The sequence below is a fragment of the Orbicella faveolata genome, unplaced genomic scaffold, assembly GCF_042242905.1.
Source record: "Orbicella faveolata isolate gen_17 unplaced genomic scaffold, um_ofav_v1 contig_35, whole genome shotgun sequence".
Taxonomy (NCBI): Eukaryota; Metazoa; Cnidaria; class Anthozoa; order Scleractinia; family Merulinidae; genus Orbicella; species Orbicella faveolata.
In genome coordinates this window covers 4,540,914-4,612,786 of record NW_028301564.1, presented here as the reverse complement: position 1 = coordinate 4,612,786, position 71,873 = coordinate 4,540,914, and the positions used below count along the sequence as shown (strand labels likewise).

Here is a 71,873-nt window from a genome sequence, read left to right as displayed (position 1 = left end):
GTATTCCGCCATGTTTTCCTTGTAAAAGAACTGAAGCAACGAATTTAATAATTGAGTTTCAAAACATTGCAACGCAATGAGTTCTTGCCCTTGGCATAACTTGGTTATTGTCAACAATTTCTTTACCGAGATGACCAATCTCTCCATTCTCATAAACTGTGCCTGGCTGGGTTTGGGAACTGATCGCTTCTGGGGGGTCAAAGTTCATCTTTGACTTTTACCCCGGATCCCCGGAGGGTGGCGGGCCGGACAAAGTTCATTTGGTATACTAAAAGTCTGTGACAGTCCCAACTAATTGCAAAACGGTTCCACGAGGACACTTCGTGACTTCGTACACTTCCCACACAATTTCTTCAGGACAAAGTCGACATCTCTGCTGTGCGTTTAGGTTTGTCTCAACGCTCCTATCCGAACCCGAGGCGTTGCGTGACGTTGGAAAGCATGCGTGACATTATAGGTAGGTCTTATAGTTTTCGGGGTGGGGTATAACGCTTCGTATTGCATTTAGCCACTGTTTTTTGTCCTGCTCAGTGGAGACTTGTAGTGTGTGAGATTGGCCATATTCTGCTTCTGTACTTGATACTCTGAAAACGTGCTTAGCTGTTGGGACAAAAGGATCGGTAACAAATTATTCACTTTCAAGTTGATAAGTTGGATTGTGTTATGTTTCTGTTGACGTTAGTTCAGGTAAGAGAGATACAACAAGACAACATTCCCTGATTGGTGTCGTGACATATATTGATATCGCAGATGCGAAAAGCGTGACCTAGCTCCTTTAACAAGAACACGACACAATGCCGTGCCTGTATTGCAACGATAAACTGGGAAGAGACCATCCTTGAAAATCGGCTTTTCCCAGATACGTGACATTACAATTGAGCAAAGAGTATTCTGTTCACCTGTACCGAGTCTTCATACCGCGGTCTTGAATGAACCGCCCATTCTGGCGTCACCGTCAGACAGATCCTCAACCAACAAATTTTCGACTGGGATTGGCTGTTGATGACAAAATATCATGTTAATAAATAAGTCAGCGAAATGAATGAGCGACCAGCAAAATGTGTTTCCTCAACACGCGCAGACAATTTTCGCGGTTTCCGCGTGTCTCTCCTGAATTGCGCATGGAGGTCTGGAAGGAAAGAAAAGAGTGCGAAATAGTTATTGGATTCTCTTAGACTGCGAGCAGTCACTCTTTTGCTCAAAAATCCGCGGGGAACTAGAACGCAAACGAAGAAGAACACAGCACACAAGCGAGCGTAGACTTGCCACAAGTCGACCTTTTCTTAATCCTTGACTTATTTATCTATCTCGGGCAAAGCGTGAGGATAATCTTTGAGCAACGAAGTCACGAGGGCGTGCGCTTGCGACGTAAGTCGCAAGAAGTCGACTTGTTTCACCTGCAGGGATGTGAATCAGAGCGTAAATTTTTGGCGCGAAAAACATGATTTACATTTTTCACTTTTCATGTTCTCCACGCGCGATCTTCGCGAAAGCAGAAAATAATTTCCATCAAAAAGTTTATGAGTACTGTCCCCTAACTCAAATGAATTTATTTGTAATGTGTACCCTGCAGTATGTAGTCAGCAATATTGACAAAAGGCAAAAGCTGTTCCATTGAATAACGCCTCTTGAAAAGACAAAACCGTGTTTAAACCGATCGAGGAGGGGGACATTGGGATGTTAGGTTTTGCGGTTTTGGCTATTTTTTGGATCGGTTTCTCGGTTTTTGTGTTAAAAAAAACTTCGGTTTTTCGGTTTTGGTGTTCATTGTGGTTTGCGGATTTTTCGTTTCTTAGTATCTGGTTTTCGGTCTTCTTAAAAAATACTAGCGGTTTTTCGGTTTTGGTATCAGATGTGATTTTTGGATTTTCCTTTTTTGTCCTATTTGGGTTCCGGTTTCTCTTCGATTTGAGCAGCAATTGATCTCGAATAGCCGCGAAATGCCAAAGTTATTGAGAGGGATGCGTGACAAACTAAATGTCACGGTAGGGTATCAGGCGCCTCGAATGACGCCCGAGACTTTGACCTCGCAGACCAGGCACCCAACGTGCCTCCCGCCCCAGCAACGGAAGAAGCAATTGTGGATTGTGTTGTGTTTTTTACGAGGAGGGGAAGAGCGGCGAGAATTTTCGAAAGAGAAACACGTTTAGATGTTAAGTGAAAAGGGAAGAGAGAAGCCTGCAAAAGCTAAAAGATACTAAAAGATACGAAGGCTTCAGACAAGTCCATGATATTCACAAATACTTTGATAAAATTAGTGTTAGTGTAGTTTGCTCTGTATGCCCCTTTTGTCACCATTGTATCGGTTTTTGACGATTTTGTTAGCAGTTTTCGGTTTTTGGTGAATTGTTTTCCGGTTTTGCGGTTTTCGATGATTTTTTTCTCCGGTTTTGCGGTTTCTAATATACCCCAATGCCCCTCTCATCGAAAATTATCTGCTTTAGTGTAGATTAACCAGCGATCGACTAGCCTGAGTATCAGGCTTTTCTTACTCGCGGGGTAGGAGGAGGAGGAAACACCCGGCAAAGAAAAGCCTGACACGAGGGTCTTTATTGCAGTCTTCCGCCTCCTCATAGCGTGATAAGCGTCATTGCACGTATTAACCAATGCAATTAGAATCATTTCCGGCTGTCATGTTTACTTGCATGTACCACAGATCACGATTGCAACGGCGAGAATTTGAGCAAATAATCCAGTTTCGTCCATGTTTGTAATGGTTTCCGAGAATATTTGCACAATTTGCCTCGAAAATTCAGTTTTCGCACAGAGTATGGAAGGTGTGTCGCTACAGTACCGCTGTTTTCTGAAACTTCGTACAAAGAGTTTTCTAATGTTTTGCGTGAAGAACCTGTCATTCTTGTGGAATTATTTCTCAAGTTGAGAATTGTTGTCATTCAAGGTAGTGAAGACGGCAAAGGTCTGTTTGCAAAAATGCGCTAGGAAAATAGTGAATTGTTGCAGAATGTTCACGGAGTTACGGGAGACATTAGCGGGTGGTAGGGCACTCGACGAGGCGAAGGAAAGCACTCCACGAACTCCTTCGATAGCCAGTCCTAGAGGCTCAATTCCTGTTCGAGGCCAGCGATCCCCGACTGGAGTGACGCCAAAGGCGAAGCGAAAAAAAAAAAAACACTTGTGAAAATAAAACTGAAGGGGCTCAGCGAAGACCTTCAAAAAAGAGAACTTTGTTTTCTGATCCGATACTCTGAGCTCGACGATGAAATAACAAGCCCTGAACAAGTTTGATGAATATCCCGACAGAAAAAAATTTACCACCACGCGAAATGCTTTCACTTCAGGTAGTGTGATGTTATGTTGCATTGTGTATTATCCAATCAGCGAAACATCCAGATTTTGGATGTTCAATAAGCCAGGCCTTTCTCTGCAATTTTCCCCTACCCCTACCCTCTTGCTAAGAAAGGCCTGATACTCAGGTTGGCGATCGACCAGACAGCTGCCTGACAAATGCTATAAACTTATGTAGATCTAGCTTGTACCGACAAGAATCCGAATTAACTAAAGAAGACGGAATTAGTCGGGGAGAACTTTAATTCTGTAAAGCTCTCTTGATTAAATAACCTTGAAAACCGAAGTGGTAACGAACGGCAGAGAATAAATGCGCTGTTCCCAAAAGAACCCTCATCGATCAACGACTGCTTTCAACACGGTAAAACGGCCAAGGAAAATTTGTTGGGATGCCCTTTCTTTGCAAAAGGGGGTGAATAGGTTTTCGGATCGACGGATTTGGCCTTAAAAAGCGCACGGACTGTGGATTTTTGCGGTAAATCGAGCGGATTCGCGGATTTTGAAAACACAGTGGATCGAGGATTAGCTGTAAATTGTGGCTCGGATTCCGGATTGTGCCTGTCTTGATGTTCGGATCTCGGGTCCTAAACGAAATTTGGATCATAGATCTTTCTTCAGCCTTGGTCGGTATGTTAATGAGTTCATCCAAATTATTATTATTTTTTTTTTTTTTCGAACGAAGCTTATTTAAACTCAGGTGTGCGACTGTTATTGGAATTGTACTATGTTATAGCCATCAAGTAAATGTGAATGCCTGCCAATCCCCTCCCCGCCCTTCCCCTCTCCTCCCCTTCCCTCCCCCCCGAATCAATGTTGAACTCTCGCTACAACCAAAACGCGCTATTATTTCCATCATTAAAATGGGGAGGAGTGGTCTTAATGTTTCATTTAAACTGACCAAGACAGTAGCCTGTAATGCAGGCGAATTTATACGAGCGTCACAGTATATATACCCTCAACCGGGCACACTTTAATCGGGTGAATGGCAACAGGGAAGACTGAGGAAGAGAGGGCAAAACGTTTCCCGAGGAAGTAACAGTGAAGTTGACTATGCAGAGGAGTGTAGATTGTGCAGCGACAAGGGCAGGGGTGGGAGCCATTTGTTTGGTAGAAATTTCATTCAAAAAGTCAATATCACTTGATATTTCTTGAATATCAAGTGCCACTATATTATTAATAAATTCCCTTTGCACTTAAACAATTCCTCTCAGAAGCAATTCGAATCTTCAGGAGCGAGGACATCCGAGACGGTTGAATCGCACTGTTAAGCCGGGTTTACGCTAAAGGAAATTGTTCCGGATTCGGGACGAATCCGGAGCGTTTTAGTACTGGATTGGTTTTGCCGTTTACACGCAAGTGGACGAATCCGAAATAGGAACTTTCCGGTTTGGTCGTGTCCCTGGAGATTTTGAATTCGGAATTTAAAGTGGTAATTTGAATACAAAACCTTTTGAATCCGTAGGGTTTTGTCGTGTAAAGGAGTTTTCTTCCGAATCCGGATGTATTTCCGCCTGCGGTCTTTCGAATTTGTGATAGAAACTAAGTTGCGAACTTAGCCTAGTAGTCAAATGGTGGCGGTCGCTGTTGCCTCATTCTATTACAGGAGCAGACAAATAATTTTATGATGGCGAAAGCCATATTCCTGAGACAACGACAATGTTCATGTCCTCTACACTTTATCGGAGACGACGAGGATGGCACGATCGAAGACGTCACCCCGACGGTTTTATATATAAAACCCGAAGCAAATGCCTAGTGGGACAACATGATGGGCAACCATAGCGTGTTCCGCGAGTAGAAAAAAAATTTCAGACTCTCTCGCCGTACCCCTAGCCTTCTTTTTGGCGACATTTTGTTGCTTGTTGTCGAGGCAACAAACAACTTGGTAACCATTCCATCATGAATGTCCCCGGAGTTGTCTTCATGTGGAAATGGTTAGGAATCAGAACACCCTTTCAGTGTAAACGCCTACGAATCCGATTACTCTACAATCGATGAATCCGGAAATATTTACGAATCCGGGAAAATCTCTTTTAGTGTAATCAAAGTGGACTCCCGATAACTCGACCCTTCAAACAATATATCAAACACGAGGGACAGTGTTTCATCGGGCTATCTAAACACCGAGAGAGATACGACGCGCAGCGGAGTATTTTTGACGAAATTCGAGGTGTTTGGATAGCCGATGAAACATTTTCTCGAGTGTTTGATAAAAAAAGGAGCAAACGGAGAAGTAAAATCTATGGTAATTAAGACCAAACCTCCTTCACGGTTGTGATTTCCTTTGTTTTAACTAGACGAATTATTAATGAGTTTGAGAAGGGAGATTGAAAAAAGGTTTGAGTTATCGGGAGTTCGAGTTATCGGGAGTTGAGAACAAATGACTGGAAACGGTGTTTAATGTTTTTCTATTCATGCAGTGTACATTTTAATAAAATTTAATTACAGAATAGAGAAGTCCGCGAGTGAAAATAAAACAATACACCTCTAAATTACTCTATTAATAATATACATGAAAAAATTACTCGATTCTGATTGGTTGAGAGCAGTGCAGTTCAGGTGTAACACCAGTGCAAAAAATGTAACACTAGTGCAAAAAGTGTAACACCAGTGCAAATTACACATCGATATTCTGGATTATGATTGGCTGAAAGACAATAGGAAATTTTCTAAGCCAATGATATCACGTAAAATGATGACGAAAATTTCCTGCGGAAACTTTGAAGAGATGAATGAATGGCCGAAGCGGATCGTGGAATTTCAGCTTTTTGAAAAACTCACTTGTGTAAATTAATTCCAAATTGAACTCGAAACCGTATGATTACCTATACAAATCGGAACGTAACGTAATGTGAAAAATATAACAAAGGAAAACAGCAGGCAGAAGTTCAGGAACTGTAAACTGTACAGGTTTTTCAAAGAGAGCAATGTCGGGCTACTTCCAAATAAATACGGCTGTTTCAAAATCAATTTAATGTTTTGGGCTACAGAACACTGTTTGTTTTAACTTGTCACGTATTGACAGACATGGTTCGAGTTATCGAGGGTAAAATTATACAGAAAATGACCTGAAGGGAAACGAAAATTGCTTCGAGTTAGCGGGAAGTTCGAGTCATCGAGGGTTCGAGTTACCGAGGGTAAATTTATAATAAATGTATGACGAAAATCCTGGGGAAATCGATTTGGTTCGACTTAGTGCGAGGTTCGAGTTAGGGAGGGTTCGAGTTATCGGGAGTCGACTGTATAGGCCTGGTCTCATAAGACTTTCTGCGCTGCATTCCACGGTACTAGTACGTGACTTACTGAGCTGACCTGTCAAATCTGTTGCACATCGCTTTAAAGGGACATTGTCGTGAATTTCCCATGTGCAGCGTTTCTTTCGAAACTTGAAAAGTTCAGGCGGAATCAGTTTCAAGTTTGAATTCGGCAAATTCAAAACCCAGGATTCAAAATGGCGTGAGAGCCAGTCGTGTTGCGTGAACAAAGGAAAATATTGACTACAATGGATAGCCCATGCCTTGAACACACAGAGAGAAAGCTGTCATAAAGGGATAATTTGGAAGGATAATTTTGTCGAGCAATGCTCAAGCGCTTAACCCAACGCTATTGCAAGAACTTAGACATTAAGTTAGTGTTTCCCCCATACAAGATCAAGAACTTATTTAGTGCCAAAGATGCCATATCTAAATTGTCACGATCCCATGTTATTTACGCATTTTCTTGCCCAGGCTGTAGCGCCCGTTATGTCGGCGAGACATACCGACATCTCGCTACACGTGTTCGTGAACATTAAAACTATTGTATTTTCTAGTGCTTCATATTCATGTTGTTATTTAGTATTCATATATTCTATGAAAGTTCGCTTTTATATCACACCGACTAGCGGTTCATTTGTCTTTGCAACCGAAGGTCGATGGATGTTGGTCATCCGAAACATGCTTTGTAAATTTAAAACTGTGTGTTTTTATCTCAAAGTTATTTCTTGTCTGCTACTAGTTCGGAAATTTAGTAAAAAACAATATATACATATGACGGGTTATTTGATAGATGTGTGGATGCTGTAGTTCGACAGTATTAGAATGAAGTGCAAGATTTGTAAGCTGATTTCGTATCGCGACCGTTAAATCGTTTTTTACTGTAGAATCTGCATTAACGTGGCTGTTAGTAGCAGTATTTAACTAAGAAATTTTTCGAGATATGCTAGAGAAAAAAATTATCGACACGAAACAATTACTATTGATGTATTATGATTACGCTGCGACCGACGGAGCCGGAAACACGGAACAAGTTAAAATTGTTAAGCGCAGACTGACCTCAAAATAATTTAGTTTTGAGAACTCTACTTTTTCTTAATACTAAAAGAACACAGTAAGGTTAAATATCGCCACTCACTGGCAAAAGGAATTTTAAGCCTATATGGAAAAAGAAATCTTGCACCTGCGCAGCCCGTGACACTTGGCTGGCCTTTAATTATGCAAGCTATATTCGCTTGTCTACGCAGCTTCGTTCAAAACATGTTAAAAGCTCTCTCGTTTAGACCTGCATTCGGATTCAGCATTATTGATCGAGGCGGGAAAAGAGACGTCAGTACTACAAGGTGATGATCGACTTAAAGAGCAAGAAAGAAAACAAGTTGAACGGGATTGACAACACTTAACTTGTTTTCACAGAACTTTTTTTTTTTTTTTTTTCAACGCCAATTTTGACGTCATGTCTAGTTTTCGTTGCATGCTATTCAGCACTGAAGGGTATTTTCTTTTTTTGGCCGATGACATCTTTATTTTTGACCGACTTTATATATCATAGAAAGTCAGTATCATCTGCACTTTATCACATAACAGACGTAGTCTTGTGGATCCTTCCTGCCTCATTCAGGTTACGACTGAGAATGATTTTTTCACCATTATAATTTTTGTATTCTGGGATGTGTTAGGCTTGCATCACGCTACGGGATCATTAAAACTCACAGATCGACACGGAAAGAGACTGGCGAAATAGGCTTCAGAATATTCAACAGACTTCCTTTTAATGTCCGGTAAATTGTGTCGTTTCACCACAGTCGTGAACAGAGTTCTTGTTTCTTCAAGGAATATCCTCGAAATATCCAGAATACTAAAGGAGCCTTGAGGGTAAGTGAGAGTGTTGTACATATAAACTTCTGTTTACAAGGTTTTGGAAGCGGAACCAGACTAAAGTTTTTCGCTCGCTTAATTTAGTGGCTAAAACCTATTGCAATGTATGCTTTCTCTCTCCCAAGGGTTCAATCTGATCAGACAATATGAAAGGTTCGATTTATTAGATCTTAATACTGAGCAATTTTATTCAAACTTAATCGCAGTCACTCAAGTTTGCTTCGCTCGATAACGGCAGAATAATAGAATTCGCTGGCTATAAACACAATCAAGCGTAAGACAGGTGATCATGATAAGAGCTAACAGTTTTTAGTATAAATCTACTCACGTTCTATCACGAATGCCGTTCTCTTACTCTACTGTAGATAGTGAATAAATATAAACATAAATCCTTTATTTTAACACGGTAAGAATTAAAGCTACAAAGCTTGTGGTAGCTTAGAAGCGTGCGGTTGTTCAGAACAAAATGGCGGTAACATCTTTGCACTTTCGAAGTGTATGTGAAGAGGATTTAGATAAGGTTTTAAACGACAAGTAGATTTATACTGAAACAATGAGATTATTCGCTCTCGATTTCTATGCGTGATAGTTGATTCGGGTTGCGCCCTAGTCAGCTATCATGCGATGCAAATATCTAACTCGTAAGCTAATTTTAGATGTCAGTTGTTATGCATAAAGTTATGACAGTGGCTGGTCTTGCGAAATGCTATGAAAATCGCGTTGTAGAGTAAACACAGAACTTTGAGTTTTTTGCCGGGAAGAGTGCACTAAGATGAGCTTGAATTTTCCACGAAGAACCACAAAACGATTAGAAAGCAACGAATTATTAATGTGTGGCTGAACAAAAACATTCTTCTGCAGAAAACTTGTTGTCTTGGTGAAACTAACTTTTTTCTTTATTCTGTCTGAGCAGAAGGCTTTGTTTGTAATCAAAAACTAATCACAGGTTTAGGATTAGAGAAAGACACGGAACAAAACTTGAGATTTTCCTCCCGGTATAATTAAGCATGAAGGAGATCAAAATTTATTTCACCTGCTATTGTCAAGAGTCCCATACAAGGCTGAATGGTAAGAGGACGGGGTTAGGAGTGGGGGGGAGGCGGGGGGGAGGTGGCGAAACTCAACATGAGTGGAGAAGGGTGAAAAATGACGGATCAGTCGATTTTATTTTTTTCTTTCTTTTGTTTTTGGAGACGTCGTAAATCTCATGACGCCTTAGTCCAAAGAAAAGGAAGCAATCTGCAAACACGAGACTTCGATAACGATCAATAAATTTCCTTTTAACCACACTTTATTTACAAATTTGCAATAATTAATAAACTTACTTGCAACACTAGATCAAGGACTAGAAAAATCTTGTGAAGACTGAACAATAATTTAAGAAATTTGTTTAACAAATGAAGAAGCCTCGACTTTGCTCTGTTCTGTTGTAAAGCAGGTAGGAAGCGATAGAGCACAACAGAAGGAGCTAGGGAGAAACACTGGACTACGTCTTGTGTCTTTCCCTATACTTCTTTCGTGCTCTGCCGCTTCCTGCGTGCTTTACAACAGAACAGAACACAGTCAAGGCCTCTTTATTTGTTTTATGATGAAGAATCCATTTATTTCCCCACGTCAGCGCGCATCTGTTTTCTGATGAAACATGCTAAAATAAGCCAATCACAATCCTTGTCAGAACTGTCCAAATAATTTGTTGGATAACGGGACAACAGCTGTCACTCACAAACTGCACCTCAACAAACTTTCGATTTCGAGTGGCTTTCGAGAGAAAAAATGATCGCTTCAAGGTCCTTTTTTTAGTTTCATTTAAAAATAAGGATCTAAAAGTTTCTTGTCCAGTGGAATTCGGCTGCACATATTATGTGATTCTTTTAATATACAGAACGACAAAAATTACGGCATTTTCTCAATATGTGAAAACTACGTTAATATGCAAAATATACATTAACACATATAGAGCCACTTTCTCGCCGATGATTATCGGCGAGGTAATTCAGTCTGTATAATAAAGGCGCGAAAATCTCTCCGATGATCGACCGTGTTCCTGGTTTAGGTACAGGTTCATAAAACTTGATTTGGTCACAGCAGAAAAGTTTCGCTTTCATTTTAGTCGTGTACTTGGTAGCGTAGATGATTCGTCAATTGCCACCAGCGCGCGCGCCACTTAAACCATGCCTTGCGTGATGTGCAGAACGTGTGCGCACTAAAAAAAGTAGGCACCGTCCTTAAAATCGATCCATTATCTTCTCCAATAATGTTAAGAAGTCTAAGCTCTTTTTGATGCTTTTTATTTTGAATTATCTGCAATTAACGCGATACTGAAACCGACGATTTTAGATGTCTTTGTTATGCATAAAGTTATGACAGTTGCTGGTATTTCGAAACGCCATTAATTAAGGGTACTGTATTGTAATTATGTTGCATGGTAAAAGACAGAGCTTTGTTTATATTTTGCTGGGAAAAGTGCATTAAGAACAAGAAAAATCTTGTCAGGACTGAAAAGCAATTTTAGAAATTTGTATAGAACTAAGAACTTTGGTAATCCTACATGCATTTAGCCTGGGGCCCCACGCTGATTTGAATCTTTTCTTATGAAAACAGCATTCAAGCTATTGTGGTCACACTTTGTGATTTTTCCTAAAAAAAAACCACCCATTCATGATTTCAAAAAGCGTTTTACCCGAGTTTGATTTTTTATAAGCTTAAGGAACAATCAACCACAAGTTCGAGTAACAAGTGGACAAAAACTTTGTACCGAGATTATTTACATTGTATTGCAAACTTCTGTGCCATCTTCTCGAATGAAATCATTTCTACTAAACAATACCAAATGTCGAAAACAAATTTTAAAGTTCATATGAAAGTACTGTCGAAACTACTGTTCAAATGAAACTGATGATGAAATTTTACCTGTGTTTGCACAATTTCTCTGAACTTTGAAATTTATTTTCTCCAGTTCACATCGGAAATTGTATTTGGTGTTGTCTCAGACAACTGTTTATATCTTTAGCTTTCAGAAAATGCAAAAGGACTGTAATATACTTAAAGTTACTATGGTACCAGGTTTTGTCCATTAAAAATTGAAATTGCTCGATTTCCTATCAGATTTCGTCTTTATTTTTCAGTTTTTCAATCGTCACCAAGGCCACCTTTCGATAATAACTGTTCTCTATTGTTCCTTCAACAGAGACAGTATTGTCGTCCTGACAATATAAACACTTTCAACTTGGATTAGTTTATTGCTATCAGTAATGGCTCTACAGCCGTTTACGAACGAACAGTTGAACTATTTCAAGTTTGCTTTTGTTGTGCTGAATGAGTTCCCCAAGGTGCTTCGACAAGCTTTTAAACACATGTGGGACAATACCTTTGCACATCTCCCTGGTTACCAGCCGTGGGATGACTCCATTGCTGTGCGAAACATGTTCCTTGCTACAGAGGGTGGTAAGACCAAAGTACCCACACACTTCCCTTACGAAGAATGGGATTGTAGCGCCTTGTTCCAAGCCACTATCTACGCGAAGTCCTTCGCTCTACCAGACACAACAGGTCATCACAGGACACTCAGTGATTTGTACTTGAAGCACCGTAAACCGCCTCATGGAACCTTTCATTCTTCCGTGGTCAGCCCGGGCGGAAATAAAGCTGAAACGTTTGCAATGGCGATTGATCAGCTGCGACTCCTAAGAAATGCATTTTGTCACTCTTTCAACTCCGAGATTGACAAAAAGACATTTGGACAATACATTCAACACACCAAAGACGCCATCAAGGCTCTTGGAGTCACGACTGACCCTATTGATGCCGTTGGAAGTTTGACCGAGTCGGACTTTCCCACAGGAAAAGTTTGCAAGTTAAAAGATGACATCACAAAGGAGTTGCTAACAGAAATCACATTTCTCAAGGAAAATGTGGAGGATGAACTAATGGGTATGAGGTCAGATTTTGCTCAGTCGAGGCAGGAACGACAAGAAGACTCCATAGGGCTGAGAAAGACCATGGAAAAGGCAACTGCAAACCAAGCCGAAATGACGAATGAGAAAATTGCCGAGATGAATCAAAAGTTTGAAGACCTAATCAAGACTCAGCGACCAGGTAAGTAAGCAGCACTCCAGAGTTTTTACTTCAAGTGATAATCCTTTGATAAACATCGCTGGGTGCCGACTGAGGATTTGTAAGAGTGTAGACGAAACCTGGACCCCCCTTCTGGACCCCTCAATTTTTTCGGTGAAGAAAAAAAATAATTGCGTTCGACAAAACGCAGTTCTAATCGTGTAATGCATAAAAATTCGAGATCTGTGTATCTATCTATCTATCGGGGGACACCAATCTGGCCTCCCCCCCCCCCCCAAAAAAAAAATTCTTCAGGCGCGAATGACGTCATGTCTATGTTCGTCCATATGTTTCTTTCGAGTGTTGCGCAATATTGCGGACTTTCGAGTGTGGAGGAAGCACAGTATTGTGGACTGTAGCGAATACTGAAGTTGTTTATTTAAAGTTCGAAGTCAGTGTTAATGGCATTTAAAAACCTTGTAGACATGTCTTCACGAAATGAGAACAAACCCTCTCATATGCACGTGATTTGCGATCAAATCATTTGTTTTTGTCCCTGCTGAAGGAAGACCAATTTCACGCCTACCTAGCAGCTCAGGCACAAAATGCTTTCCCTAGAATTTTTTTTTTTTAACATACCAAGCCATCTTTACGATCAATGTATTTGTTTTCGCCCCTGCTGAAGGGAGACCAATGAATTTCAGGCCTACCTAACAGCTCAGGCACAAAATACTGTCCCTAGATTTTTTTTTTTTTTTTTTTTTAACATACCAACCTACCAAAACTCGAACACACTCTTTAATCTACGATTACTACTAGTAATAAATTAAAATTATACAAAATACGTGGGCTACATACCAGCGCTTCTTTTGCACTTTAGCTTCCTTCGATTCAGCGTTCAGCTCGAAAGAAGGTGTTCCCCTTTACGCAACGCATTTCCACGTTCTCGTTTAGTATTTCCGAGGGGAAATAGGACATTTTTTAGCGATTGGCTACTTGAACAATTTCCGCAAAACTTGTCATTTTCAATTTGCATGGACTCCCGCCATTTTGTTTTCCGCCATCTTGGTGTTTCCGCTGACCAGTACCACCGAGGGGCGTTACACGAGACGCGACGATGGAGGATGGTGAGTTAAGATTTGCATTTGGAATAAAACTAAATGCATTCGTTTATGCTGGTTTTTTTTTTTTGTCTTTTTGCTTGCGTTGTGCCTATTACCAGCGCAGTTTTAACAATACTTAAAATCACACTGTAATTAAGGCACTGAAAACTTACACGCTGTGAGAGACCCTGCTCCACTAACCCTGCTTTCACATCCCAAATGCCCAGAACATAGGACGGTTACAATGACCTCTCTGAAGTTTTAACTGGATTATAACTGCACATGTAACCTCACCATCCATCTTTCGAAGGTGAAGTTCATAATCTGGTTTTCAACATTATTTTTCTAGGCCGTTTTCCCACAAAGGTCTTACATTTTTTTGCGATTGAAACACCAGAAACATTTTTTGCACTTGGCCGCAAGCAACGCCCCTCGATTGTACTGGTCAGCGGAAAAAACCAAGATGGCGGAAAACAAAATGGCGGGAGTCCATGCAACTTGAAAATGACAAGTTTTGCAGAAATTGTCCGAGTGGCTGATCGCTAAAAAATTCCTGATTCTCCTCTGAAATGCTAAACGAAAACTTGGAGATGCGTTGCGTGAAGGAGAACACCTTCTTTCGAGCTGAACGCGGAATCGAAGGGAACTAAAGAGCGAAAGAAGCGGTGGTATGTAGCACACGTATTTTGTATAACTTTAATTTATTATTATTTTTTTCACCGAAAAAATTGAGGGGTACAGAAGGGGCTCCAGAAGGGGGGATCCAGAAGGGGGTCCAGAAGGGGGTCCAGAAGGGGCTCCAGAAGGGGCTCCAGAAGGGGGGTCTAGAAGGGGCTGTCCAGAAGGGGGGTCCATGTTTTGTCTACACCCGACTTGTAAGAGCAGATGCACGCTAAAATAGGACGCTACCATTTTTGCCGTTTCGGTGAGTAACCGTCGACTATAGCTACCCATGTATAAAAGAAAGAAGTTTTCGTTATCTAGTAGTGAAACTAAAATTATAATGTTTCAGCCATCTATATGGTTAGCGGAAAAGAAATCTCAACATAGGAGGACTTCTCAACTGTAGATTTCTCGCATTATCAAACCCCTAGAACGAGATGGGCCGGTTAATTAAAAGAGGACTAACAATATTCAGACGGAGTTTCGTGGTCTCACAGATCCTGGGGAAAGGGGTGGTTGAGCCCTCACTATATAACATTAAAGCTATCACACTGAAACCTGAGGATTTATAGCTCGTTCAAGCTATTTCCTTTGAAGTCCACAACATGGAACTATGACGTCATACGACAAAGAAATGCGTCAGTTTTTCTGAACAGACGCCATGCTGGATTTTCTGATGTTTATTTTAAAAGCTTTAGAAAACCACTAAAACTAGCTAAAACGTAGTCAAAATCCTGAACAACACTAGTGTAACAATGTTTCAATTTATTTTCATTTAAAACAGGAAAATTCAAACTACAAGATCCTTGAGCGATGATAAGTCAAACCAATTTGTTCCCAAATAAATTTTAGGAGTTCTTTACTTCAATGCTTTTAAAGTTACAAGCGGCCAAAGCTGGGGATGTCCTCAAAAGTTAAGCTAGTGCAGGGTTAACGAAAACTTTGAATTGTTTCATAAAATATCAACAATGACTTGCACAAGACATTTATTGTCTCCTTATTAAAATTGGTGGGAAAAAATCGACTTTAAACAAAAAGAATCAACAAAAAATGTTTTTTTTTCTAATCCCGCTCTAGCAATAATTAGCTTTCGAAAAAACCTTTGGCCTGAAGGAAAAGTATGTTATATAATATTTGTTTTGGTATATCCTATCTCTTGAATAGCAATGTTTTACTATCCTCCAGTGCATTTATCTGTTTATTCATCCATCCATCCATCCATCCATCTGCCCGTTCGTTCGTTCGTTCATTTAATTATTATTTGTTGGTTAATTGATTTACAGGACTTAAAACAATTCTACCGAGATCAAATCTTCCTCCAAAGGTTCCCCACTTCATTGGCCGTGAGGAAGAATGTGACAAAATTGTTGGTCACACGACTTCCGAATCCACCCGACTCGTCTCCGTCTGGGGTTCGCCAGGGTTCGGAAAAACGTCCGTTGCCATCGCAGTGGGTCATCATCTTCAAGCACTTGAGCTGCCCGTCTTCTTTCTCTCATTACGTGGGCTTAAGTCAAAAAGCGATTTAACGTCCAAATTTCTTAGTCTGTTCCGACAGGCTGGGACACTTGAAACTGATAAGTTGCAGGATTTATCAGCTGGCGATGAGCTTTGCTTAATTTTTGACAGACTATCGGATCGCTGTGTTATAATCCTGGATAATGCCGATGACCTGTTTGAATGTGGTGTGCCAAGCGTAAAGGAGGAGGTTTTTAACCTCATTGGAGAAATCCTCAATCGCAGTGACAAAGTCAACTTTCTTTTAACCACAAGAGAATCTTTGTCCTTTTTGAACTTACATTTTCAGGGACACAAGTCTGTCAGAATAAGAGAACTAGACAAGTTGTCATGTCAAACCCTAGCTCGAGAATTGCTCCCAGGAGCGAGCTCTTCTGATTTGACAAAAGTTTCACAAATCTGTGGGCAGGTTCCCTTAGCCATAAAATTGCTGTGTTCCTCCATTTCTGACGATTTTACTCCGGCGAGTCAGTATCTTGAATTCATCGAGTGCACAGAAAACATAGTGGAAATGCTGGACAACCCAGAATATCCAAGCAATTCGAGATTGAGATCTCTCTTCGAGTCGTCTTTCCAGAGACTCTCTACACAAGACCAAGAGGCACTGGTATCTTTGTGTATTCTTCCTGCGCATTTTGATTTAAAGATTTCTGCAGCTGTTTTGGGGATAACCAGAGCAACTGAAGCAGAGAAGGTGTTGCGAAGACTTCAGAGAAAATCGCTCATTGACTGTTCCTCAGAATTAAGCAAATTTTCTATGCATAAACTAATTCAGTCGTTTGCAAGAGAAAAGGGAGAAGCTGACATGAAAGAAACAGTTCTAAACTCAAAATCTCGCTTCCGTGCATTTTACATTGCCCTGTTCGATGAACTAAATGAGAATTTCCTTTGCGGACATTCCATGTCTGCGTTCATTGAGTTCTATGAAGTGAAAGAAAACATTGTTCAAAGTCTAATTGATGGTTGTTTGGATTCAAAAACAGCCGACAGAGTTTTCGATGTTTTGGCGAAAGCAGAACTGTTTCTTGACACTCTCTTTTGGAATGACGGATCTACGTTTGACAAAATTCTCGATTCAGCAATAATGGCGGCTCATCAGACAGGGAAACATGTTTTCTACCTGCGCCTGCTTAATTCCAAGGCGTTTGGTGAGGTGACCTGGGGCGCAAGAGGAAACACAAAGAAGTTGCTTTCTGTGTCTGAGGCTGTTCAAGTGCCAACTTCTTCCCATTGTGATGGAGAGAAAGGAAAACACTTGTGCTACTATGGACTCCATCAGCTTGTTATCGGAAAGACAGAGGATGGAGTGAAAGTTTTAGAAGAAGCACTTTCTTCCATGAACACAAGTCCGGAGCACATCATTTTGAAGCTTATTATTTTTCAAATTTTTGTAATCTATTACCAAAGCAAAAATGATTCAGTGAGCTCATCCAACTTTTATCTAAAAGCACTAAAGGAATGCAGAGATGCCAGCGACACTTGTTTACTCGTGATACCTATGCCAGAGCCAGCAATAAAGAAAGTTGGTGAACACTGCATCATTCCGACAAACAAAGCACACTCTTCGGTAAACCAGCCTCTGAAAGTTAACATTATCCTTCTTGTGAGCAAAGCAGTAAAAATCTTCTCTACCTCAGACACCAATCAAATGTTTGGCAACGTGTTGCTTACCATACTAAACGACTGTAAATCAACACTCAACAACACTAAAACTGGTTGGTACAACTTTCATCGCAATGTCGTTGGTGTGCTCAAGTCACTTGGTAGGGAGCGAGACGCTTTAACGCTTACAGAGGAAAGGATTAGCTTTCATCAAAAAGCACTGCAACAAAGCGTTGAAAGGGAAAAAAACAACAGAGAAATTCAAGAACAGCACGAGGAGGCACTAGCTCAGAACTATTGTGACCGAGGCGACATTCAACACCATAGAAGCAACTACACAGAAGCTATTATGTCGTACACACGTGCTCTTGATATCAGAATTAAATTGTGTGGTGAAGAACATCCCCACACCGCTGACAGCTACGATTCAGTAGGAGTTACACAGCATTCCTTGAGTGATTACACCGCCGCCCTTGAGTCAAAGAAGCGTGCTCTTGATATCAGAATTAAATTGTTTGGTGAAGAACATCCCAACACCGCTGACAGCTACGATTCAGTAGGAGTTACACAGCATTCCCTGAGTGATTACACCGCCGCCCTTGAGTCAAAGAAGCGTGCTCTTGATATCAGAATTAAATTGTTTGATGAAGAACATCCGAAGACCGCTGACAGCTACCATGGAATAGGAGTTACACAGCATTCCCTGAGTAATTACACCGCCGCCCTTGAGTCAGCCAAGCGTGCTCTTGATATCAGAATTAAATTGTTTGGTGAAGAACATCCCAACACCGCTGACAGCTACGATTCAGTAGGAGTTACACAGCATTCCCTGAGTGATTACACCGCCGCCCTTGAGTCAAAGAAGCGTGCTCTTGATATCAGAATTAAATTGTTTGGTGAAGAACATCCCCACACCGCTGACAGCTACGATTCAGTAGGAGTTACACAGCATTCCCTCAGTGATTACACCGCCGCCCTTGAGTCAAACAAGCGTGCTCTTGATATCAGAATTAAATTGTTTGGTGAAGAACATCCCAACACCGCTGACAGTTACCATTCAGTAGGAGTTACACAGCATTCCCTGAGTGATTACACCGCCGCCCTTGAGTCAGCCAAGCGTGCTCTTGATATCAGAATTAAATTGTTTGGTGAAGAACATCCAATGACCGCTGCCAGCTACCATTCAGTAGGAGTTACACAGCATTCCCTGAGTGATTACACCGCCGCCCTTGAGTCAAAGAAGCGTGCTCTTGATATCAGAATTAAATTGTTTGGTGAAGAAAATCCCAACACCGCTGACAGCTACCATTCAGTAGGAGTTACACAGCATTCCCTGAGTGATTACACGGCCGCCCTTGAGTCAGACAAGCGTGCTCTTGATATCAGAATTAAATTGTTTGGTGAAGAACATCCCAACACCGCTGACAGCTATCATAATATAGGAGCTACACAGCATTCCCTGAGTGATTACACCGCCGCCCTTGAGTCAAAGAAGCGTGCTCTTGATATCAGAATTAAATTGTTTGGTGAAGAAAATCCCAACACCGCTGACAGCTACCATTCAGTAGGAGTTACGCAGCATTCCCTGAGTGATTACACGGCCGCCCTTGAGTCAGCCAAGCGTGCTCTTGATATCAGAATTAAATTGTTTGGTGAAGAACATCCCAACACCGCTGACAGCTACCATTCAGTAGGAGTTACACAGCATTCCCTGAGTAATTACACCACCGCCCTTGAGTCAGCCAAGCGTGCTCTTGATATCAGAATTAAATTGTTTGGTGAAGAACATCCCGACACTGCTGACAGCTACGATTCAGTAGGAGTTACACAGCATTCCCTGAGTGATTACACCGCCGCCCTTGAGTCAAAGAAGCGTGCTCTTGATATCAGAATTAAATTGTTTGGTGAAGAACATCCCAACACCGCTGGCAGCTACCATAATATAGGAGCTACACAGCATTCCCTGAGTGATTACACCGCCGCCCTTGAGTCAGTCAAGCGTGCTCTTGATATCAGAATTAAATTGTTTGGTGAAGAACATCCGAACACCGCTGACAGCTACCATTCAGTAGGAGTTACCCAGCATTCCCTGAGTGATTACACCGCCGCCCTTGAGTCAAAGAAGCGTGCTCTTGATATCAGAATTAAATTGTTTGGTGAAGAACATCCCAACACCGCTGACAGCTACCATTCAGTAGGTGTTACACAGCATTCCCTGAGTGATTACACCGCCGCCCTTGAGTCAGCCAAGCGTGCTCTTGATATCAGAATTAAATTGTTTGGTGGAGAACATCCCAACACCGCTGACAGCTGCCATGGAATAGGAGTTACACAGCATTCCCTGAGTGATTACACCGCCGCCCTTGAGTCAAACAAGCGTGCTCTTGATATCAGAATTAAATTGTTTGGCGAAGAACATCCCCACACCGCTGACAGCTACCATTCAGTAGGAGTTACACAGCATTCCCTGAGTGATTACACCGCCGCCCTTGAGTCAAAGAAGCGTGCTCTTGATATCAGAATTAAATTGTTTGGTAAAGAACATCCCAACACCGCTGACAGCTACGATTCAGTAGGAGTTACACAGCATTCCCTGAGTGATTACACCGCCGCCCTTGAGTCAGACAAGCGTGCTCTTGATATCAGAATTAAATTGTTTGGTGAAGAACATCCCAACACCGCTGACAGTTACCATTCAGTAGGAGTTACACAGCATTCCCTGAGTAATTACACCGCCGCCCTTGAGTCAAAGAAGCGTGCTCTTGATATCAGAATTAAATTGTTTGGTGAAGAACATCCCGACACCGCGGACAGCTACGATTCAGTAGGAGTTACACAGCATTCCCTGAGTGATTACACCGCCGCCCTTGAGTTAAACAAGCGTGCTCTTGATATCAGAATTAAATTGTTTGGTGAAGAACATCCCAACACCGCTGACAGCTACGATTCAGTAGGAGTTACACAGCATTCCTTGAGTGATTACACCGCCGCCCTTGAGTCAAAGGAGCGTGCTCTTGATATCAGAATTAAATTGTTTGGTGAAGAACATCCCAACACCGCTAACAGCTACCATTCAGTAGGAATTACCCAGCATTCCCTGAGTGATTACACCGCCGCCCTTGAGTCAAAGAAGCGTGCTCTTGATATCAGAATTAAATTGTTTGGTGGAGAACATCCGAAGACCGCTGACAGCTACCATGGAATAGGAGTTACACAGCATTCCCTGAGTGATTACACCACCGCCCTTGAGTCAGCCAAGCGTGCTCTTGATATCAGAATTAAATTGTTTGGTGAAGAACATCCAAAGACCGCCGACAGCTACAGATCAGTGTTGCTCATCAAGGCTCTTTCTAATTCTGTCAACCATCCCTGATTAAGAATATAACTGTTTTTTTTTTCCTAGTCCACAGAGCAGCTCTTTTCTTCGTGCACGGTGTACTCGTGAGGTATCGGTAGTGACTTGCGGTCGATTAGGTTAGCCGCCATATATGTTGGCTTAGGAATAGTGGGTAGTGAGGAAGAAGGCGTGAAAAATTTTCCTTCTTCTTTCCTTTCCCCTTACTCATCTTGTGGCGTAACCCAATTTACCAGGTCACTTATTTGTCTCTATCCAAGCCTCTGTCGAGTTTGAATTGAAGCTGGTGGTCGCTTGATCAAAATGTGCCTGTTCACGTTAACTCTAGGAATCAGCCAGATATTGCGGAAAGTTACAGAAAATAACATTTTGTTTACTTTTAAGACTCGGAAATATGCCTTTGAAATCTCAAAAGTAAAAATCATTTAGATATTAGGCCGGCCGATCCGAAGCCTGTTGGCTTGTGTTCAGATTCAGTCTTAAGTCCTAAATCCCCATTAAGAGTTCTTTTGTTTTATATACGTCATTGCAGTTTGTTCAGAAGCTTTTTAAGCCCACTTAACGACTACAGATTTTGTTCTTGTTATTCCAGTTCGCTTTCATGTTTTAAGTCGTTAACGTTAGATGTTCACCTTGTGTATCCTAGGCTTAGCTAGAAACTTCTTCAGTATAAACAAAAAAGTTCTTTAAAAATATATTTGCCTGACTAGTTAGATAACGGTAAATTCCTTCTGATAAAAGGCACTCCCTCACTTTTTCTAGTCAGCAAAGACAAAGAAATGGTTAATCAGGTGAAATTGGCGAGAATTTTAAGAAGCCAGAACAGTTTGTTATAAAAAAAATTATACCCTTAACTTATTCAAACCGGTCTTTTCTTAGTCTTCAGAAGAAATATAATAGGAACACGAAAAAACTCGCTTTTGTGCGAAAAGTACTGAAAGTTAAAATTGAGGATGTCTTTTTTAGGTCGGGTTGTTTCTATGGAAACCGGTCAAGCCAATACTTGTATATTGCTGATTATGATTTAGGATTCATTAGTGTTTGATAAATAAGGAATAAGACATGGGCGAGCGTAGATATGGAATTTATCTTCGAGTGTTCAACGCGATATCTCACGAGTGAGCCCAGCTAACAAGTGAGATATAAAGTTGAACACGAGAAGAGAAATTTCACAATTACAAGCAACCTTGTATTATGATAACGACGTGTTTTACGATTCTCCGAAGTTTCCCGACTACTTTCCGAAGACTTCCAAAAGTTATCCGAAGGCCACTCGAACGTTTTCGAGTATTTCCCGAAGATTACCGGATTTACAAAGACGTCCGGCGAAGATGTTTCAATCAAACACCAACAAATTTAAGTGGAGTTTAAAGGGTTAAAAATGATATCAAACGTTAACATTACTTCATCGATATGATCAACTGAAATTATCGTAATTTTACACTTGTTCAATTTCCACTTTTCTCAGGGCTTGTAATCGATGTAAAACACCGCGGACATACTAATTGATTCACACTTAAACTGGAAAACTCAAGTAGAATTTATAGCTAAAAACATCAAAAGAAGTATTAGCATTTTATGTAAGTTAAAGCATCGTGTTGATTTGAGTTTTGTACTTTCAAAATGATTAAAGGATATTGATTTTACCCTACGAAGGTAAAAAATCTAAAGGTCTTGTTGAAAAAGAAGTAACATTTCATTAACAATGCATCTTTAACCTCAGTGTTAAGGGCCTTTTGCACTGCTCTGTATAGTGGCTAGTTTTCACTAGCGCGTAACCAGAAAGAACATACGCAGGTGAAGTAGGGTGCTGTAATTGCCATTAGTCTGGAAAGTTTCCTGACAAAAGGCTCTAATTACATTGCTGCCACATTTCCTTGACTTTAATGGTAGAAAATTAACCGTGTTAAATTAAATTTTCCCTTTTTCAAAATGTCAATTTTCCTGACTCGATAAAAATTCCCTGACTTTTCCCCGACCTGAAAAATTTTTTCCCCTGACCATTTCCTGACTTGTGGCAACACTGTAATTATCAACATCTTACTGCCTTTGCGTATGTGCTAGTAGGCTGCTGGCACCCAGTTTCTTCTCTTACGCCTCGTCCACACCACGCCGGAGAAATTGGAAACCGGCGTTTTCACTCTCAAAACGCATCAAATGCTTTCAGTCCACACTACGCTGGAGAAATCTGAAAACGCATTTATGACCGGTCATTTTGTTTTTGTGTTTGAGGAAAACTCGGGCAGAGAAATCACATGATTATCTTGACGCCATCGTTTTCGAAAAGCTTCATTTTAAGATGTTTTATGTCCACACTAAAACGAAAAGCCGGAGTTTTCAAATTTTCCCCGGTTTGAAGAGCGTTTTCGAAAAGCTCCGTTTCCGGGACAGATTGGTGTGGACAGTAGGCCTCACCGATACCGTGTTTTCAAATTCCTCCGGCGAAATGTGGACTCGGCATTAGGTCTCTAAGACAGGTGTTTATCAGTTTCGTCTCATCCCTGTGAGACTAGAGCGTGTCGCCTTATAATCACTGCTGAATTTCAAGAGAAAAACAAATTGCCTGTAGTCTAATGTGATAGTGAAAACCAGCCTTTAGAAAGAGCATTGTACACAGAAATTAAGTAATGTAGATACTAGTCAACACTCCAATTACTAATTTACAGAAAATTGCTATCATTTTATTCACTGCATTATAAATGCGATATATTATTGCTTGTCAACTATAAAATATTTCTCTTAGGATATTTCCACTAGTATTGCTCAAGACGACTGCACATCAGTCTAAAAGCATTATTACGTATTAAATTTGTCTCCTGGACAGATTTTCGTTTGACTGTAATTGGTTAAAAACACTCCATGCAATTTATGCAACGGCCCCTAACCAATCAGAACAGAGACTATATTCTCAAAGCCAATCAGGTGCGTTGAAAACTCAGTGAATGAGTTTACGTGACTTTTCCCACTCTCGTCACCGACTGCTCCCGACTTTCCCGCGCTTTTCGGTGATTGCCGAGTTCCGATTGGCTGGTTCAATATTTGCAGGCGCTGTGATCCGTTGAAATAATTTTGAATTTAAAAGCTTTACAACAGTTATTAGAAAATCACTATTTTTAAAGTAAATATTACAACAAACATTTACAATTGTAATGTACAGCTCGCTATAAATTGGAATGGAGATTTGGCTAGCTACCGGGGTCTGTCACCGCGTGTGCAAGAACGTTACAAAAGTATTCAAACTGAGGAAACAACCCTTGTGTTTTTATTGTCTTTGTTTTTGTTTTGTGGTTATCTTTTATCCATATTACGCTGCAACTGGAAGAATCCGGCTGCTCTCACAAACCTTATTCAGCCTCGGCACCCCACTCTATAATAAGTACGCTTGAAGAATGGTATTCCGCAATGTTTTCCTTGTAAAAGGACTGAAGCAACGAATTTAATAACTGAGTTTCAAAACACTGCGATGCAATAAGTTCTTGCCCTTGGAATAATTCGGTTATAATCAACAATTTCTTTTCCGACATGACCAATTTTCTCATTTCCATAAACTGTGCCTGGCTGGATTTGGGAACTGATCGCTTCTGGGAGGTCAAAGTTCATCATTAATTTTTATCCAGGATCCCCGGGGGGTGGCGGACCGGACAAAGTTCATTTGGTATACTAAAAGTCTGTGTCAGTCCCAACTAAATGCAAAACGTTTCCACGAGGACACTTCGTGACTTCGTACACTCCCCACGCAATTTCTTCAGGACAAAGTCGACTCTGCTGTGCATTAAGGTTTGTCTCAACGCTCCTATCCGAACCCGAGGTGCAGCGTGACGTTGGAGAGCATGCGTGACATCATAGGTAGGTCTTATAGTTTTCGGGGTGGGGTATAACGCTTCGTATTGCATTTAGCCACTGTTTTTTGTCCTGCTCAGTGGAGGCTTGTAGTGTGTGAGATTGGCCATATTCTGTCTCTGTACTTGATACCCTGAAAACGTGCTTAGCTGTTGGGACAAAAGGATCGGTAACAAATTATTTACTTTCAAGTTGATAAGTCGGATTGTGTTATGTTTCTTTTGACGTTAGGTCAGATAAGAGAGATACAACAAGACAACATTCCCTGATTGGTGTCGTGACATATATTGATATCGCAGATGCGAAAAGCGTGACCTAGCTCCTTTAACAAGAACACGACACAATGCCGCGCCTGTATTGCAACGATACATCCTTGAGACCATCCTTGAAAATCGGCTTTTCCCAGTTACGTGACTTTACAATTGAGCAAAGAGTATTCTATTCACCTGTACCGAGTCTTGATATCGCGGTCTTGAATGAACCGCCCATTCTGGAGTCACCGTCAGACAGATCCTCAACCAACAAATTCTCGACTGGGATTGGCTGGTGATGACAAAGGATCATGTTAACAAATAAGTCAGCGAAATGAACGAGTGAGCAGCAAAATGTGTTTCCTCAAAACGTGCAAGAAATTTTCGCGGTTTTCGCGTTTCTCGTGAATTGCGCATGGAGGTCTGGGAGGAAAGAAAAGAGTGCGAAATACTTATTGGATTTTCTTAGACTGCGAGCAGTCTCTCTCTTGCTCGAAAAATCCGCGGGGAAAAACGCAAAGAAGAACATAACACACAAGCGAGCGGTGTGTTGTGAGCGTGCGTGCTATATGCGAAGCCGCGACCCGCAAGCAGTGCGTCGCGTCTTCCGACGCGCGCGCTACTTGCGGCTTGTGGCTTCGTCACTTGTCGCTCGCATGTCACGCTCCCAGTCACGCTCGCAGTCACGCTCGCACGCTCACTTGTATTGTGTTCTTCCCCACGGATTTTCGAGCAAAAGAGAGACTGCTCGCCATCTAGGGTTCTCTCACAGCATGTTTACCAATTTCAAACTCGGAAGTAAATCTAGATAAAACACAGGGCATGCAATTTCTTCGTTTCCTGGGAGGCAAGTGAAAACTCGAGACGCTAGAGTCGCTAGACGGAATAAAAAAATTTAAAACCGACTGTTACGAAGGAAGTCAGTCAACGCATAATCCTAAGAAAAGTGAGTTTGAAGACACAAATAACGGCTTCGAAGATGACTGTTCCATGTACTGCGTTCGAAAACGGCGAAGAAACTCGGCCGCACAGGATGCAAAAATAAATAGGACAAACTGGTCCAAAATGAAAACGATAATTCTGATTTTTTTTTCCTGAGAGGTCCGAAGTTTGTAATACGGACCGAACTGCTTTTTCAAAACATTAGACAAAAGAAAATAGTTGCCGTCAAGTAGACATCAATTCCCTTCATATTTTGTACACAATTTGAGTTTAATTTCCAAGATGCGACCAGAAAAACCTAAATAAATGTTTAACTTTAGCGCACACGTTTACCGAGAATGAATCGCGGGCGTATAAATATTTCTCAGCAGAGTTTTAAGAGCCATTATAATAAATAATTTATTGCACAGGCTTGTTCGGTCCGTATTTTGGAAAATTGGTCTCGTTCTTTCTTTAGCAAGTCTGTGAAAACAAAAATCAATCGTGACTCGTTGGCACACGTTTTCCCGCGCTGTGTGTCAGCTACACGTGTTTACTTCGGATTTTGATTGGTTCATTAGATTGTCTGTGTTCTTTGTGATTGGCCAGAGTGATTACTTTGGTTTTGGTTTTACCACACTCATTGCTTTGCATTTTAATGCAGCCAGTGAGCTAATAATATCTAACCGACCTGAGTGAAGACTTGATAACTTGCTCTGTCTTGTCTTGTGGCTGGACGAGTAAGAAGGAAAACTGTCTCGGACAAGAACACTTGGAGTTTCTGTTTCAAAAAGAGAGAATTACAACCATTGGTGTAACAGAGAGGGAGGGAGATATTAATACACTCAGCAAAGTTACAACAAGGCTAAGCAATCTTTAATTTCTTCAGTTCTCACCGTTCCATGTTTGTTTCTCAGAGTTCCGTTGCATAAAAGCTTTTTGGACTTGAATACATGAGGACACATCTGTAATAAACAATATAAAAATGTGTAAGGCTAGGCACTTACTTAACTGAAATTTAGGTGTTTTACAGAAGACAACACATACAAAACGCCCACGACCATCGGAGTAAAGACGTTTCTTCGACCAATCGGGTGCGAGATAAACTCACGCAAAGCGTAGTTGTTTTCCCGCGCTTGGCACCGGTTGCATGTTTTCCCGCGCTCAGTAATGATTGGTTGTTTTCCTCGCGCTTGGCAGTGGTTGAATTTTTTTGCCGCGCTCAGTAATGATTACTTCTTTTTATCTCACGCTTCACCTCAGATGCATGTTTCCCGCGCTCAGTAATGATTGCATCCTACTCGTGTGTTTAGGTTGTTGCTGGCTGGATATTTTCCCGCGCTTACGACCGGTTCAGGTTGTATGCTTTCAAGCACTTCTTATCGCTTAGCTCTGGTGACAAGTTTTCTCGCATTTGCCGCCAGCTACCTGTTTTCGCTCGTTGGTACAACGACGGAAAAACAGAACAACACAGATCCTATACCTGTCTATCATCCAAGAAAACGATTCTGCTGAGTACATCTTGACACTGCAAGAGAACGAAACAGCAATTGAAAAAACTAATTTTTAATTTAAAAACAACTGGAAAATTACTATCTATAAAATGACGTAAGAATACCTTTGCTTCTCCTGTTTTTCTGTCCACTTCTTCGATAATGTCTTGTAAACGACAAATCTACAAGAAATTCAAAAGGGACTTATTTAGGTCTCTTTACTGAGGGGTCTAAGTTTGGAATTCCTTCTGAGACGACCTGAAAAATGAAACGGCGCCTGTTTCTCGACGACACCTTTCAGCTACGTTTCGTCTCTCGAAGAAATGTCTCGTCAAAGTTTTCGCCTGGTTACGATAAAGGTAAAATAGACTGCTTGAAGCTTGAGCGATATGACCCCTACCCTTAAAGAGTCATGTCACGGTTGGCGCACCTTGAAAAATTTAGCCTAAATGTTTCAAGTTCGTCGTTTGTAATCCGTGTCAATCTTCTCCATCCTTAACAATTCTTGTTCCTTTATGGTGTATTATTATCTCTTTGGTGTTTTTCTATCTTAGTAAGCTATTATTTTCAGGTTTCCTTCAATTTAAAGGTAATTTTGTACATGGCCAAAATAACTCAAAATACCGTGACTGAACTCCTTTAACCAAAAAATCCCAATCATGACTTACCGCTTCTTCGAGTTTACGCCAGTCTGAATGATCTTTTGGAGTCTGCAACATAACATCGGAAAAAGAAAATTAGCACCGTACGCAAGATCTTTGACAGAAAGACATGACTGTCCCCTTTTCGACTCCCTACCCCTCTCATATTTCGCGCCGTCAAAACCCATTGAAACCAAATATACCAAGCTGGTTACGTAGCACAACAAAAATCCATGTAACGTCTCTCACTGGCAGTTGCTAAGCAACGGATACCCACGCGCAAGTAACAACCAATGAAATAAGTGGTGAAGGGATAAACCGTTAAAGACGCGTGACACTTCCAGTTAAATAGCTTATAGGTTGATATTACAACAAATTATCAAAAAGTGTCATAAAAGTCTTTGAAGAAACAGACGTTTCGGTGTATAACCCTTCTCCAGTGTTTTCTGAACACTGAAGAAGGGTTACACACCCGAAACGTCCGTTTCTTCGAAGACTCTTATGACACTTTTTGATAATTTGTTATAATATCAACCTATAACCAATGAAATATGCTGCAGTGATCTGTGAATCGCAAGTGCTTAGCGTGGAAACTTTTAGCTCGTACGTGAATGTGAGGGGATATAGGGGAAAGTTCGGCGGCGGAACAGAACACGGTACACCGGACGAAACAACCTCCCACGGGTAAAATACGTGGGTGGGTAGAAATGGAATCAATTGCCACTAAATCGGAAAACCAGATATGGGGAGGTCTCTCCCGTAGGGCCGCTGCATCCCCCAGGGGAAACAGCCGGAAATTCCGCCCACACGAGTCTGATTGCAATACTCACGTATTTTTGGATACTTCTAAGCATTAACGGATACTTCACCAGGCGACTCCTGGGCGAATCTGCAAATCAAAGATAAACAACTTGTTAGTAATATGCTCTTATCGCCGGGATTAACTTCTAAATATCATAATTGGCTTTCACTTGATCGCATAAAGATAGAAATAACGTCTAAAAGTTACGTGCGCTCGAAACCCAGAACTCCAAACGTCAAACAAAACAAATGAGGAGAATGTAAGAGAACAATTAGTTTTCTCTGGGGTGTCTCTCTCGTTTTGCTTTTACTTTTGAATTAATGCTGTATTCAAAAAAAACTATGAAGTTCTAAATTATTCCAGATTTACACATTTTTAGAAATTCCTGGTTGAATTGTACAGATAAGCGCTTTCCGCTTTTAACTTCACAATTTTATAAAACTCCCTTGACAGTCTTAGAATGAATTCTTCTTTCTACAGTGACTTCAAATTTGTCAAAACTCTTTGGTTTTAGTTAGTGTAGTAGCTAGAATGATCTATCACTACTTTTTTTTTTCTGGCATTTTCTTCTTCCGTGAGTCTTCGATATTAAAACTTCTTTTGTTAACCACAAAGATAAACAAAAGACTTTCGCAATGTTGGCGCCAATAACAACGCAGGCTTTATGTGAGGTCAAGCAGAAACACGTAACTGCACAAGCTTCATTGCTAAGTTTAAAACATAAATTCTCTTCTCTATTGTCACACAATTCATTTCGTACAAGTTCGGAGAACTTGGTGGCACATCAGGACAATATTCCTTGTTTATAACTAGGTTTGTTTCAAAACTGTGTTGAACGGGGGAAATTGGAAAGTTTGTTCAATCTTCCCCACGGTAAATGTCACAAGGAAAGTATTTGTAGAACAATGGTGGTATCAACGAAAACAAACGTGTGAGAGCTAAGCTATAAGACGATAGATAATTTATCACCGGAAATACCTTCTTTCTGAATGAAAAAGACGCTTAAGAGATGTGTGAACAGCGGGACCTACCTAGAAAGCTCCAGAGATCCAACTTCCGACTGAATGGCGAATCACGGCATCTCTGAAAAGAAAATGGAGTGGTTTGCGGTTACAGAAACCAATTATTCCCCACACCCACCCTTTAACACGCGAAGGAGGTGTGAACACGTCTAAAAAGGCACGCGTGAGGAAAAAGGCCATTTCTGATCATCAATATTCACGCAACGTGAGGCCGAACATTTGGGACACAAAGAGGGGTTTTATAACCATCGGTCAGTACTTTGATGTGATAAGCTCTCTTTCGTAATATTAAATCAAACTGACCTCTCACGGAACAGGGACATTAACGCTTCCGTCGGCAGTGGAGCATTTAATTTGACTGCGCTCCATCATATTTTCATAACAATCATGACTTGATCAAACTTCCAAGTCAATATGTATCATACACTTGAAATGCCCTGCTTCAAAGCTCCTATATATTCTCTATAAATATAAAGGTCGCCAAGACTACGTTTAGTGACCTGCCCTGAGCAGTTTAAGATCATCAAAAATTCATCAACAAAATCTTGAAGCCCATTGACCACAAGTTATTCGCACTGAATTCCTACCCTCCTTTTCTTGCTTGCCCTCCCCCCCGCCTCTCCCACCCCTTTGCTGTTCTTATAATATTCCTCACTTCTCCTCATTACATTTATCACAAGAGGTTTTGTTCTGTAATAAATGCTTCTTTCCAACAAAAAGTAAATTGAAAAGCAGAACTAATGCAACCTAAGGACCCTCACAGGTAAACCGTTCGTGTAGGTTGAATTAAGGACATACCTGTAAAAAATCCGCTACACTGCCTCCTTGACGAAGTTTTTCATCGAGAATCGTCTTGGCTTCGAATTGATTCGCACAATATCTGGCGTAACATCTTAAACCCGGAAACTACAGTTGAAAGAAAGAAAGAAAACATCTCCCCTTGCTTACTGAGAAACTTACACAAGACAATTTAGCTTGTCAGTCAGTCAATCAGTCTGGTAACTTAGTCGGCGAGTAAGCAATTTTGACAGACTAACAAACGGACGGACAGACAGACAAACGGGTGGACAGACAAAGACGGTTCAAAATTGAGTGGTTTGGCAGCACTCATACCACTGACATTTCACCAGTATTAATGCCACCCGGCCATAACACTTAATTTTGAACAGGCAAATTCACTACAGTGGTGCGACACAGTTTCTAACCGTATTGCGATCTCGGACAGACAGACAGACAGATTGACAGACCAGGGGTATCATCAAGGGCCGGGCACCGGGCAAATTGACAATAAAACCCCTGAGACAGACAGACAGACAGACAGACCGACAGACAGTAAGACAAACCGACAGACAAGTTAAATTTATTACCATTCTTACCATCATTAGCCATGCCCTCTTTCTGGGTACCTGTCCACTGGCAAGTGCTGGCAATAATACTGTTTGTTTTCCTGTGATCTAGGTTACTAATTTTGGGCTCTCACGGACATGTTAAACACAAAAGAAAATGAAATGCTCTACGTACCCAGTTTAACATGATATCTCCTATACTGTCTGTTGTGCCATCACTAGATCTAGCATTTTTTAGTTTTGTATGAAGATCTGAGATAAAGAGAGATAGTTCAATATTTTTAATACAGTGACCTTAAATGGTTAGTACACTGGACACTCGATCAAGCAGTCCATGTTTGAACCCTGATAAGGTAAAGGTTAAGTCTGCATATGAGCAAACCGGCACATCAGGCCAGAACTTATCCCGGTTCCTTTAGCATGAAGCAACTAGGAGTATTTCTGCTCCCTCCTGGATGGGATGCTAGTCCATCGCAGGGTTACCTCCCAGCATTAAATGTGTCTCCGCTAACCACCCAATTACCTGTCCAGGGTGTGTCGCTACCACCCACTCTCATTGCTATCCCAGGGAGCACCCAGTGTCCATGGTCCCATTTACTGCCAGATTTGTCCTGTTATTTTTGTCCATACAATATTATTAGAGAGCCAGTTGCTGTTAATTAACTGGTACCCATTTATACACCTGGGCGGAGAGAGGCACTGTGAGAGTAAAGTGTCTTGCCCAAGAACATAAGACAATGTCCCCGGCCAGGGCTTGAACCCAGACCACTCAATCTGAAATGGAGCACACTAACCATGAGGCCACTGCCCCTCCCTTGTTTGAGTCCTGGGACCTGTTTCTTGAAGGTTCCGAAACATTTTTGCACCCGGAAAGCCGCAGGAAAATCTCAAATCTTGTGATTACAGAGCTGTTTTATTCACATATTCTTAGTATGAACAGAGGTTCCCTTCATACAAGAAGTTTCAGGCACATACACTTCTCCATTTTTTGGAAACAGATTAACTAAAAACAGATTTGTGGGCCGGAAAAGATCCCAGGGCTTTCGAGAAAGGAGCCCCTGGCTGGGATAATGTCACATTTCTGGACGAAACACAAAACTCTACGAATCCTGGTGAAAACTCTTCAAGTGTCTTTGAAGATCTTTAATTTGCAAGGATGCCTGAGGATCTTCTAAAGATCTTCAAGGTTTTTGAAGGATCTCTCACACATTTTCAAATTTCCAGCAACGATCCATCAAAAACCGTGCAATGATCCTCCCAAAATCATTGCACAGAATTCGTTTAAAGACTGTGGTAAAATCCACATAAAATCCTTGAGGACCTTGAAGGATCCTCGGAAAGATCTTGGCTTAGATTTTGCCTCATCATATCAGGGATCTCATAAGTTCTTCCAGAGACCCTTTGATCTTTTAGGATCTCTGGCAAGTTTTTGAAGAACTTTAGAGATATTTAACATCCAACAAGATTTTACCCGAGGTTAAGCCAAAAAACAGGAACCTATATAGCTTCAAGGAATAAGTTCTATTAATTTTATTACAAAGTGTTTATACCTTGATGAAGGGCAAGTAACACTTCTAAACAACCAAAGATCTTCATAAATTCATATTCATTCATGAGCTTGAGTTTGTACATGGGTGAATAATAAACCTAGAGAAAAAAACAAAACAGTGCACATTTTACTACAAGGAATTAGGTATAAATTACTCAAGACTAAAATAAATGCACTGGGAAAAAATGATCAGTACGTAAAAATGTCAAATTTTAAGAGCACACAACCACATGCACTAGTAATGTCATGAACACAGTGGTCCTATGAAATTTGTTGCATTATGACAAGTAAAAACACGTGGTGGTTTACGAAGAATGATCACTTACATGTAGCAAGAGCAGTGCTTTCAATAAAAACCCCTACACCTGCCAGAGCTCCAGCAGGTACATGTATTCTGTTGCACATCACCAGATATGATATTTGCAGTTAAATTCAGAAATTGACCCCCTAGAGGAGGTTGTTATGGGTCCCTATTATTACTCTCTTAAGGGTGCTGAAGTACTGTATCACTTATTGGTAGGGATGGCTTCTTGAGAGGTTGGCCTAATAGTAACAATCACCAACTTCAGTGTTCCCTCACAAAAGGTTTTCTACTCTACCTCAAAATGTAGCTGCATCTTAAGGGCTAAACAGCTACAGGGAGCTAGACTAGGACTTTCGACCCTCTTCTGACAAAAGTGACGCATTTTTATTCGTTTGTTTTTTGCAGCGCACTTGCATTTCGAGTAAAGGTGCAGTTATGATTATGCAAAGGCAGGAAAAAAACCCAAGTCCAATTGCCCAGGGCAAGTAAATTTTGCTCTTGGGCAAGTGAATTTAATTCAGTAGTCTTGTTATAGTCTATCACTGATTACAGACAGTACCTAGTAAATGTAGTCGATAAGGCATGAATGTTGCGTGCCTATTGGGCAAGTACTATTCTAGTGGCTGCAACTGAACACTGAAATGTACTGGCCCACTGGGCAAGTGGGGTTTCAATTTCTTTTCCTGCCCTGTCAGCCAGGTAAGTTGGACATTTTGTGTCCCAACTTGAGTAATGACAACTGCATCTTGACATGTACAAATCTTACCTCCTTTATCATCTTCAGATCAGCAACAACATTTTCTTCACCAGAGCAAACTTCATAAATGGCCTGCCATCAGAAAAGACAATTTATTCAAAGAAGACTTTTACCATAACTAAGCATGATCTATTATGAATGTGCTCAGGTTTAAAAAGGTTTTGCATCCTCTGTAACAACTACATTACACTCGCTATCACAATACATTGTTCATCATCATCAGTTCTCAAGGCGCCAGTAGGCGCACAAGGCCGTTATATTGCACAAAATTATTTTTATGCGTTATTTTGCTATTGGTCTAGACCTGTGCTAATGTGTTCTTGAAAATGTTAGTACATAATATTCCTGCACCTAATGGTGCTACTATTACTTCATAATTTCCCTTTCTGCAAAAGCTGTTATTGCAGTTATTAGCGGCTTGACATGCAAACGAGGCGAAAGGGACAATTCTGCATTGTATTGACCCTTTCGTCTTGTTTGCATGCCTTTTAAAACAAAAGAATATTTGACCGCAGATTCAACTGCAGTACATGTAACAGCTATTTGAAACACTGTGACCTTGAAACATTACAGTACAACAACAACCTCCCAGCAAGAATAAGGCTAGGCATGTGGTCCAAACAAATGGCATCACAGAAACAAGCAAAATAATATACTTATAATAATTATCATTAATAGTAGGCTGTAAGCAGGCTAACTTGAATCAGTTTAGTTATAACCAGATTCATTTTGCTATTGTTTGCTTGTTTCAGCCATTTGCTTGGGTTTTTGTTTCAGTGTGCTTTCGCACATTTTAGTCACTTTGTAACCTGGAAATAGAAGCCCACTCAAATCCATGGAGGAGTAAAATTCCTCCTTTGCTAGTAACCTTGTACTTCATGCCATAAAACCAAATGCTTTTGCCATGTCATCTGTACGCAGTACTTATTTTTACACTCAATTAAAAATAATTGATTCTATTCATTTCTTTTAATGTATTTTCTTAGAATTTAACTTGATTTATAGACACAGGTTGATCATTTTGAAAATTCTCCCATCATCATATAGTTTAAACATGTTGAAGCCGTAAAGAGAAATTAAATGCTGATCACTCTTAACTAGAAAATGTTCATTTCACTTACCTCTTGTCGTTTTATTTCAGTCTGTGAGAGAGTCTGGCTAATACCATTATTAGAAACAGTGTCGCTCCATGACTTATTAGAAAGAAAAACAAAAAACAAAAAAGTAAGCTCAAATTGTGGGTCTGTTGTTGCATATGGTGAGCAACAAAGGACTGAAACAACAAGTCACAAGAAAAGGAAATAAAATGGTTACATCTATGCTCACTTGTACACCACGACAAACTCCATACTTATAAATTACCACAAGTTATCAAATAATTACCACAACATAACTTGCAGAAGTAATCATTTTAAATTAAATATTGTTAAAATAAGTTTTTTTTACTACAGTAGCTATGGTATCTTTTAATTTTCTTCAATTTTCAAACAAAACAATTATTTCCAACCACATAAAATTATGTTATGTAGAGCTACTTTACGAACTATTCAAAGTCACAAGCGAAACAAGTTATGTTGTTCAACACAATTTCCTGCCAAGCTTTCCACATTAACTTATTTTTTTTTAATTCACTGCTCTTTCTGTAAGAAGTGCTCCAGTTTATCAGGCAGATTTGAAATTAGGCAATGTGCTAATTAGCCAAATGTTCAAATTTATTTAGCTTCATAAGAAACTGTAACTGTAGTGAGAGAGCATGCATGCATTGTAAATTTCAATCCAAGCACTAGTAATTATTATATATTTTACTTGAAGTGTGTATGTATTTGTGCATTCATTCATTGCTACAAAGTAATCATTATTAACAGGAGTGTAAATGATTACTTAGAATCAATGGAAAATGCAATTATGGAACAGAGAGAAAACAGCTTATTTTAGTTAAATCTGGAAGTTTCTACCGCATTCATGTAGTAACAGTCGTTCTTAAGGATGATCCATAGTTAATTAAATTTTTGGTGTCAAATGTTTGGCCTCTTAAATTCATTAAAATGGCATTAATTTAGAGGATAACCTTGTAACAAGGGAGCACTAATTTGTAATTGCATTTGATCCCTAAAAAAACATTGCTCCCTGATGAACAAAAATGAATTTTGGTGACATATCATCTCTGAGCAGGACCTTCCCAGCATTTATTTCACAGTCAAGATAACAATTTATACACATGCAAGATCGCATGACACTTTCCTAATAAAAGCATCAAGATATTTTTAATCTCAGTGGAATTCATCAAAAGGTTAAAATTTAATTCACTTTCACATTGACCTGGGTACTAAGCTGGGGTTTTAACTGCTGAGAAAGAAAATTTCCTGCCTGGTGCTTTTGTTTTTCTTTGTCTTCTTAATTAACAAACAATTTAACAAAGGCTCCTGAATGAAAGGAGGTGACAACCAAGCTGAGTAATTGAGAGACACATATGCATGATATGTTGTGACATCTATGTTCAATGATTGACAGGATCCATACCTTGCTGGGCCGGTGTTTTGTAGGGGTTGGCAGAAGTCGGTAACGCTTGGCAAAATCAGAATCTTTCACTGTTAGGCTTGATCTCAAACTGACCGAGCGCTGGAAAGCAAATGGCTGATTGTTAGATGGTATTAAAATCAAAACAGCATGTTAAAGCATTTAGCAACAGGACTGTCTGATAACCTGTTAATTAACTAATGAAAGACAAAGACCCTGCTACTACAGTACAAAGAGTTCAAGTCCAAAGCCAGATGATGGCCTTTCACCATTGTGATGACTCAAACATTAACAAGAGCAAAGAAAGCTATTTTTGCTGGGCAAGATGTATTTTCTTGTTGAAACAGCACAACACTCAGTGCTCTGAGAAAAACAGAATTTTTTTTCACTAAACAGAATCTTGATAGTTTACAAGATCTAGAATTTTGGGTTGATTGATGGCAATTGAGCCCAAAAGGTTTAAGTTGTTTGGTTTAGATTAAGAGTTGTGACATGAATCTACATTTTCACTGACAAGGGAATAAAATAAAGGCACTGTAGAATATTAAAGACCTTGAATTAAATACATCAGTATTTGAGCAAACCTGCACTAAGACTCCTTTCTTAGTTGAAGCTGGTGATGAATCAGCTAAGGTTGTCATGTTTGATACCGCACATATCTTCTTCGTTGTGGGTTCCTGCGGCAGAAACAGTGAATTTCATCAAGCCACTGTTTTTGTTCTCAAATATACAAACAACAAACGAGCATTTTGCTGAAAATTAAAATTGAACTCGTAAGATTACCACCTGATGTATAACCGCTCTGGTTGGTGAAGGAGCCGGTTCGAAAAACTGTGCAGCAGTAGAGATGCTATGGCGCCGAAGAAGTGGCTTAATCATGTTTCTAGTTAATAACAAAATCCAAGCTTTTCGTGGACTCAGGCAATGGGAAATTCTGAACAGATGATGTCTCTGATGCTATCAAACAGCAAGCAATCTACAATCTGTCTACCAAATAACTGTGAGTTATCACATCCAAGGCAATGAAAAATTCACTTTCAACAAAAGGCTATGCTCTTCTACGTGTATCACATAGTTCTTTGGATTAGAGCCAAATCATATGTGCTGCTTATTCCATTCAGAGGGTGATCTCATTTGTGTGAATGAAACTTGATGAGAGGAATTCAGACAAGGGTGTCATTTTTTGGTGGTTAAATTTAGACCCAGTAGACAGGAATGCAACATGATATCGGCAGCTGAAAAGGGCAAATAGGTGAATACACCTTGAAATGGAAGGACATTTCATGAGCTAATTCCTTCCTACAATGACCTCACTGGCAGGAAAAACCACAGATATTTCTTCCACGTGTCACGGTAAAATCAAGACAGTGTTTCCCAAAGTATTACATAAGCATTTTCAGTGAATACATTATTGTAGACTAGGCACTTCAGAAAGAACTAAAATTAATTTCCTGCAGTTTTGGGGTGGCCGGCACGCAATAATCAGATCACACTTGTCAAATTTACATGTTAAGTGTTGTCACATCATGAAACATTTGAAGGTACTGTAAAGGTTGCATGATCTTGTGATAAACATTTCAGACCAAGTAAGTTGTTAAAAAATTGTTTCACTCCAACCTAACATTTTCATTCATACGTGATTAAAGTGTAAATCATTGCTCACAACGTGAAATGAATTAGGCTGGTCACAGTGAGTATATTAATCCAAATTTAACCCAACTGAAATATTCACAGGCTTCTTTCACTAATAACTCTAGTGGTAATTATTACAGATTAGGCTATTGCATTTAAAAATTGTGGCCTTACAGAAAGCACAAAATGAAAGTGTCATTTTCAAAGCAATGATACACTATAATATACACTATAATATTTGTCAACTTTTACAAATACTCTATTCAGTTGTATTACACATAACAGGTTAATGAGTAAATCCACCACAAACTGAATTGGACCTCAATGAGATATGAATGAGTTTGTACATAATTACATAATTATAATTGGTTGTGAAGTGATTGAAGTTACATGTAAGTGTTGTGGTCATTTTATAATTATATTACAGTTGAATATTTTGCATTATTTTGTGCCACTTTGGGAAACTGTCTGAAACAAGATGCATTATTATAGTTTGATGTCTGCTCTTGACGGATCATGTGTACTAAAGGGATCTATGGTCGAGTGTTGAGCGATACCCTCGATCGATATGCTTGATCGGCACTCCATCGGTGGACAGTCGGCTAATTTTTGATTGATGCATATCAGTTGGTTGACATTCCTCCAACTATCGACTAATTTTTGATTAAGTGTCAATTAAAGGTCGACTAAGTATCGACCAGGATGTCGATTGAGTACCGATTGAGATATTGATCAACGTTCAACTGCAGATGCCTTGAGAACACATGATCCCTCTTGACTGAAATATCAAAAAGCAATATTCAAATGGAAGCTGATCAAGAGAAACTAGCTTGATCACACCATCACAGAATACTATCAAAACAATAATTATAATAATTCATCATAAAGAGCCTCCTTAATTTTTTAAAGTAAATATTTATGTTGGCTCTTGATAGCGTCTGAATTCCAGAGCAAAAACGTTCTGCATTTTCATTTGCTGTATGTATATTGTAACATTGCTTCACTTAGATAATAACACCTGAGTGTATGTTCTATAGTAATTGTGTAGGTAGGTAAGGAAAGTCTGCATACAAGCCAAGTGACCCATCAGGCCTGAGCTTATTCCAGTTTCTGTAGCATAAAGCGACTAGCAATATTTCTACTCCCCCCTGGATGGGATGCTAGTCCATCGCAGGGTTACTCCCAGTATTATAGGTCGCCGGTAACCATTAATACACCTGAGCGGAGAGAGGCACTGTGAGAGTAAAGTGTTTGGCCTAAGAACACAAACAATGTCCCCGGTCAGGGCTAGAAACTGGACTGCTCAATCCAGAGTCGAGCGCACTAACCATGAGGCCACCACCATAGTACTTGTGTACAAACCTTAATTTCCATGTTTTGCGTACTGTCTTGTTGATCACTGCGTTTTCTCTTGCGGAGTTGTTTCTGTATTGAACAATGATATTTAACAATTAGATTATGAGCTCGAGATTTCTATCAGGGCAGCTGTCATTTTGTTAACAAGCGCACACTGTTACGCTACCCACTATCTAAAACAGTATTCAATACATACCTGTAGGTAGTGACTAACACAGTCAATCAGAGAACGGCATTCTTTTTTTTCCTTTTGTGTGGCAATTACATAACATTATATATTCTGTTGTTCCTCCTGACCATTGATGTAGCTAAACCTTTCAATTTTAACATTGTAATCTACCTTCTAGAGACTTTTACGGGTCAGTTTGAGTAACTCGGTTTACATTATATATGTAATAAACGTATTACATGATTACGTAATAAATATATCTCGTGTTTCACTTTGTCTTCACGTTATTATAGGTAATAATGGTTACATGCTAATGTAACGTAGATGATGTCACACTGTTATAAGTATATGTCAATCAAATATTGGTAAATATCATTTTAATTATTCAATTGGCTGTTGAAAAATGTTGTCACACTTGTGGTTTTGCTTTTTGACTTTTAGACTGTACATAACAAGATAACTAAGATAACTTAATTTCACCCAAATAAGACCATACATAACAAGATAACTAAGATAATTTAATTTCACGGAAATATGCCAAGTTCATCAGGGACAAGAATGTTCTGTCTCAAGGGTGTAGCTAAACATACATGTATTCCAGATGACAAAATTCTAACCTTGATATCCTTTATGTCTAGATTTTTAATGCTTAAATGGCTGCCACGTTTCTGCAATAAAGAGTGAAGACAATTAACTAATTTGGACAAGTTACACACTTCAAAAATATAGACTTGCTAAAGGTTCACTTCTTCTTAGCGTGGAACATGAGCAAGGAAAGTCGTTACCAAAACCATGAAGAGGATATTGGGAATCAAAGTCTTTTACAAATACCAATGAAATTTGCTTTTAAGTGGGACTGTAAGATATTTAATATATTTTTTCTCCTTGTTTCAATTTTTGTCAGTTTTACTCATAGGGAGGTGCCCCCTTAAATGGGCTATATAGGTATGTGCGGCCCTAAAGGGTATGGTTTTTGAGCGAGTTTGGTCTTAGAAAGCCTCAAGGGTATAGGTTTTGACCATTTTGGTCTGAAATAGAGTATGTTTTTCACTCTGGCTTGGCATTGAAAGGAAATATATATATATATATATATATATATATATGGTTTTTTCGGTATCAATACTGGCAAATTTGTAGCCCTTCTCAAATGTTCATCCAAATGGAAGCCATGTCTGGTTAGCTGCAGTCATATATTGGAGCCCTGTGCTAACTTTTAGAGGTCTGAAATGGGGTACCTGTTGATTTTTGGCTCAGGTCTGAAATTAGGTGACAAAGTTCTGGCATTCAGGAAACCAATCAGAAATAAGGATTTGTTATAATTTGATATTATTATTAAATGTAAATTTACTTCCAATACATTACTTTTAACAGTACTGTTATGAATAGTAATACCTTGAAAGATCTCAAAGATCTTCGAAAACTTTCCCGTGTCCTTTTGATACTTGACTCAAAATTGTCACTCTTCTCTGAATTTAATGTTCTTGACATCTGTACCTGCCGAAACAAAATTATTTTGTAGAATTAAATTGCTATATGTTAGTACTGTTAATGATTTGTATGTGATATACTATTTAAATGGGTATTTTGAATCTTCAAGTGAATGATCAAGAAATGACAAATTTCTGTAACCTTTACTCTTTACAATCAGTGATTCTATGGCCTATCATTGCAAACCTTGGAGAACTATTGTTGATTCATTCTAATACAAGTCAGTACAAAAACGTTTACTGTTAAGTTTGAAGGGAAATCAGAACAAAGATCAAGAGCTTACATTACTTGAAAGATCAGAACATCACTTTGGTCCATTTGTAGCTTCCATTAGACCACTCGAAATCTTCAGGGGTTTTAAGGGCATGGCACCGGGAAAATTGACCGGCTGTGAGGATGATTTTGCATACCTGGTTTGAACATCTAGATGAAAGTTTTTCTTATAATGAAGTTCATTTCAAAAAGTTTAGCCTGCCTGGGAAAACCTGTTGCTGTCCTGCTGAAATTGTTACTGAAACACCTGAATTTTACCCCAAATATTCTTATTGACATTTTCCATCTCATCAGGTTTGATTTACTGTGCATCTTTTATTTGAATCATCACACCCTAGAGTTTCATTCATGTGCAGACTTAAAAGCTAGTCAGAAATATATCATTTAATTTTAGCACACTGGTTGAAATTTAAATGAGCCCCAGGCTCACTGGTGAAATGTGTCTAAATATAGTACTTATTTACTTACTTACTTACTTACTTACTTACTTACTTACTTACTTACTTACTTACTTACTTACTTACTTACTTACTTACTTACTTACTTACTTACTTACTTACTTACTTACTTACTTACTTACTTACTTACTTACTTACTTACTTACTTACTTACTTACTTACTTACTTACTTACTTACTTACTTACTTACTTACTTACTTACTTACTTACTTACTTACTTACTTACTTACTTACTTACTTACTTACTTACTTACTTACTTACTTACTTACTTACTTACTTACTTACTTACTTACTTACTTACTTACTTACTTACTTACTTACTTACTTACTTACTTACTTACTTACTTACTACTATATCACTTGTCTTTATGAATGTTTCAGACTGGGAACTAAGAGGTTAATGAGGAAGTTATCCGTCAAGTTTAATTGAGCAGAAAATTGGTTAAACAAAAATTCACTAAGTTGGTGTTCATATCGTTTTTAATTTAACAGAAAGCATTGACTGTGCAACAATGTAATATTCTTTCAGCTAGTGATTAGATCAGTTGACACAATTCTGATTTAATTCCCTCGCTAATAATATAATGTTCAACATTTTACAAGATCTATCAGCAACATTCCCCTCTTGAAATATTAGTGCATGGCAATAACTTGGTGATGATTAAAGCCTCTGGTTCGTTGTTAGTGTTAATTAAAGTTGATGAGAGATCTAGCAAATGCTTCATTGTGTTTGAATCAAGATTTGTACTAAAAAAACACTACAGACTGAATCTCCCAGGCTCCCGTATGAGTCACCAGGTCTTCAGGATGCAAAGAAAAGTGCTTCAAGTACAAATTTTCATACTTAGTTGAGCTGATTTCAAGGTTGTAATGTTTGGATACTTGAAATGTTTTGTGGTTGGATCAGCAGAACTCTATTTTTTACGAATTTTTTTGGGGCCAATTAAGAAAGCCAAATTAGTGATTCTTTTTCTGGCCACAACAATTCAAACTTAAGAGAATAATGAATATTTCCAGTTTTCCAAATACCAGACAAGCTCAATATGTCGGAGAAATAGATCACAAGTATTCTCAGAGAGTTCAAAATTTGTCCATAATAACTTTTACATGAAGAATGCTATTTCTTTGACAACACAAGAATTTCAAAAAAAAGCCCGCTCACTTTGGATGTCTAAAATCAACTGTAAACTGCCAGTGATGATAAAATAAACTCCAAATAAAAGGCTTTCTCTGCTCTAAACAATGATTTAAACTCTTCAGAATCTCTAGAGTACAGCTGAAATCATCACAATCATTCCAAGAGGACGACTGCAATATTAAACAATAATGGTCTGACCTTCTCAAACATTCTGTTAAAATCTGATAACATACATTATCTTGACAGTAAACCAGATCTCCTGACTCAATAATAAACGGAAAAGTCTACATTTCACTTTTAGGTTGAATATCAATTTCAAAATTGCAACATTTCTTGCTACAGTAACTATTATTTTAGTAAGTTCTATATCATCTAAGTAAACCGTTTTCAATAAATATTTGTGTCAAAAACGCATCAGTTTTGGAACCCTTATTAGTACTACATTTTAACTTTTCATACATGTAAGTTAGTAATTAGAACAATGTGTATATTGATTATTATAAGCATGGAGGATTAAATCTTATTAAATAACAGCCACAACTTACTTGTAATTTGAAGTACGTAATTAATTGTAGTTTTATACATGTATCACTGATGCTAAACTAAACATTTTTTCTAGAAACACGTCCTACCTTCCTGGTGAGAAGACATTCCGGTATGAACAAAATTATACAAAGTTTCTTTTCACTACACAACTATTTCCTGAAGTATCAGGTTATAACATACTTTCCCTAGAGACAAATTAGTGAGCTACTGCTAAAAATGCAGCTTGTTGTTTGGAAAGCTAACATTAAGTGTACACAAAGTTTCCTGTTCAACGATAACAAAAGCAACTTGAAATTCAAGCTGTCATGAACAGGGAGTTTTCAAGCTGACAGAGATAATTACGACACAAGTCAAACAACAGTTTTGATGCCAAAAGGTTACTTTCACTGACATCAAACAAACTTTGGCGTCTGAATAAATTAACAGTCAATTGAACAAGTCTACTTATTAACCACAAGGTTATTTATTTATGTAAATAATTAATTACAGGTCGGATTATAACAACATTAGAACTACATAAAGGTAAAGTTTTATCCTGCTGTGCACGAACTATACTTGTCCTGTGTCCTGAATCCTCTTATATTTCAAAAAGCACATAACTTTTATAGGGAAAAAAACATTCATCTCTCAACCGATATTGAGGTATCTCGGAGGTAGATGAATTGTAGACATTTTGAGACTCAGACAGACTCAGGAAGTTGATATTATTTGTTTTTGGTGCAGTTTCACTCCTGCTGGCCAATGAATTGCGAGGCTCTTAAGTCCTTTAAATGCATCTAACTTGATACATTTAACAAGAAGTCAAACTGTAGGTTGCAAATTAAAGAAGAGAACATTAGACTTTTGATTTGAATCCATGACTCAAGAACACTAACATGCAAGCTTAAGCTCCTCAGTGGTTGACAAGCCTCTTAAACATTATATTTCAAATAATTTTCAACCCTTCACTCCCAAGATCGAAAGAATATTCCCCTTCATGAATTGAACATCATATATTTCTTCAATTTTCTTCAAGTTCTGAGAACTTAGTAACATAATAAAACAATGGGTTTTCTTAACTCTCGTCAATGTCTGCTTGGAACTGTTAATATTGAAAATGTTGGAAAGCTGGATGTCAATTTCTCATTGTAGATCAGAATTCCAACAGGTCAATAAAAGACTTAATTTATAAATCATATTTTTCTTCTCTACTGATTTTGAGTACTGATATGTTTCAGAGTATAGACTATATAAGATTATTTATCAGAAAAATATAAATGTTGTAAACATGTGTAAGAATCATTTCACATAGTCATAAGAAATAATTAGTACAATCCCATGCACTGTATATTGTTCTATGTGTTCTTCTTGTTGCAATATTTTTAAATTCAGTTTTCAAATTAAACATCTAAATGTCATTTTACACTGTACATGATATCTTCCACCATAACACATCATAATGAAATTTCTTTCAGTTAAGCTAAATTTCATGTCAGGTGTCAACTCAAAAAATTATGTAATTATATGTATATCAAGCCAACATAGATCAGATATTAATTTATGTAATAGCAATATACTTTATATAGAATATTCTGGGAGGATTTTTCTAAACAAAACAAAACAAAAATTTTAGATGGTGGAATGATCCTTGGATGGTGGGCTTGCAAGCCTGTATAATTGTATTTCATGCATTACTACATTTATTAAATTTACAAATTTCTAAATAATGTTAAAAGACTTGAAGTAATTGTGGAAGCTACTCTGACCTGGTCAAACTGTGGTCACTCATCAAAGATTGTCCTTGCACTTCTAGGACACATGTAGGACTTGAAACTTCCTTCCCAGTGCTAGTAGTTCAAAGAGATTTCATGGCTAGGCAGTATTGTACTGTACTACTTTTTCCTTACACTCTCACATATGCCATAACAAAAAGTTTCACTTTCTATGAGTGCTACGCTATTTACTCACTCTGTATCATCTTCATATTGCCACTGCCCTTACAGGAGAAGTGATGTTATTATGGTTTGCGCACTGGACTTTTGACTAAGAGGTCTGCATTCAAGCCATTACATTGTGTTCTTGGGCAAGAAAATTCACTCATTTATGGCACCTCTCTCAGTCCTTTCAATGTGTATCCTATCAGGCAATTTTGCTACCAGGAGATCATTTGCCTCATACTTCATACTGAAATTTAAAACCAGGTCCCTTACTAGTACAACTACTTTTCTCATTTTCCTGGCTGCTGTGTTCAACAGAATGTTTTGAGAAAGCTTCTTTCTGCCATCAGGTGTATAATGGGTGCCAGCAATTTTGATATGAAGGGGTAACCTTGTGGTGGAGTAGCATAGCATCTGTTCAGGGGAGGGAGGGGAGGCAACCTGGGTAAATCTGGAATAAGCTTTTTTGGTGTAGGACACTTCGGCTGATGCAGATTTTATATCTCAACGTCCACAATTCACTACCTAAATAAACATGCCTGCTCCAATCTGACCTTATACAAAAAAGTCTTGCAGCTCACTACTATTCAAGGGATTTCATCCCACAAAGGGAATAGAACTCTTTTCACTTGCAGAGATGAAATCCCTTAGTTTACACATGTAGGACGGTAGCAGTCCTGAGAGATACTAACTTCATTTGAGTACCACATAGCCAACTTAACATTTGCTTTCATGAAAAGCCCCTAAAATTTACAGTTTTTGCAACAGTATCTGTTGTAATATCTGGAAACTGCAGGGGCAATTAATACTGCCCACATAAAATTTCATACAGGAAGTATATTTGTGAGATTGAATAATAAGGTATATTATTATTGTCGTATCTAAGACAACGACTAAACAGAGAACTGACGTGGCTGAAAAATGTGTTGATGACAAAAACAAACCCATCTCTACAGAGGTCGAAGAAAATAAAAAAATAATGTTTTGTTCAAATCATCATGTCAATTAGTTGCCACACCTTGTCAGACATAATATGACAAAAATAAGGAAATCTAGTCAGATGTAAGACATCGACTAAAATTCTACAATTATTGGTGGGTTTTCAACTTCCTCTATCATCTACTACTAAAACCATATCATTTTACAGACCCACATCCTGCCCTTGTAAACAACTGCACCTAACACACTTTGATTTCCTAGATCAAACAGGTATAAATTATTTAGAACACCAGGCTGGCTTTGTTTTGAAAGAAGTATTCCGACGAGAAGTCCATCCTATGCGGAATTTTTTGCACATGTATGCCCTCCTACGTACGCACTTTGCAAAAAGCTTGAAGAACAAAATTCGCTTTTCTACAGAAGAAGTTTTAGTCTTTCTCAGTCAAATTTTCACAAACTGAACTGCCATCTGTTTCTCTGTGATAGTTTAGATTTCATTTTCAAAATGAGTTGTACCACTTTGTTGTGGTTTCGCTCGGCTATGAATTTTTAATCGCAATATCAAAACGAAATCTATAACGCGACTTTGCTCTAACGATCGGTGAAAGAAAGAACGTCCATGACTTGAAAACTTCTTTATTATTTGATGACTTTTCTAAATGTTCCTCCGCCTTAAACTATTAGAAATCTATTTTCTCTCTTAAAGGACAATTGTTATTTACATCTACTAGTAATTACAATAATCGTGCGACACAATTTTCGACGAGTTTTGTTATGATCGAATGGAAGAAGATAACATACCTCTGCCTACGACATATATATCTTTGATGTTTACATCGTTGAGTTGAGTAGCGTAAAAAAGTTTAAGTCTTAACGACTCTCTCCACTTGAAAACAAATCGTTCAAGTTTGCGTAAAAGATATCCTGTTCCCGTCCCTATCGATGTTTTAGAAGGTAGCGTCAATCGAAGTTAACACGGCGAATATGGTGAACAAAGCAATGAATAATCTTTGGCACCGCCATACGGGCCGATATCCATCACCAAATTGCTCGGAATTACTGGGCAGTCACGGATGAAATAATGTTTACAACAAAGCTAATTGTCACTAAGTGTTCTGGTCTGTCGAGACTCCTAACAGAAAGATAAGTTGCTCTTCATTATAAGAGAGTGACTGAAGAACTTTAATCAGCGCATGCAGAACAGAACGTATAAAGAAAGACAGAAAGCGTCACAACAAACAAGAGAATTCAATCTGATCTCTAAAGGAATTGTCGTTCGTTAACTAAGCTCACAGCAAAAGATCTATGTGCAACGTAGCAACAATGTAAAACTCAGTTAAAATATGAATGATATCTTAACGCGTTAGACGAAAAAATGGTTTCCATACCTTGAAACATGCCTTGTCCTCGTTAATTCTCTTTTGTTTACCGATTCGCCCAGATCTGAGTTCCATACAACAAAGAGCATGAGTACAAAAATAAACAACAGCATGCAATCTGCAAATACGGGCAGCCTCTATTGAAAATCAAAGCTGCGTCATTCAGTTTTAATTCAGCCAGCTTACCTCGACATTCCCTTGTGACGCTGAAAAATTTGAATATCAAAAGAAAGCTCTCGAAAGCTGTTGAATTGGAAAAGGCTTGCCTCTTTCTTTTTCTACTTGAGTAACCTCGCGCGCTGCATTCGAATCCCTACCGGACGTCGCTCAAAGAGAAGTGAGCCAATCAGATGAACGGATTTGATCATTTCGGCCAATCAGCATCCTAAAACTTTCAATTGGGTTACCGCAATTGCTCCGGGTAGAGCACAGCTGTGCGAAAACCTTCTCTGAACCAAGACTTATTGTTCTTCCCAGTTTTGTTTTTATATACATCTCCTGCTAACCAAGAAAGCTATAATGAAAAACTAGATTAACTTTGTGGCATTTATTACGGTGGTTTTCTTGTATTTAAATTTCTGAATTTTGTGTAAATTAAAAGTCAGTCCAACAAAATTAAATGAATTGGGTGCAAAGACGAATTCAAATGGAATTCTCTACAAAATGCATTTCTAGCCTTTCCTTTGAATACAAGGAAGCATACCTTGAAAAAAAGTTTACAAGAGTAACAAAAATAATTTTTAACCCCACCCCTTCGAACACCAAAACCCCTACACAGGGTTTCTTTTTTAATGTAAAAATAAAAATAGTTATTCCAGAGTGCAATTACTAAGTATGTCAGCCCTCTACGCCTCTTTCTTCCACCCAGAGAATAGCAATTTTGGCAGGAATCGGGAGACACAAAAAAATATGAGGAATTTGGTTATAATATATCGGAATGTGTAAAAATAATGTCGAGAACATCAGATTTTCTCAAATTGGGAAAATTCTCAGAATTAATTTTTGAGATTGACGTTTCCGGACCGTTTATCCTTTCAGTTTAAAGGACCTTGCTCTTTTCCTCATCTCAGGAGGAATGAATGAATGGACAATTCAAATTAAACGGTATCTGGTCAGAGTCGTTCCACAAAAAAAGTCAGATCGTTCAACTTATATTAAAATAGTGAGATAAATATAGATCGCTCCTCTATATTCGAGGAGCCGCTTCGAGTTCTGAGTACTCCTTTCATCACTGATTGCTCATACCGGAAGGATGCGTAATTATATAACCGATGGAGCTACAGTCGATAATATAAACATTAACAAGTGCCTGTACTTGTAAGTTTAAGTAAAGCAGGGGCGGATCCAGGTTTTTTTTCCTTAGGAGGGGTTGCACCACTAAGGAACTGACCGGTGAGGTAAACAAATTTTAAAAGTGAATAAGAAGTGGACTTCATCTCAGGGTGGGGGGGGGTGGCACCCCCTGCACCCTCCCCTGTAGATCCGCCCCTGTAAAGTGCCGTTTCTGAAGGAAAAGAAAAGATTTTAGCTCGAATATTTTGGAACCGGGAAGTGAATTGAAGAAAGTAAGTTCTAATACAGTGGAACCTCGATTTAACGAACCTCTATATAACGAAGTCCTCGGCATAACGAACGATTTTCTCGCCCCAGTAAAACTAAAGTGTATGGAAAAGAACCTCGATACAACGAAACCTCATTTATATAGTGAATAATTTTGCCAGTCCCTTGGCCCTTCGTTATGTCGAGGTTCCTCTGTAGAGTTAAGATGGTAATGCATTTGTATAGACTCGTTCCGCGAATCGATATAAATATCGAGTACGCGGCTTTTTTAATTAACTGACGGCCTAACTATATAGTGGAACGATCTGACTTGCAGAGTTCTGACCGTGGTATGGAGCGATCTGACCGCTATTCGAATTCATCGCGCAATGGTCTATGTATTCAATATAATTAACAGTCAAAACGCAACACAACTCGGTCAATGAACTCATGAAGTACAAAGACAACATTTAGGTCAAGTCATCCCGTCTTATTTAGGCATATAGTAACAGATTCGAGTCGGTGTAACCATTATAGAAAAACTTGACCCTCTCCTTACCTCAAATGGTTCTTGTTGTAGTCATTTTTAAAAGTTTCAATCATGAAGGTACGTCAGTCGAATGAACACATGGAGATCTATTGAAGCTCAGGAAGTCTTTGTTTAAATTGGATTTGATAATGTACTCTGCATATTACACTGAACAGGCAAATTTTAGCAACATACTTCAGAGATTAGCGGGGCCATTCGACTTCCTGTTGGGCCAGGGGGCGGGATTCAAGTAAACGTTTTCTTTTCTTCCCGGTTCGGTAAGTTTAATATAACCACATAAAGGACAGGAAAAACTGGCGGAGAATTTAGTTAGTAGATCGTTTCCAAAACTTTCCTAGAATTGAAGTAATTAACTACACGGAAATTACAGAGGATCATTGCGGGTGACAGCCTTCAATTCGTTATAGCGATATCAACTTTTTGCGAGGAGCGACAGAGGAGTGGGAAAAAAAAACGAAAAAAAAAAAAAAAGAAAATTTAAAGTGACTTCACAGAAGATTTAAATCACCGTATGATTCGCCTTTCAGCATCAAGTGTCCCCTAGAGTAAAACAGCCCCCGCGCGTTAAAAGGGTTTTTGGAAGACCCACTAGCTTCCAGTTAGTGTCCAATATATTATAAGAGCCCAACTGTGCATGCCCCACTGATTAATTAAGAGCAAAAACTAGAGAAAATGTAAATTTGTGAGACGTACTAGAGGGTGTGAATAAAGTAAACTGATAAGCTTAAGACAAAGTTTCTTTTATGGTTATCGTATCTGCATGAATAACAAAATAGAAAATGCAACGGGAAGTCGATTTCTTAGCGGTCACAGTTCTAGAAGTAAAACATATCGCATTTTCTCAGAAGAATGGTGATCATTTTTTTATCCAAACAACCTTTCAAGTTAACTATGACGTCCTTTTAAGTCATTCTAGACTCATTTACGCTTAATTTATTATGTTTGTCGTTGCTAACAACAGCTGGAAATGGAGGATCACGCACTTCCTTCACGCACGACGCAACCGATTCAACTGACCTTTCTGTGCGTAAAACATGACGTAATTAATCATGATAAGGGCTATTTAGCTGAGCCAGCTTGTCTCCATGATGACGTACATTTTGTGAGCGTGGAAAAGTCTACTACATTCGGGTAGACAGGAAGATTCAGGTAAAGATGTCACCGGCGTACAGTTCCCGGCGCCAACATGTACGAGCAGAAGTTTAAAAAAGAGTTATAAACTTCTGTTATGACATGTTACGTGTTGAGTAGATTTAATAATTAAAGTTCAAGGTTTGTAGTTGGAGCACAAGACTATACGTGCAGAGATGTCGAGGTAAAAAGCGCCGGGCATAAACAGTACGTAACTGCCTTAATTTCATATTTTCAAACTGAGGAATTTAACTCAAAAATTTTTTGTATAGTAGGTGGTGGAGGGGGGTGTAAGTGAAATTATTCTCGCAATTTGATTGGTTTTTACTATGATGTATTGGAGGACAGAGGTATGGATGAAGTAACATTTTGTTTTTTGTTTCTTTACAACATAAACCAAATACATTCCATGTTGCCGAGAGTCTTTTCAGCAATAGGTCACAGAAGACATCAACATGTGGTAAGAACATCATTAGTAGCTATTAGTGACACACTCGCCTAAGGGCTCGTGTGCGATTTCACTTTTTTGATGTCATCTGTGATGTATTTCGAGATTTCTATCGCATAATAGTTGACGAGGGTGCAGCGATTCACAATTTGTGGATCGCAACGCTAAAAGACTATGTAGAAGATTGTATTTACCAAGTTTGAAGGATGTAGCTTGGCTAGAAGAGCCTCAGTTAATTTTTCTACTTTTTCAAATACTTGTCTGTAAATTTTTTTCCCGCGAACCGCGTCTACCCAGCCAAATTTACAGACAAATGTATGGAAAATTAGAAAAATTAACTGAGCGTCTTGTAGCCAAGCTACACCCTTCAAACTTGGTGAAAACAATCTTCACCTAGTATTTTAACATTACGAGTCACAAATCGGATAAAATTCGATTTTACAAAAAGTTATTTGCCATCGGATTCCCATACAAACACTGTAATTTCTGACCGCTTTGCCTACCCGCCAAGATGGCGTCGAAAACCGTGATTAGGACTATTCGCCTGTGTTTTGGGCTAGACTTCAGTTTTCACTTGCAACGTATAATAAGCACTTGCTTTGGGTTTGCTTCAACTACGCTAAGCGTTTGGCATAAAAAAAAAAATAGCGCCCTTTAATTTGTCATCCAATCAGAAGTAAAACCAAAACCAATCGAGACTCGCTGGCACACGTTTTCCCGCGCTTCGGCGTAAGCTTCATGTATTCGCTTCGAGTTTTGATTGGCTCACTGGATTGCGTGTGCAATTTGTGATTGGCCAGATTTAGGTTTACGTCACTCATTTGAAGACATCTCTACTACGCTACCGATTGGCTTCACTGGGAAAAACACTCTCGCCACTTTATGATCCACTCCGAGTTAATAAAACCACAACCAAATTGTGATTCGCTCGCACACGTTTTCCCGTACGCCGCGTCAGTTTGGATTGTCTGCGTTCTTTGTCTTTTTTTAGTTTTACGGGACTGAAGCCCGCACTCTATATGGCGTGGTTTTCGAGCAGAATCTTGTAAAGTGCATATAAAAAAATTGGCTCTTAATTGGTCTTGAACAAAGATTTAAAAAAAATTCTTTGTTTTGCAACATTAAAACTAGGCAGGGGATTTACATTTATTTTATAAGTCTCGAGACACGCGCGTGCATTTTTTCGTACGCGCAAACAGTCTCAAAACAGCACACGACTGCAAATGACAATCTCGTTATTTTACGTGGCAGCTTGAAAACCCTGAAGAAGGCAGTAGTCCCGAAACGTCGGTTGATTTATACCGCCATTAAGCGTCTTCTTAACAATATTTTTAACATTTACTTGTTTTACAGAGCCTACCTTATTTACAATATCTTCAGTTATTCCTATAAAAAGCTTCCCTAGTTTCAGTGACTAATCTGTTTGAGGTGTAGGAATAGCGCAGTCGTTTATCGTCAATGTGGCCCAGTTCGAATCCTTCACCAAGCGTCATATGTGGGTGGAGCTTGTCGTTGTGTCCCATCTTCGCTCGGAGGGTTTTCTTCTCTCCCGCCACAAAATCCAACACTTCTAAATTCTAATTCGATCTAGAAACAGTGGAGGCAGAGGGGGAAGAGCCATTCTGTTGACTTGCGCCACACTGCTAAATCCTACGTTAGGTTGGTCCTACGTAATACTACACTGAATCTTCTATGGCCCTATGGCTTCCGAGCCCGTTGGTGTGTTCCTCTGTACTGTTTAGATTCTAGTTCAACACCGGTCAAACCTAAGTGAGAGGGGATTACTGAGACAGATGGGGGGATGGGGGAGGGGAAACAACCGGTTTGAGATTCTGACCTTCGGTGCATGTCTTCCCGAAAAATGTCTGGTAGAAAAGTACTAAGTCCTGTACTCCGAGCGCGACAAAAATTTAAAGTGCATGGAAAATTCTGTTCGACTTAATCGAACTTCAACAATCACAATAAAATGACAAAAAGGTCAATGTTAAGAAGTTAGATCGTGTTTATTAGGGTCTATTGTAAGCTAAAATAATGTGCTATAAATGTCACGTGGCAAACTGACGTGGGGGCACCATGGATACCAGCCAAGACAGTGACCTGTCATTTTACAAAGACCGATTTTGTCACGTCATGCACAAAGGGGCCAGCAGAAGTCCTGAAGCCGAAAACAGTAACAGGAAACCACATAAAACAACCAAGAACTTACAGACTCCAAGTCCTTGAAGCAAACGGGTGAGTACAATAGCATTAGGAGTTTACGGGACTTAGTATCATGTGATTTAAGTTTTTGTGCCATGTCGTGTTACTAAGAAGTAAACTAGCAAATGGAGTGAAATAATTTCCTTCTTTGAGGTAAAGGACTATAGCCACACCATGCCAACTTAAGAGAAAGATGTTCTTCAAGCTTTAAGTGAACACGTATGCAGACTTTATTATAAGTCTTATCGACGCGTGATTTGTCGCTGGTAAATATTCATTAGCTTCCTCTTGAATTGAAGCTTCAAGGATAGCATTAGCGCACTGGCGTTTAATTTCATGTCTACGGCTTCTACATGATCATATTTTTGCTGGCATAGGAGCGGGAGGGCACATTACAAGAGATCAACTTTTTGTCAATTATAAACTGCAAATATTCACACAGAGACTTTAGACATGAACAAGAGACAACGCTGTAACAGTTGTTTGTAGAGTGCATGGTATCGGCTTGCAAGGACGCGTGCGAGTTATGAGAAACAAATGATTGATCAGAAGACGGATTCCACAGGCTGTCGATTCTAACAAGTCTTTGTTCAGTTTCAAACTAATCTCATTTGGACGATCACGATCGGCAACTGAAACCAATCGACTTGAACTTTCCATTTGAAAATAGCGTCACCAGAGTCTTGAATGTCGACTATGTTTTCAACTTCCTGAGGAAACTTATGCTTTTTTAGTGGCGATGCTTTGAGTCTCAAGAGAATGCATGTGCCTTATTGACCGAGTGTGAGGTCAATATGGATGGAAATCGTCCAACTGCTTTTTCTTTACTTGCACTGGATCGGGAGGCAAACAAGGTCCATAATCATGCAAAAGAGAAAGAGGGCAATATTCAGCCATGTTGACCTGACAAGGTTGGGCAATAAGGGATTTATTCAATGGCATAAAAAACATAATTTTTCCTACTGAATACTTTAAGCGCCCTGACTACACGATGTGAAAAACAGAGCAAGTTCTTTTATCATCAGATTACAAAACAAGCTTATTGAGGTTGTATCATTGACCTCTTTTCTCCATTGCGACAAACATGGCCTCTCGTAGAGAACCTTTCCCACCACTAACTTTACTTTTTTCCCTTTCTCCTTCCTACTCTCTGCTCGATCTGGAAAAGAAAAGCAATTCTAAGTATAAACAAATATAAATAACAAAACTCTTAAAATAATCAACGTTTGCTAAAAGAAATTTAGAAACCAATCTAGCTTGTGATTAAAAGGTCTGTGAAAGCACGACACTCAATCTGTGCTGTTTAATTACTGCAGTCTCCATATATTTTGTCGGCTTGGTTATTACGTTTGATTGAATTACGAATCAATTTTCTATTAATCTCTCTCCTAGTATGACTAGAACTTTGCAAAGTTAAAATGCTTCTCAAAATCTGCGATGTTTGAAGAGTAATTTTACGAGAACTCTCAACATTAAGCTTCGTTCATGTAACACTCTTTTAAAAGTGTAGAGTAAACATACAGTGATATATGTTTGTCCTAAATCTCGTGCAATTATTCCGTAAAATATTAGTTCGCTTCTAAAGATATTTTTATTTTATTTTGTTGTTAAAACCTCTGTGGATTTTAATCAATTTGAGATTGGATTTTAGATCAAAGTCGGAACGACGAAAGTTCTCGTCGCTAAGGCTATCAAGCATCTGCTTAGCGAAAGTGAAATTCTCTATTCAATATTGCAAATTTCATTTTTAATAGACATTGGATGCAAAACTAAATGCAATTATGATAACGGTGAAGAATCGGATTTCAAATTTCGGTTGCTAAAGCTAAGCTGGTAGGCAACTTTGTAACTCATCTATTTCCATAATAGAAACTGAACCAATTCAAAAATCGCAGTTTATAAATTATGCTCTGTGTAATTCTGGGTTCATTTCTCATCTTTGCGATCCACTGGACAAAATATTTTGCGCGCCGTTGTGGAACAGAGGTTTTAGAAACTGATAGCGAAATATCCGAGAAGAGTTTTGATGCCAAACTAGCGAATCAGCTTGACGAAAAATAGACGCTATGAAACGAAAAAAAGTGCTCGGGAGTAAAAAAAATATATATATAAAGCGCAACACAAGAGGTTTTGCGCGATAGAGTTTATCAGGGCCATCTCCTTAACAACAGCGATCTCTAGTTCGTCCTTACAAAATTATTAACCCAATGTCTATGATTTTGATAAATATAGATGGTTCAAAATAATATTTAAGCATCACGTGAGGCGAGTAATGGAAGCGAATTTCAATTCTATTCACTATATACATGTAAAAATATGCGTTCGCTCTCTGCTGAAACCACGGCACCAATCTATCGATACAATTCTGTAATGCCCGGATTCCAAATCTAATCTTTCAGCTGCTTTTCAACATCGTACGTGCATATGTATCAGGTGAAGCTAAGTTTTGACATCTTTCCAAGACTAAATCTTGTTTTAATCCCGCTTAAGTACCATTCGCTCATGTAAGTCGATATTAAAATTATGCTGACACAATTCGCTAAGCTCCTTGTAGCTAAATTTAACCGACACTCGCACTTTTTTTTTGCGTTGTTTTTTCTTAGATTTCTTTGCATACAAAACCGTTTCAGTTATTTCTAGTGACTTCTACGCCGGACAAACCCTTCTTCTTTTCAGTTAAAGGTATATATATTTTGTGTTAAATACAACTTTCATGCACGATTATAAGAACCGTTATTGTAGCGTGACACTAAATTAAGTGTCGCAGTGACTCCTTCAAAAAAGAACAAAAATTAAATTCAACGTATAACTAGTAGAATATTCGAAATTACGCAGCAGGGCTAGCTAATGGATGATTCTAGTCAATTCTTCCGCTCTGCGACCTTGCAAAACGCAAAAGAGAGAAGGAAGAAAAAAAACAACATAATAGCAAAAGCGGACCCACATCCGAAAGTACAAGCATAACTTTCCTTTTTCTCATCCGCGAGGTCGAGATTGTGCCCACGATTTTACAGGGCGAGTCAGAATGACGTCAAATTGTTTATTCCAATGAAGTCATTTCTAAGTTTTTCGTTAAGAGTAAAGTTCAACTTCGGCGAAAAAGAAAAGTGACTATAAAAATGGCGCCCAAAGATGAAAGGAGATAGGTCACATTCAATAGGTTTCGCACGATAATTTTTGTGAAAGACGTTTGTTTCGATTCTGCAAACCAAGCGGAACATTTTGACCTTCAGTATTGCTGTTTGTGAAAGCCCTCAAGCTGTACGCAAAGTGAAAAGAAGTGGATGAGCCTTTCTAAGAGCCTCTCGAAGTATCTTTTGTTCCAAACTCAGGTAACCATTAAAACCGTTATACGCCCGTCATATTTTAAGCTTTGTGCGCAATGAGGCTGAAATGCCGAGGGCTGCAAAACATGTCACTCAGTCAGTTACTTAACATATCGGCCTATTCACGATGGAATTGATAACTTCTAAAATTAGATTGAATACATAGGAAAACACGAACGTGAAACGGTTGCATTTAAAAGGAAACACTAACGCCATACAACTGACAAAGTAGACAGACTGGCGAGACCAAACCCAAACTTGTTTCCTTGGAAGGGATGGCTCGGATATGAGTTAAAATTAAATCTAGATGCCATACATAACAATTTTTGTTTTTTTGCATGTTGTCTTTGGCAAGATGTAGACAAAACGAATTACGGTGGTTTTTTAACGACGAAACAGAGGCGAGACTTTCAAAACCGTATCAGGACCCCTATCAGCTACAATCTCACAGGCGAGCTTTCAGCCTGATCTGCAAATATCAGCGAATTCTGTGAAAGCTTTCGACTGAAACAATATCACGTATTCATTTCATTTTTCTATGTTCTGTTCTGTTGTCTGCAAGAAAGACTAGGAGACTGAGAAGTTACGCAAAGCAGCTTCGAAATTAGGCCGCAAGCGAGCGTGTCGCACTTCAAACATTTAATTCGAAAATTTTTCACTCGGTGATTTCACTCTGTTCTACAGACCTTGTTGTGATCCAGTCATTGCCTCTTTGCAAACAACTTTTACATGTAATACCTTCATTGCGTGAAATGAGAAGCTGAAAACAATCTCAATAATTGAGTGATACAGTTTTATCCGTTAATCCTTTCTTAAATCCATTTACGAAAAGCACGAACCTTCATATAACGGAAAGAAAGTTGTTCGTTTTGACATGTCTTCCACCTTGAACATTTGAAGCACGACGCATCCTCACTGGTAGAGACAATTCTCGCGCTCTGTTGTCCAGTGTAACGACAATAGTGTTCAAAAGAAACGGAAAGGAGTTCACCTGTCCAATATAAGATGAAAACATTTTAAAATATTTTAATATCTTTACAATCGGTCTCTCTCTGTCTGTCTCTGAAAACATAATTCTTGGAGATTTTATCAAGTTTTTCATTCAGTCCGCCGAATAACTTTATTTTTACTACAGCTGTGAAATTTACAAATCCTGGGCTAGCTATCTCAATCGCTTGGACACAAGCCCTGACAATCCCGCAAAAAATAATATTAAAACTTATCGATATTAAAAATTATTGTAACAAAACTGTCTCTGATATTCATGAAAATGCGTTTTTGTGATATTTTGTAGTTTAATAATGACCGCAAATCGTGCAAAAATTTACATCTTCTAAAAGTCAAAGTACAAAGATGTATATATAAATAACATTTCTGTGGCGAACAAAGACCTAATGAACTCAAATCCCGATATCATTTAAATAGTTCCTTCTCGCTAAATGCTTTTAAGAAAATTTTCTAATAAAAGATCTTCGGTAAGTTTGCAAACAAACCCATTATCGCTCTAATTCATTTTTTGTGGTGTGGGGGCTCACCGCAAGTTTTTCTTTGATTTCGCTCACTCGCCCCTCCGGAAAACCAACAAAACGCTATGTAACGGACGATGACAAAAACCTTGAGGCTAAAAGCTTATTAGACGTTCGCTCCAAACAGCGTTGTTTTGAAAGTTTAGTTTACGGGTCAAAGTAACGTTATACCAATTTCCTTTTTGCTGGGAGTCCAACCGCTTTTTAAAAATACGCTCCATTCACTGTGATCAACAGAGCAAAAGACCGCAGACTTTTGTCACTCAAAATCGCGTGATTTTATTGGTCCGCGGTGTATCGGGATCTCAGGAATGTGTCAATCAATGCCAATCATCAGTGAAGTACGGAAACGCGTCGCGTCTTGACAAACACACCTTTACGCTGTCTCGCGGGTAGTTTTTGTACAGAAGTGAACTAGAAAACATCTTGGGTGGTGAAAAACGAGCAATTACCACTTCTCTTACTATCTGGCGTGCTCTTGTTGGAGTTTATTACCGAAGACTGTGTAGTTTCATTTACGAGGTGAGATCGAAAGTCAAGTGTTGTTGTAGTTCAAAAACCTTTCGCAAGTTAACTAAACGAGTCACAGTCGTTTGAATAGCCGGTTCCTGCTTAATTTATCAGGTAAATCTTTAAGCAGTACAAGTGGCTATAAGTTGTAAAAATCGACTAGCTAAAGAGACACAGTTTTACTTCCAGGAAATGCGTTCAGTCAAATTTGACACTAGCGAAACTCCTAAAACTTCGCGAAATCTGCGCGCTGTTTTAAACAAGTCGCTTCTTCGGAATATTTTAGTTTATGGCTATGTTTCTGTGACAAAGAAGGAGCAGATTCGTTTACTCTCAGCCGGCTCTTGAAGTTTTACCTTGGACAGTAAGATAATTTGACGCACTAAAACATCGCATTCGGGTATTTTACAAGCCAAAAGCAAGAAAGTCATTCACATGTACAAGCTCTGTATATGAATAACATATGTGATAATGCGTGTTCTGTTGCCGGGAAGAAATTAAACTTTAACGCTTAAATATATTGAACAATTTCGTGGCTTAACATGGTCCTATTCTCTTTCGATATTAATCTTTGTTTTCTTTGGTTGATTCATGAGTGTCCACGGGCTGAATTCTACCAAAGACAACTTTCTCGTTTGACGCTTTTTTAACCTGCACATGTGCGAGTCGCTACGACTGGTCAAATTAATGCAATGAAAGTTTGTAAATAGAATATAAATGTACGTTCTCCGTCTGAAGCTGTTTTACTCCGAAGTTTATATTGTCGGTGTTTGAAAATGCTTCAAACTGCGTTTTAATGGATGACCCCCGACCCAAATATCAAAGTAAAGATAGAAGCAAGCAGTACAGAATCGCTTTTGCTTCGGGCTCCAGAAATACGTGGGGTTAAAAAGTTAATTCTAGGCCTCGGAAGATGGCAGCTATTCTTTGAAAAGTAAATCTCTTTGTTTTGGTTGTCATATTACCCACAATAAGGGGCGTGAACTGGAGTCAAAACAGTTCAGTGAAAATTACTGAATCGTAGCCCACGCCAAACAGTTCCGTTTTTCGTATAAAATATTACTTGCAGAACACGATAAAGAATGCTTCCGAGAAAGGCAAAATACCAATTCATCATTATTCTTTGACCGGTGTTTTGTCTGATGGCCAGATAACACCATTTGTTGAAAACTCTTCAACAACTCGTTCGCACGTTTCACGCTGTGTTGGGTTTCCTGTCATCGACAACGTATAAGTCACGCAAAACCAAAATCTTTCGGAAATAGTTTCCTTCGGTTTTCGGTGAAGAACGTTTACGCTGTCTGTCGACGATCTTCAGCACGGTCGAAGCTAATGTTTCGATCTTTGATACCGGTAGGTGGTGAATTTTAAATGAATCGTGAATTTTAAACAAAACCTACGAAATGTGATGTTGACAGCTTTCGGAGATGGTTGAATGATAGGAAATTGGCTTACAAAATGGCGCTAATTATCTTCTAATGATCATAGTACAACTGTTTGAAAAGAATTATCTGGGGAACGACAGCGCTGGATATTTTCGCCCTGAAGAAAAAAATATATTGCGGCGGTTCACAACTCGTATAATTTCCGGAAAGTCAGCATAATTTTCAAAAGGCGTCACAGGATAAATTGATTAAGCATTATCTTAACTTCACTTTTCTGTCTTGACGTTTTTTTATCACAGTTTTTTTTTTAATCCGATTTTTAAAGTACAAGTGACAGACATAATGAAAAGCAACGATAACCGGGCAAATTGCAATTAGATATTGTCACTACTCCTTAGACAGAGAAAATTGTACTAATGCAATATATTGTTGATAAGTCGTTTAACCTGGCTGGCACATTTAAATTTTGAAACGTTCAGTTTAATAATTAATGCGTATTCGTCTTTTAACTTTGGTATAGAGGATTAATTTATTAATCTGCTTTAGTTTTGTGCAAAATGAATTTAATTTGGGAGTGAAAGCAAGAGATACTGATTTTGTCACACAAGTCCACTAGTGCTGAAAATCATTATTTTTAAATACATTTTTATGTCTGGAGTGTGATTAATGTTTAAAGGCAAGACAAAACTGGTTAGTATGGAAGAATTCAAGTTTAATGCCGAACAGAAGTATTTTGCCAGTTAGACAATCAGATATTACAGCCAGTCAGTAAGTTAAATATTATGAAAAGCTTGTATCCTTTCTTCATACAGCACTGTGTCAAGACATAGTGAATAAAACTTTGTAATCAAAATTCTGTTGAAGGAGAAATTAAGCAAGAGTCTGTAAACAGAGTAATTTCGAGAAAGTTTCAAAAGACGGACAATTTTTGTTTCCAAGATAACTATCAATTCTCAATAGTTTGGTAAATATTCAAAATCTCTCTTGCTTTCAAAGATGTAAATAGAAAATCTTTTAATTCTATCAGAAAATTATCTTTTGAACTGCATAAAATCTAAATAAATTGTTCCTATGCTTTTGAAATCACAGTCACCATAGCTGTTGCAGGTAGATCTTAAAATATTGTCTGCATTTGTATTTTGGCACACAGCCATTTCAAATGTAAATTTTATTTAGTCTACCACTTCTTTTTTTCTAGAAAGACTTGTGGATATGACATCACCATTTTTAACAAATAAAGCACTGTATTCTTTGGCACCTTTAAAGTAATACCACGATTAATATGCATACTCTAAAGTAACTTTCTTTGCTTCATTAAGCCACAAATGTTAAACAGTCAAAACGATATATTATCATTTTCTCGTGGGAGTATTTGCTAGAACAGGCAAAAAGTATGTGATGACACATGGTGCAAAAGAATCTGTACTGTCTCTACTCGCTGTCTGTTTAAGGCTAGCAAACTTAAATCCTTTATGTTTTCTTCATGTTTTCTTTTCAGTTTTGGTTAAAAGGACAAGCAATGCTTTACGATTCCAATTATTGTAATGTTAGAAAAAAATGCTCTCAGCTTAGCCAGAAGTTAAACTTTTCGTTTTATATTTTTGACCACAAATGACCTTGTTGGTTGTTTTCTTTCTAAAAGATTGCTGTGTGATTTACTTCTACAGATCCATCAATGTGTTGATAGCTTACAGAAGCTAAGTTTAAGCTGTGGTTGAGGCGTCTGTGTGCAAAAGAGTTAAGAAGTGCTAGCACACTTCTCATCTGCAAAATGAACTTCATAATACACATATTCTGCCTCCTCGTGACGCTTGTCTGTGGTAAAGAATTGGAGGAACAATACCAAAGACTACCAGATGCCATAGCTGTTATTGGGAGATCATTTGAATACTTTTTACCCCCTCGAGATGGCAAACAGCAATACAAGGTATGTTGTGAATCAAAGCAGATGCATACTGTGAAATGAATATCACTTAATCCAGTGAAGTATCAACAATCAATATTGGTGTTAATTGAAAGAGGCGTTAATTACACGGATGGAAGACTTGCCCCTAAAAAAATCAATTAAAAAGAACTGCATCTTCAAAATACCACATGCCTGGTCAGGTCTGATATTTGTTGAAAGTGCAAAAATACAGAATGTTTAAATGACTCAAAATATTACTTAATACCACAAGCTTAGAGACAATGAAGTTGTGTTTGATAATTATTGCAAGGGTGGGGAAACTGGAATTTTAGGTGTTGTCATGCAACTTTTGATATAAAGCATTGACAGTGTCCACAATGCAACACTGTTTCAGAAACTAGAATGATTGTGGCAGCATTGATTACCAGCTACATTTTGAAGAAACAAAATGTTCATTTAAAATGGGCATTTACACATTCAAAAAAAGCCCCTTTGTAGTGACACTACTAAGAAGAAATTAAGCAGGCTTATTAAAAAGTACAGGCAGCTTCAAAATAAGTAACAAGTCTTTCTTGTGTCTGTTAGGCCTTAGAACAAGGAAAAACAGTGCTACCTAAATGGCTGTCTTTTGATGCAACCAAGAACCAAATTTATGGGTTACCCTTAAAGCGAGACAAAGGGAGAGTTGATATTGAGGTCCATCTAAGGGACAGCGGATTGCACAAGGCTGTTTTCTCTATTGATGTTCAAGACTTACATACCATGTTGGAGAATAAATCGATGATGTCAAACGAGACAAAGGTTCCACCCTTTACAGAACCACTTTGCTCTCATGGAATGCCCGTCACTGTTGCCACTGTTCAGTTTGATCTTCATGTGGGGGAGCTCTGTGGAGAAGAGAGAATGAAACTCATGAGACAACTGTCAGAATTCATCGACGTGAACATAGCAGACCTTCACATGTCAGCTGGAAAGGGACATAGCACAGCATTTGGGTTCAAAAATATTGTGATGATAACAGCAGGACCAGGAAATGTAGCTGATCCCAAGAAGCCTGGTATTGTAGTTTCCTGGAAAATTGGCTGTGGAATGGATATTGCAGGTGTGTAGTACAATAATAATGTTCTGAAACCAGTGAGACTTTGATTAGGGAGTTATGAGTTATGGTGGCCCCCCACCCCTCAGGGGATGGCAGAAAAATTGGGTGGGGTGTGCAGCCTGCTTCTAAAATCCTGTACCCTATTTAAGACCAAACTCTATGATTTTCCCTACTCTATTTGTGACCTGATCAAAAAGTCCCGCTATAACATATGGAGTACATTATTGAGTTGTAAAATTGTAAATAGGAAGTTTGAGGAGCACTCAAGAAGCTAGAAGTTGTCCTTGGCTGTGCCTTGGGTGACTCTTATGCTTCTTTTGTTCTCTCCAAACTTCTCATGTTCGTGAAAGCATGAATCAATGCTACTGTTAACTAGTAAATTACTAGGTCAGATCTGACACATTATGATGGAAGATAACTGGCAAGGGACTAACATGCAGGCTTTTAGCCAAACGGACATCCAGGCACCCTGTAGATGCGGCCACTTATTAAAGAAAATCATTTTATTTTTCATATTTTGCTTGCTAAATTGTTCATTTGAGCAGGCCCTATAGCACATTTTAGATGCCCACTTTTCAAATCTTGGCTAACAGCCTGCTAACATGTGCATGTAATCCAGAGGGACTGGCAATACTTATTGGTGTAAAAGTTGAGCAGAAGAAACGCTTAATAATTATGCAGTCAGGCTAGTGGAATCCATTCTTTGCTTGCCCAATGAACAAGTGAAGTGTTTTGGGAAAAATGTCTAAAGCTGATTAAGGTAAGGCTTGAAATAAATTTTTGGAGGCTACGTGAGAATGACTTTTGGAACAGTTCATCATAGTAACAGCTTGCCTAAAGGCCAAATTTGAAAAATGGTTTTCTTTGCACTCTGACAAAGTTGTCAAAAGTGGCCAGCTGCTGATGGATATTGTGGCACTCTGCTGGGCAGTTCTGTTCTTCAATGCCAGGTTGTTCAAAACTCTATTGTGTTGTTCCAGAAAATATCCATACCCCTCCCACAGAAGGTTTTTCAGCTTGAACCCCCACCCCACCCCTCCAGAAATTCCATTTTAGTGTCATACTTTCCTTCAAAAAATTGGGCTTTAGAATCCCCCCCTCCCCCCCCCCCCCCTCCCCCTTGGAATTTCCGTTAACCTTCCTTGGGGTTGGTATGGATATTTTAGTGGACAAAAATTAATTCTTTGGTTAACTTTTTATCCTGGGTTAGCATTAACTGGCTTTCAAACAACCCGGCTCAGGTACTTGCATCACAAGCAGCAAATTTGCTGGCTACTTTCTGAAAACAGCTATCTAATTCAAAATTTTCTTTAAACCCTGTGAGCACCAGCACTAAAGAGGTACCAACTGGTTCCTCCAAACCCAATTTTGTTTAAAAAATTAATGATTGAGTTGTTAAGTGTTGGTTGCAAAATACTTGAAATTATAAACTTATTAAATGAGTGGGTGGGCAGAATGGGAAAACATTTAACTTCAGTTCATAACATACTGACCAAGTCCAGAGAGGTCAGTGCAAACTGACCAAGAGCCAAATAGTTTCCTGTTTAGCCCAAGCTATCTCTGCCAGTTATTGCTGTATTGTGCAACAGACAACTTTTCCTGGTCCACCTCAGTCACCTTAGACCCTACACACATGTTAGTTTTTATATCTGTAGGATTGTGTTGGCAAGACCAAATGGTGGTGTAAAAAAGCAATGTACTTAAACCACGTATTGTTTTGTTTTTGTCATAGGAATAAAAATGGTCTCTCTTTTGAAGTCCAGTTCTGAGCAGGGAACATTTAAACAATTTCTTGAAGCCCCTGTTAGTGGGTGGCATATTGTAACTGGGCAGCCAAAACCTCATGAAAAAAGGGTACGTCGACAAGTAAGCAATCTGTTTCCAACTCCAGTACTGACTGGCACGTCTCCAACACCTTTGGCCACAATGGCTCCACCATCATCTATTGCTCCCAGTATAACTGTCATGCTGGCTACTACAACAGGGAGTCCCCTTCCTGTTAACACTGTACCTGTCATTCGGAAGTCAATTGGCCAAATGACCTTCTTCACTGGAAGAGCACTTCGATATCAAATCCCAGCTGATATGTTTTATGACCAACAGGATGGCAACACAAGAAATCTAAGGCTAGAGATGAGAACAGGTAGTCTTGGTCAACTTCCCTCCTGGATAATGTTTGACTCACTGAATCAAGTAATTTATGGCCTGCCTTTCGGAAGTGACAGCATTGGATTGTACGAGTTTGTTCTCAGTGCCACTGACAATGGTGGAAAAACTGTATCTGACCGCTTTAAAGTACAAGTGTCCGACAGCCTAACCTCTTTCACTCACATGTTTACAATTTGCCTGAATTATGACCACAAAAAATTCATAAATGATGTTGGGATTCGACTTCAGCTAATGAGAAAAATTACCAACTACTATGGTTTGGACTTGTCTCAGTTACATCTTGCATCCTACACGTATGAACATGGTGCCATTTTCTTTGCATTCAAATTCGAGTTATCAGACCAGAACTGCAACAGTAAAAATTTGCAAAATCTCATAGATGGCTTTGGCAGAAATAATAGAGAACTGAATCCAAACTTTCAGACATACCTCCTTCCAGAGTTTGACATACTGTATGGCTTTCATGAGGGAATTGAACTATGTACACCAACTGCTGCTGAGAATTCCATACCTGAAGTAAACAAAAAAATTGGTCAACTGAGTGTGTCTTTGGGACAAGGAATGCACTTCATCATCCCATGGAACACATTCTATGACCCACAGGACTTTTACACACGTAACTTGAAGCTTGAAATTAGAACAAAAAATGGTGAAGCTCTTTCTGCAACCTCGTGGATTGGTTTTAATTCTTCAGAGCAGGAAATTTATGCCCAACCAAATGCTTCAAATTTAGTTGGACACCACAAGTTTCGCATAGTTGCTATTGACAGTGGAGGACTTGAAACTTTTACCAGTGTGAAGGTGCTTGTAGTGGATGACACAAACCGTTACAATCATGAGTTTTCAATCCTCCTTCGAGGCTATAGCTATGAAGACTTGGCAGGAAATACTAAAAACAGGGTGTTCTTATTGGAAGCAATTGCTAAATACTATCAGCTAAACTTAACTAGTGTACGCATCGCCAAGTATCTCGAAGGAGTATCTTTTCATTTTAGGTTTGATTCCATTCCATATGGGGAATGTGACAATCCACTCTTGAAAAGGATCATAGATGGCTTCTGGATTGATGATAAAAAAGAGGTCAATGAGTCATTTGTAACTGCCCTTAGAGAAGACAAAATAAGAATTTTGACTGGCTACTACTTTGGTATTGGACCTTGCGAAGGCATTACACCCAAGCTGGAGAGCAGCCCAGAAGATCAACAACGTATTATCAAAAGAGAAGTGTCCCAGGGACAAGCAATACGCTTCCATGTTCCTTACGACACTTTCTACGACGAGTATGAATTTTATACACCTAACTTGAGGCTGAGCATTAGGACAATGGAGAATAAAGAACTTCCACTGTCCTCTTGGATTTTCCTTCACTCCAATCAGCAGGACATTTATGGTTTACCTTTGGATATCAGTACAGTTGGACGTAATGATTTTCGCCTTGTTGCAAGAAATAGACAAGGAAAGGAAGGATTTACTACTTTGACGATCACTGTCTTGGAAGAAAACGTAAATTATGAAAACAACTTCACCATCCGCATTGAAAACTACAATGCAATCAAGAGAGATGTTTTCCAGAGAGTGAAACTGATAGATAAAATAGCCAGTTATTATGACTTGGAATACAACAACGTTAGGGTTTTGAGTCAAAACCCTGATACATTTACTTTTGGATTTGATACTGTTCCGGCTGGACCATGTGACGACCCAAATCTTTTAAAGGTGAAAAGTGGGTTCTGGAGCGACAGAAATATAAATCCAAAATTTGTGGCAGCACTTTCTCCAGATTTTAATGTAATTTCTGGTTATTACCAACTTTGTGGAGAATATATGAACACTCCACCAGTAACCATCAACCCTACAAAGCGCCAAACTGTATTCGAAGGACAAGCAATGAAGTACCCTATTCCTAGAGAGACATTCTATGACAAGGAAGATGGGTACACCCACCAACTCAAGTTGTTCATGACAACGATGAAAGGAGAAAACCTGCTACCAACTTCATGGATTCTTCTTTTTGACTCTCCACAGCAGGAAATTATAAGTTTACCTATAGGCAACAACAAAATTGGCATGCACAGGTTTTACTTGACTGCCACTGACAAGGGAGGGTTTAGAGCTTCCGATGAAATTAAAGTGGAGGTGTTGGAAGATACTAATATCTATAACCACAAGTTTACTATTGTCATTGATGATGCTACAGTTGCAGACAATGTGAATTCAAGAGTGATTTTTGTGGAGAAGCTTGCAACTTACTTTGGAGTGGACTTTCATGATGTTCGTGTCCGTAGCTATGGTCCAGATGTTCCAACTGTCTTCCAGTTTGCCATCCCAAATCTAGCATGTGATGACCTACGGCTGTTGAAGTGGAAATCCAGCTTTATCATGAACAAAAAGTTAAATGAAAACTTCATTAATGCTCTTCGTCCCGAGTTCCTAGTCTCTTCTGGCTCATTCGAAGGCCTGGACATTTGCCAAACTCCTGAACCACCAAATAATACACCTCCACAATTGTACAATCACATTGATCGGCTGGATGTATTCCAGGGACAAGGGTTACGATTTCACATTCCTAATGACACATTTTACGACAAAGAAGACCTCTACACACCAAACTTAAAGCTAGAAATGAGGACAATAGATGGAGACAAACTTCTCAGGACATCTTGGATACTCCTCAATTCTTCACACCAAGAAATTTATGGCTTGCCTTTTGATGTTAATAGAATTGGATTACACGAGTTTTTGATGGTGGCTGCTGACAAGGAAGGAAGTGAGGCCTATGATGCATTTGAAGTGAGTGTGTCGGAAGACAACATTCCTTACAGTCACAAGTTTAACATTCTGATTGACTATGACAATGCTACCTTCATGGACAATGTGGGAATCAGAGTGCTCCTGTTAGACAAGATAGCCAGTTACTTTGGAGTAAACTTCACCAGCGTGCGTGTGGTCAGCTACACTCCTGGAATTCTATTTACATTCTATTTTGATTTTTTGCCATATGAGGAATGTTCTCATCCTACCTTGGCAAAGTTCATTGATGGCTTTTGGTTTGGCAATGATTTGAATCCACAGTTTGTAGTGGCACTTGCTCCAGATTTTAGGGTGGTATCTGGCTCTTATGAAATGCTTTCTCCATGCAAAGTTGTTGCACCGCCTGTTGCTGGTTTAGTTGCAGATAGGCCTGGTGGAATATGGTGGACTTATGCAATTATACCTGCCATTGTACTTGCCATTGTTCTCCTTCTCATTGGGTGCTGTGTGCTAATCCTTATGGGATGTTGTCGAAAGCAGAAAATGACAGGGGCAGAGAAAACAACCTTCATCTACAAGCGAAAGCCAGTTGTCCTCCAGGAAGAGTATGAGATCAAGGAACAGCTATTGAAGCAGCCAATAGTCCTGCCAAATGAAAAGCCCCCTGTGCCACCTGTGTACCCACGCAGCCCTGTTCTAGGTGGTGACAGAACACCACTCTTGATTGAGGAAGCGAAGTCTGTTCCCTACCAAGCACCAACTTTCATGTCTAGTAGACAAATGGCAAGTGGTGGTGGCAGTAGCAATGTTGCATTTGCTGGAGGCAATGGTGGTGGAACTGGTGGTGGTGGTGGTGGTGGTGGTGCTGGAGGTGCTGGAGGTGCTGGAGGTGGCGGCGGTGGTTTAGCTGGTGGCAGCAGTGCAGCTGGTGGCGGTGGTGCAGCTGGTGCTGGTGGTGCAGCTGGTGCTGGTGGTGCAGCTGGTGCTGGTGGAGGAGTTGGTTCTTTTAGTGGTGCTGGGGGTGGTGCCTTTGGTGGTGGAGCTGGAAGCGGTGGCGGTGGCGGCGGCAGTGGTGGCAGTGGTGGTGCAGTGGGCAGCGGTGGTGGTGTTGGTGGCACAGCTGGTGGTGGCGCTGGTGGTACTGCTGTCAGTTTTAGTATGGCTTCAGGTGGTGGTGGTGCTAGTTTTAAGCAGACTTCATATAGCTATAGTTACAGCAGCAGTGGGGGAAGTGTTTCTGGTGGAAGTCGCAAGGTAGCTTATTCTGGGTACAGGTTACCTCCAGCCTATGTGCCACCATAAACTCATCATATTAATAAACTGAAGCACTCTCTTGACAGTTTAAGTGGCTTGCTGACTGAACTGAAGTTCAAGTATCAAGGGACAGTAATTTGTTAACAGTTTGTTGCCATCAATCTTCTATGGGAGCCTTTGAACCAGCCTCCTACAATTTACATTTTGCTCATTACGCCAACTTGGAAGAAGATTAGATGACAAGCCCAAAGAGCATCTTCTATGTACATGTCCTGGCAGATGCAGTAACATGACCAGTTTTGTTAATTAATGTTTCCTACTTGTTTTGTTTGATGTTGTTTTAGACCAAAGTAGAAGTCAGTAACAGTGGATATCTCCCAAGCGAGGTAGGAGCTAGGTGGATATCTTCTGCTCACCATCCCTGAGGAGAATAGTAGAGTTTTGGTATCTTGTTACTGGTGATCAGCTTTAGACAAAAAGTGCAGATTTGTATTGCCATATTTAGGCAAGGTGTTGTTCCAGAAAGTATCCATACCCCTTCCATGGAAGGTATTATTAGTTTAAACCCCCACTTCCTGGAAATTCAGGTTTAGCTTCATACTTTCCTCTAAAAATTTAGGCTTTTGACTCCCCCCCCCCCCCCCCCCCCCTCCTGCTTGGAATTTCTGCTAACCTTCCTTGGGGTGGGTATTGATATTTTATGGAACTATACAATGTTAAAAGAACAAACTGTCGGTGCTGTTTGAAAACCAGAAGAATAATGTTCCTGTTCAATAGGAAATAAATCAGAGCACATAAAAACAGTTTGGTCATTTATGCAGACAATTATTATTTAAACTTGATGTAGAAAATCCTTCTTTTGATGTTGAGTATAAATTTGCTATTGTTAATCCTAAGTTTAAGGCTTGTATTGTTAGAAATAAGGGTTAAAACGGCCCAATTAAGCATTTAAATTTGACTTACAGGTATAAAATATTTTTTAAAAACATTATAAAAAGTTTAAAAAAAGCTCAAAAGCTAGGCGACGTTTCAATGTTTTCACAACATTATCAAGTCAAAAAGTTAAGAACTTTTTTAACTTTTTATAATGTTTCTAAAAAATATTTTATCGCAGTTTTTTGTAGCTAAATGTTATTAAAAAATTTGACATAGGAATATTTTGGAAAGAATAGACACTTCTTCAGGTCTGAGGCAAGCAGCAGAGACTATTTTAAAACAATGTGCTTTAAATAATGAGCAAAATTACTATTGTTCACCAAGTGGAAAGTTGACCATGAGGGCTTGACATAAAGGATTTCATCCCATGCGAGCCATTGATTTTTCTACCAATTTTTAAGTTAAAAGAAGTTGCATACACTGAATGTGATACAATAGTTAATTACAGTATCCACTTAGTACTTCTAGACTAGTATTAGGTCTTCTTATGTTGAAATAATTGTGTGCTTCTTAGCTACAAAACAGACTTCAATTCATCATGTCATATCTGGAGTCTTTATCAGCTTTATCAGGAGAGCAGAATGCTTCAGTAAATATTTCAGGTGTTTTGCAAAAAGTCCTTTCCTCCCAAGTCTTGGACTGGTCACTGAGTTTTAAAAACTCCAACTGCAATCTTTGTACATAACAGTTAGATTCAGCATTGAAACTGTAGGATCTTCAATTTCTCCATTCTGCACTCCTGTAGGTTTTCAGGGCAGTATTGCCAAAATATGAAATAGTAACTTTCATTTAATATTGAATTGAGATGCTATACTAAAAATAATGGATTTAAGCATGCCTTCAAGTTTCGATGATTCCATTATATGGTCCACAGTTGAACAAATATGACAGTACAATGTGGTCAACTGGTTCTTTTTGCTTTAGTCTGATGATCCAGTAAAGCTTTGGAAGTGTTATTTTTTTAAACAAATAATCTTGGAAAATAAATTTCAGCTGTTTAATGGATAACTTTTGACTTTTTTTTTTCTGCAACTGCCATCCATTTTAAATATCTATATGCATTGTTTGGCTTTGGAAATGCAACAGCATGGGAAGACATAGATTCCAAAGGCAATCGAAGGATTGGTTTGTCGGCTATTGACATCAAATAATTTAAGAACCAAACCTAAAGGTAGCCCTATTTTGAAATATTAATATTCACACTTGTCTCCAAAGCTTCTGGGGATATTTCTAGCAAAAAGGAATCTCATCAACATTGAAGGAAGCTCTCCTGCTTTATTTTCTTTAACCCCAGAGTCAGGTTTAATGGGATTTCTTTGGGTGAAACCACTCTCATTAGACACTCCCCTGCTGAAACAAAGCACAAGTGCATGGAAAATCCCATCAGGGATAATCTTGGCTAAGCATGGCTTGCTGAAACAGCTCCCATACTTGTTTAGGATAGGGTGGTGGGATCATGTGTGCCAAAAGCATCTGCAGCTGACTGTTGATCGATACCCTTGATCAATATCCATTATCCTCAATCAACACTCGATTGATACTTGATCAACACCTCCGTTGATACTCGATCAACATCTCGGGCGACAGTTGGTCGAGAGTCAACTATGTTTCAAAGACAAGCCACCGAGTGTCAATCGTCAATTGACCAAGTACAGTTAGTCAATCGTTGACCGC

The 71,873-nt window shown here is 39.1% G+C and overlaps 3 protein-coding genes and 1 long non-coding RNA gene across 13 annotated transcripts; 2 read left to right on the top strand and 2 right to left on the bottom strand.

Moving 5' to 3' along the window:
• The first annotated feature begins 11,288 nt into the window (after window positions 1-11,288).
• Window positions 11,289-23,557, top strand: LOC149102701 (uncharacterized). Its single transcript, XM_089273486.1, has 2 exons — window positions 11,289-12,533; window positions 15,541-23,557. Exons 1-2 carry the CDS (start codon window positions 11,690-11,692, stop codon window positions 20,748-20,750), a joined length of 6,054 nt encoding a protein of 2,017 aa, XP_089129612.1. The 5' UTR covers window positions 11,289-11,689; the 3' UTR covers window positions 20,751-23,557.
• LOC110043917 (neuroepithelial cell-transforming gene 1 protein-like) lies at window positions 23,392-50,056 on the bottom strand. 10 transcript variants are annotated; one of them, XM_089273488.1, is made up of 21 exons: window positions 49,569-50,056; window positions 47,480-47,534; window positions 40,725-40,826; window positions 39,950-40,000; window positions 39,170-39,232; window positions 36,760-36,852; window positions 36,179-36,277; window positions 34,780-34,851; window positions 33,668-33,730; window positions 32,599-32,695; window positions 31,224-31,300; window positions 30,501-30,608; window positions 29,712-29,763; window positions 28,709-28,767; window positions 27,906-27,947; window positions 27,363-27,419; window positions 27,228-27,272; window positions 26,641-26,709; window positions 26,436-26,525; window positions 25,019-25,115; window positions 23,392-24,721 (listed from the first exon to the last, which is right to left on the bottom strand). In XM_089273488.1, exons 1-21 carry the CDS (start codon window positions 49,610-49,612, stop codon window positions 24,573-24,575), a joined length of 1,584 nt encoding a protein of 527 aa, XP_089129614.1. In that variant the 5' UTR covers window positions 49,613-50,056; the 3' UTR covers window positions 23,392-24,572. The 10 variants fall into 10 exon arrangements, with proteins under 10 accessions (XP_089129614.1, XP_089129616.1, XP_089129618.1 ...); XM_089273490.1 differs by lacking the exon at window positions 49,569-50,056 and adding an exon at window positions 47,657-47,783; XM_089273492.1 differs by lacking the exon at window positions 49,569-50,056 and adding an exon at window positions 44,982-45,062 and having other exon boundaries at window positions 47,480-47,647.
• Window positions 50,057-56,986: 6,930 nt separating this feature from the next.
• LOC110043929 (uncharacterized) lies at window positions 56,987-65,769 on the bottom strand. Its single transcript, XR_016201991.1, has 3 exons — window positions 65,688-65,769; window positions 65,101-65,216; window positions 56,987-62,877 (listed from the first exon to the last, which is right to left on the bottom strand). It is a non-coding gene; the product is annotated as an uncharacterized LOC110043929 (long non-coding RNA).
• LOC110043928 (uncharacterized) lies at window positions 61,856-71,207 on the top strand. Its single transcript, XM_089273487.1, has 3 exons — window positions 61,856-62,011; window positions 62,576-63,092; window positions 64,822-71,207. The coding sequence occupies exons 1-3, from the start codon at window positions 61,856-61,858 to the stop codon at window positions 69,309-69,311; spliced, it is 5,163 nt and encodes a 1,720-aa protein (XP_089129613.1). The 3' UTR covers window positions 69,312-71,207.
• The last annotated feature ends 666 nt before the right edge of the window (window positions 71,208-71,873 follow it).

What these genes read in the sequence shown, in the direction of transcription:
- LOC149102701 (XM_089273486.1), top strand. Translation starts at nt 11,690, where the DNA reads ATGGCTCTACAGCCGTTTACGAACGAACAGTTGAACTATTTCAAGTTT. An exon ending in AATCAAGACTCAGCGACCAG is followed by an intron (nt 12,534 to 15,540) that starts GTAAGTAAGCAG and finishes ATTGATTTACAG; the next exon opens with GACTTAAAACAATTCTACCG.
- LOC110043928 (XM_089273487.1), top strand. Translation starts at nt 61,856, where the DNA reads ATGAACTTCATAATACACATATTCTGCCTCCTCGTGACGCTTGTCTGT. An exon ending in ATGGCAAACAGCAATACAAG is followed by an intron (nt 62,012 to 62,575) that starts GTATGTTGTGAA and finishes TGTGTCTGTTAG; the next exon opens with GCCTTAGAACAAGGAAAAAC. An exon ending in CTGTGGAATGGATATTGCAG is followed by an intron (nt 63,093 to 64,821) that starts GTGTGTAGTACA and finishes TTTTTGTCATAG; the next exon opens with GAATAAAAATGGTCTCTCTT.
- LOC110043917 (XM_089273488.1), bottom strand. Translation starts at nt 49,612, where the DNA reads ATGATTGAAACTTTTAAAAATGACTACAACAAGAACCATTTGAG. An exon ending in ATCTGAAGATGATAAAGGAG is followed by an intron (nt 32,696 to 33,667) that starts GTAAGATTTGTA and finishes TTTTTTCTCTAG; the next exon opens with GTTTATTATTCACCCATGTA. An exon ending in TTTTCTTGGATGATAGACAG is followed by an intron (nt 26,710 to 27,227) that starts GTATAGGATCTG and finishes TGTTTATTACAG; the next exon opens with ATGTGTCCTCATGTATTCAA.